Raw genomic sequence first — 72089 nt, forward strand, 5'->3', positions numbered from 1 at the left:
GGAAATCAGACAAAGTTATTGATATACAATACAATATCATCATTGGAATCAGAATACCGCGATCGTGTTCGATTTTCGAAAATATTATAATTACGAATAAAATCTCAAAATGTGGGAAGTGAAACTTCATGAGCATTGATTTCAGTCCTTGGAATAGCTTGGTAAAGATACATTTTTTAAATACAGCAAAATCTCGATAATAACAACTACAAATTATAGAAGTAATTTTTTTATGAATTATATAAATGTTGCCATACATATCCCGAAGGAACATACATTTCGCTGAGGGGTATTTTACCACTATTGCATATAGAGCGCGAAGAAAAAAGCGTTACGTTCGATCGGCCTAAATGAGGTTAAATCCACCAAAAATAGCGAAAATCAGGCGCCACCGTTCTATGGGAGCTATATCAAAACGAGGACGTATACTGAAAATTCTCTCTGAACTATCGAAAATCGGGAGGTACTGTTTTATGGGAGCTATAAAAGGCGAGTCTTTCGGTCGATGCGAATATTTATGCTCTCCTCTTTAAAATAAACCAGATTTCAGCCATTTCGGTGTGATAATACCGTACCGTTCTATGGGAGCTATATCAAAACGTGGACCTATACTAACAATTCTCTGCAGTAATTATTACGACCCCAACCGAGACCAACAATCCAATATACATATAGCAATGTTAATTGACGTGCACCGACCATTATATGTGGGTAACAAAGTGCTTTAAACTGTCGATTTATGGTGAAGGGTATAATAAAAGCGATTTTATATCTTAAATTTGGGGGATATCATTATATGGAATTTATGTCAAAACATTGATTTATATGATGAAGTTTCTAGAGGAATGTCTAATTATGGGTGTATCAATACTGGATAGATAACTAAAGTTTACACGGAGAACCCAAACAACGGGCCAGCAACGCGGACCGGGTCAGCTAGTTTGGTATAAAAGCCAAATAGGTGAAAACTTTCGTATCTCCATAAAAAAAAAGTTTTCGAGTGAAAAGATTATTCACAGAGTTAGTGGTGTAGGGTATCACATAGTCGGCCCCGTACCGACTATAGCCTTTTCTCACTTGTTTTTTTTTTGTTTTTTTTTTTCTCATCTATGAACATTGCAGTTTCAGAATCTCCAAAATCGTAAAATCTAAAAAAAAAAACCTAAAAATGTGAGCTTTGATTGCGATTAATTTAAAAAGCGCTCCGGCGATTTTTTTATACCCTACACCACTATGCGGGAGTGTAGTATAAGTTGGTTTTGGCCAAAAATTTGTAACGCATCGAAATAATGGTCGTAGACCCAACTTATATATACCAAAATGAATGTCTCGACGAACTGAGTCGATCCGTTTGTCCATCTAAACCTTGGAATCACGATACAGGTCGCAATTTGATCGGATCGTCACCGATGTTGATGGGGGTTTCCGAGGGAAAGAAGCCTATTGGTGAGGGTCGGATAATATTTAGTCGGAAAGGGCAAAAAACTTACTTGGAGAAAAATACAATGTTTTTTTTCCAAACCGAATACCTCAGCTTCTATAAGGGGTATACCAAAAGCAAAACCTGAAAATGAAAGTAGAATATATCACCTTTTTAACGATGTAAAGTAGGTTGTCGTAGGTTGTCAAACAACGAAGACATCGGAATAGTCGCAAATAAACCACAACTTTTAATTTTTTTCGATTTTAATTATAATGACGAATAACACAGCTTTTGTTGGGGAATTTAAAAGAACAAAGCCTGGCTATGAAAATAGAAAATCCCGTCTTTACAATGATGCAAAGTAGGTTAGCGTAGGTGGCCAAATAACGGAGATATCGCAGTAGTCGGTAATACATCCTATTTTTCCACTTTTTAGCAAATCACGCTACGAGTCGTAATTTTGATAGGATCGTCTCGAAATTTTGGTGGTTAATGTGGATCCGGGAGAAGAGACTACTGATTTTGGTGATGGCCAGATAATATTCAGGAGTCGGAATGGGCAAAAAACTTATTTGGAGAAAAAGTCAATTTTTTTCCAAACCGAATATCTCATCTCCATAAAGGGTATGCCAAAAGCAAAACCTGACAATGAAAGAAGAAAATATCACATTTATCGTTGTAAATAAAGTAGGTTTTCGTAGTAGATCAAACAATGGAGATATCGCAATAGCCGCTAATCCAACAGAAGTTTTCGTTTTTGCGATTACGAATATCTCAGCTTTGTTTGGGAACCTGCAAAGTCTGGTTATGAAAGTATAAAAGCATACCTTTACAACGATGCAAGATAGGCACGAGTATGGGTCAAACAATGGAGATATAACAATAGTCTCATTTTTCCATTTTTTATAATCACGCTACAGGTCGCAATTTTGATCGGATCGTCACGAAATTTTGAGATAACAAGGGAGATATCACAATAGTCGGTAATGTATCCAGTTTTTCCATTTCTTGTAATGTGTAGCGTGATTAGAAAAATATGAAAAAATTGGTCGCAATTTTGGGTAATGGGTAATGGGGCTCCCAGAGAGGAATGAACATATTGAGTTTGGTGGTAGTCAGGTAATATTCCCCTAAAAGAAATGTTTAACAGTGAAAATTTTAGGCACATTGGTAGTGGTGTAGGGTATCACATTGTCGATCCTTAACCGACTATAGCCTTTGCTCACTTGTTTCTTTTTTTTTCATCTATGAACATTGTAGATTCAGAATCTTCAGAAACTTCCCAGGTGTAAGCTCCTTCCATTTAAAGTTGGTTCAGGCCACCGTAATGTTAGACAGTAGTTCTTTTATCTAACTGCTACATTGTTATAATTTGCATTAAGTGAGAGGTCAACAGTTGGTTTTCAAGTTTAATTTTCGTAATTTGTCCGAATATGCCCCTAGAATTTAAATTATTGATTAAAATCAAATTTGGATATTTTTCCCTCAAAGGCAGTTGTCAATTTTACAAGCTAACAACAATCCGATCATTATCAACAATTATTGGCACTATCCTAGAACAAAACTATTACCACGTGCAAGCACTTGTTAGCATTGAACTATAACTGCGACCTCTAGCGTGATTAAGGTTACATTACCCACGATTAAAACTGAGGGCTCCCTGTATATACTAGGCTGTAACTCAGTTATCTGACCACGTACATCAACATAATTAGCATCAATGGAAAGGTCAAGCGTTCCCTTTTCTAAATAAAAATTACATGGGCTTAACATAGTTTCCAGGAATAAGCTTACACTCATTATACTCCCAGCATTTATGGTTATGTGCTTCATCGAAATAATGGTTTTAGGCCCCAAGTATGTTTGGACGAAATCCGTTTCAGACAATTTGGAGTTGATTTAACCATGTCCGTCCGTCTGCCTGGCTGGCTGGAGAGCCCGATAATCCTCGAACGGATCTGCCGACTCTTTCCAAAAGTCGGCTTTCGTAATATTTTGTCCAAACTTAGTTTAAGTTCGAAGATGGGTTATATCGGTCCACCCTTTCCGGTACCTCCCCCACAAAAGTTCGAACATGTTCGGACAATTTGTACACACTATAACTCTTGAAGGGAGTAACCGAAATGAGTAACCGATACTTTCTACATCGTAAGATTTCTACCAGACTTAGATAAGGTTCCAATATGGACTCAATCGGTGCACTCCTTTCGGTATAGTTCATGGTTTTAAACCTGCTCTCGATTCGCTTTGATTTTATTGTAACAACTTGTATTCACTGCCCTCTGTACGACGGTATAATTTGCATCAGGGGCATGTTCATACTTCCTAAGAAAATTAGACTGAAAGGTGCAAAAAAAACCCTATGACACCGTGTGTAGTGGTCGGAGCGCAAGATAACTCTCGATCGGATTTGCCGATTTGGTCCAAATTTTGGCCTTCGTAATATTTTTTTAAGTTTCAAGATAAGCTATATCAGTCAACTCCTTCAGATACCTCCCCCTTAAAAGTTCAAAAATGTTCGAATAATTGTGCGCACGATAACTCTTTAAGGGAGTGACCGATTTGGCCCATATTTTACACATCCTAATATATCTACCAGATATAGATCAGGTTCGAATATTGACTATATTTGTCCACTCCTTCGGATAAGTCCACACAAAGTTTCGGATAAGTTAACTGTAAGACCTGCTCTAGAATCGTTGATTTTTGTTGAAGCAACTTGTATTCGCTTCGTCAATTACGACGGTAAAAGTTTTGTCAGGGGCATGTCCATACTTCTTGAGAAAACAGCCCGAAAGGTGTAAAAACCCTTATGGCACCATATGTAGTGGCTGGAAAGCACGATAAAATGGTCCATATCGGTCCCCTGTTCGTAGTGTTCCTCTTTACAGCGATTTTATTTTATCCGTGGACAAGTTCTGGCATACTGGTCCAAAAGTTATACGATGACCCATTCGTCACCCTTAAATCACTATAACTTAGCCATTTGTTAACCGATTTTGAGAATCTATGGCTTGTTCGAAAGACAATATTCTGCCTTTTCAAGGAAAAAAACGGCTGTAGAAATCCATTGTGGAAAAAATAAGATATGCCTGTTTAAAATATTCCGTTATAAAATCTAAAAACGAAATGACCCAAAGAAACCAAAGGTATTTTCGTCTTCCATGGACTCCCACAAAACCGAATTTATGCATCAGAACCCCTGCAAAGTCAACTTTGTCAACTTTTGTATCACAGTGTAATCGGTGACGACAAAAAATTGAGGTTTTGGCCAGGAAAATCGATTCCTGAACAACTGTGCGCCGTATGCGTGAATTTAACAATCATTACCCGACCTCTTTCAAAACGATTTTTGGGGACGTCTTCCTTTCGGTATTCGAAATTTCCATCGTTGGCTTAATATTTGATTTTAATTCTTAAAGGTCATTTAGGCTTCATGACCATTGGTGTTTATGGCATATCCCCATGGATACCAATCGAAAGTATTTCCTATACAATCAAACCAAAATCAATTCCCCTTTTTATAGATCACTTGTGTTGAGTTGTTGTTATTTTCATGTTGTTTGTTTTTTCTTCTTCTTCCTTTCCAACTGACTAATGAGACACTCGAGTAGAGGAACTTTGTATGCCTCAACAATGAATTGTTGCACAACCGTACAACCAACAGGCTGCGTTAGTTTTTGTGCCATTCGAAGAACAAAAAACTGTTACGCTTTTGTTACTGCTACGGCAGTTTCAGTTGTTGTTACTGTTTTTTCTTATACTCGTACACAGTTGTTGTTTTCATTTCTTGTTCGCATTTGAGTCGACAAATGCAACGAAACACAGACAAGGCATATCGAAGAGATAACGATGATGAAATATGTGATAATCCTACTGCTATGCTATGGTCTGTGTGTGTGTACTGTGCCTTTAGAGATTCTTCCTAGCAATTGAAATTAGAAAAGGAAGGAAGGAGGGAGACTGTTGTTGCGGCATTCAAATGCAATGCCTTTGTAATTTGCCATGGAAATATGTTCGTTCATTCTAAAGACGACAGATTTCACATAAAATCTGTCTGTTACCATTTTTGCGTTGAAGTTTTCAGTTTTAAGTTCTAAATTTTAAGTTTTATGGTGATCTTGGTAACAGAAATGAGGAAGGAGAAGGTATTTTGGGTTAAGAACAAATTTTAAAACTATCCTTTAATAGAGGATTAAATGGTGCTAGTGCAGTACGAAGTTTAAAAGATTTTTCGCGGAATTTGGGTAGAGAGTAGAGAGGTAGTGACATATTTCAGTTTGCCACAACATACAAAATCATGCATCTTGATTTCTCTAAAAATGACAGAAAAATGTGTCGAAATACAGAGACCATTGGATCAACTCTTTCTAACAAATTTCCATGTAAATGCCACTGTTTTAGATGGCACCAGTTTTTGTTACTGTCGTTTCACCTTCCTGCTTTCTACCATGTTATGGTTTAGTGTATCATGCCACAATTTTTGTTTCCTTGATTGGTATTTCAATTTTCAGTGTTTAACTATAACGAAGCTCTTTGCATTCTCAGTTTTGATTTTTCGTCTTCCGTTGCATTACAATTTGTTTGCAAATAACGAACATGCTGAAGGAGACTTGATTGATTCCTGCATAAATACATATGTAGGTATGTATGTGTGTATGTACGATTGTTCGCCAAGGAAAGCAACAACAACCATAGACTTGACAATTAGGCAACATGTATGGAATTTGCAATTTGTTGGCATTTTTAAAATCATTTTTTAGGACATGTGTATGTGCGTATATGCTTAGATATGGTAGTGGTGTAGGAAATCAGATGGTCGGCCCCTTCCGACTATAGCCCCCTATTACTTCTTTTTATTTGCTTTATAATTTTCTTTTACACAAATAATTATAACCTACACCACAATGTGGAAAGGGTATTATAAGTTTGCTTTTTGGAAAAATTGATGTAACACCGCGAAATATTCGTCGTAGACCCCCCATGTGGTATACCAAAATTTATATCTCGACGAGATAAAGCGATTTTGAGATATCTGTCCGCCCGTCCGTCCTCCATTAAAAATTGTAATCACGCTACAGGCCGTAATTATGAATCAATCTTCACGACATTTTTTATGGAGGTCGGGTTCCGACAAGAACAGACCCCTAAAGTTTTTGACGACGATCGTGAAATATTTAGGAGGTGAAATGGACCAAAACAAAATTGTTATCCATTTTTGTAGCGACTCTGTAGGTCACAATGGTTGTCTGATCAGCGCGAAATTTTATGTAATGTTTGGGTTTACGACAGATAAGTAGCTTGCAATTTAACGTTATGATCAGATAATATATATAGCGGGTTAAATGGATCAGAGCTTTTGTGTAAAAATTGGTAAAGTTTTTAGAGAAATGACTATATCTTTATTCCTGGTCAAGAATAGTGCCAATAATTGTATATAACGATCGGATAGTGTTTAGCGTGCACAATTGAACATAACTTTTGTGGGAAAAATACCCAAATTTAATTTTTAATCAGTAATTTAAATTCTGGGGTCATTTTCGGACAACTTACGAAAACTAAACTTGAAAACCAACTCTTGACTTCTCACATGATGTAATTTATATCAATGTAGCAGTTAGATAAAGGAAATGCTGTCCAACATCACGGTGCACCTGAACCAACTTTAAATGGAAGGTGCTTTCACATTCCATTTAAAATTGGTTCAGGCTCACCGTGACATAGAAGAGTGTTTTCCTTCATCCTCGAAGGTCCTTCTGCCTACATAAGACATTAAGAGCTATTCTGTTCATAGAAGACGCAAGATCATTTTTTCCTATAAAACATCTATAGAAGCCATCACAAGGTCCTCTGACGTTAGAAGACCTCAAGAGGTCTCTTGACAATAGAAGGCTAAAGAGGTCGTATGTCTATGGCAGACCTGATGGTGTCTTCTTTCTATAGAAGACTTCAAATGTTCTGAAATCTGTAGAAGACTTCATGTGGCATCAAGGGCTCTTCTGTTGCTACTGGAACTAAAGAGGTTCTTCTGTATATAGAAATAAATACAGAAATAAAAGATTTTATTCCATTTCAATAAGAAATAATATTTATTTAATAACGATTTGCTATTATAATGGAAACCCCAAAATAAATAATTGCAATGTAAAACTTGTATGCAAACAGTGCGGCAAAATTTTAACTGTAGTGCTCTACACTGCTGTACGGTATTTTTGATATTTGCAAAATATGCAAAAAAGTTATAACCCTAATGTATACCCTTTTTAGCCTGAAGGCTGAGGGTATAAATACTGTCGATGCCAGTATTCTTCAAAAATATAACTTTATGATATATTAGCTTAGACCTTATAATAAAGCTCTTATACATCTGTGTGTTCGTATGTTGAGCATTAATAACCCTCGAATTACTATTAAACTCGATAGTATTGTAGAATTTTTTATTTGATAAAAAATAAAAAAAATCCATGAAATATATTTGAAAACACAGAAGGTTGGTATTAGTTTGAATAAGTTTAAATTCTAATCGCCTTAGTAAACAAGCCATTAATATTTAATTTTTTAAGAATAAAATAAAAGATTTTATATATAAACGTAGTACTGTTTTAAAATATATTTTGAAAGAACTAGCACAACTGTCAACATGGTTCCCACCACACAAAAAGGCAGGTTAACATACTTCTAATTTAATACAATTGCCAAGTCTTTTGCATCGATTTTTACTTCAGTAATAAGATATTCATATCATCCCTTCTTTACTAACATAAATACACATTTGTGCATACAATAATACGAATATGTTCCAAAATATTACCTTAAATTCTCACAAAACAGCAAATTAGGTCAACAAAATTATTTCATATATTTTATTGATACTCCATATTCTGTTAGACACAATGAGATTGCAAAATTTTAAATGTTGCACATGGCATGAATATTTTAAATCCATGGAGCAAATTTAAAGTTTTTTTCCTTTCTCTGGGTTTTTATTCTTACTTTCATTGCAGTATACAACTGAGAGCCATAAATTTCCAAACCAAATTTCGAACGCAAAAATGCTCAATTTCCTGCAAGTGTTTGAAATTCGATTGGTGTGTGGTTTTGGAGATTTTTCAAATGGCGGCACTACGATATGTAGTTAAGTTGTTGTTGTTGTTTCTTTACTCAGACTCCCATAGTCACTAAAGCTCGTACAAAGTCGCACACACACTGTGGCACACAAATAGGTCCACTCATGTGAATATCCGCTGACACACGTACTGACGTTTGCATTTATGTATGTGTGTGTCTGTTTGTGTTTACCCAAGGAAGCCCAAACAACATGATAATCCTTACATCTTACTAAACTGACTGGAAAACCAAAACCATCGTGGCCCTGGCTAAAAATCTTCGACTTGTTAGTGTGTTTTTTCCTTTCATTCATCTGCAATTTTTTGGCTAGTTTAATGTTTGATATTTATTTGAAAAAGTTTGGTAAACAAAAAGGAAATTGTGGGTTTTTCTCACCAATATTTTAAAGAGAATTTATTGTAGGAACATTTGTTGTCGCTTTGAAGTTGAATGTACAGAAAAAAAGATACTTTGCAGTGAGATTGGAAGTTGATTGGAGATATGTACTTAGAAATGGATGTATTTAAAACATATAAACCTGTGGCGGAATGTGTATGCAATATATTTTTAAGTTTACAAACAAATATTCTTAAAAATGCATTATAGTAAACATTCTAAAGCAAACAAGTAAGAACAGGGTTAAATTAAGTTAAGTTAAATTAGTGGATAAATTTCTTGACCACTAGAAACTTGAAAATACCTGAAATCAAGCAGTGCCGTTATATTGGTGCTATGCCACAACATCGGTCTATTTCCACAATTGGTTATGGAGAAGTTTTTTGGCCACTAGGAACCCCAAATGTGAAATTACAGGTTCTTAAGTAAACAAATTTAGTTAATGTCTTCAAAATACCTACATTTGGGAGGTAACGGAATGTGGAGGCTTCACTAAAACATTAACCAATGTTGACAGTTTTTGGTGGTGAAAGTTTGTAACAGTTGGGAACCTCAAATGTCAACTAACTAGTATTTCTGTCAAATATGTAGCTTAAATCATTATATATGTGGGGATTTCTGAGTGAAATCGGACACATTTTCAAAATAAGGTTTTTGATTTCCTTTATTTTTTGCAGTGATGATACTGCTCATCAGCAAAATATTTCATTATATTTTCAGTTTTTTATACCCTACACCACTATGTGGTAAGGGGTATTATGTGTTAGTGCATTTGTATGTAACATACAAAAGGAAGCGAGATAGACCCATAGTTCCTTCTAGGGATATACATAGAATCACTTTCTGAGTCGATTTATGCATGTCCGTCCGTCCGTCCGTTCGCAACATACAGGTCGCATTTGTTGACCGATTTCGCTGAAAATTGGGAAATACAATTTTTTTAGCCGTCGGAAGATCAAGTTCGAAGATGGGATATATCGGTCCACGTTTTGGTATAGCCCCCATATAACGGTACCCCCGATTTACGGTATTTTGACGTTTTCAGCTACATTTTCAGACCGATTTGGCTATAATTTGACATTTAGGGTTCCTAAGTATCAATAAACTTATATAACAAAAGTTGTGGACATATGTCCACGTTTTGGTATAGCCCCCATATAACGGTACCCCACAATTTACGGTATTTTGACGTTTTTAGCTACATTTTCAGACCGATGTAGCTATAATTTAACATGTAGGGTTCTTAAGTGTCAATAAACTTATATAACAAAACTTGTGGACATAGGTCCACGTTTTGGTATAGCCCCCATATAACGGTTCATTTAAGTTCATATTTTCGTATAGCCCAGATACCTCCGAACTAGCTGTTAATGACATTTGAAGTTCCCACGTTATGTACCGATTTTCGATATTTTGAAGATTCTAGCTAAATTTTTTTACCGAATTAGGAGTTATTTGACATTAAAGGCTCCCATCAAAAACTGTCAACATAGGCCCATGTTTTATTATAACCCCTATATAACAGTACCTCCCAATTTCTAGCCCACCAAAAATTGTCAACATACATAGTTACCCAGCAAAATAAATTGGAAGTAGTGCAATGTAGACTAGTTCTTTCACGGCATGTTTTTATGCAGTTCAAACGGAGTCGTGAAAAAGGCACTCCATTCCCCACATTTTAACCGCATTTGGAAGCAATCCAAAGAATCACATCCATTTGTCACATTTTAACAACATCCGGAGGCAGTTCAACGGAGTCGTGAAAAAGGCACTCCAATTCCTCACAATTTAACAGCATCCGGATGCAGTGCAAACGGAGTCGTGAAAAAGGCACTCCGTTCACTACATTTTATTAGCAGTTGTTAGAGATCCCTACATGTACATAAATCAGTTTGTACATCTCTACAGGCACCGGAATACATTTCCAAAAGGAGATAATCGTGTTAACATTTCCAAACATTTGTTAATACAAACTAAATAATATTTAATTTGTGAACATTTTTCCGGTAACTCACGAGAAGAAACTTTCCCAATGGAGTGCTGTTGGAGTACATGTCGAAATCTTAACTGGTGATGGGAAGACAATATCAAACCCATTTAGCAGATGAAGCAAAAGCACTTAAGCTTGGGTTAAATGAAGAGCACACACATGTTTGCGATTGAATTCAATAGAGAATTTTCATAATTTGTGTTAATTTAATAAAGTTATTAATATATTTGTTTTACACAATTAATAAATGCATTTTATTTTGTTATTCAAAACACGTGCTCTGGACTGCCTCATATTCTACCCCAAAGGGCCAGTTAAAATGCAATGCCAAAGGGTCAGTTAAAATGCAGTGCCAAAGGTTCAGTTAAAATGCAATGCCAAAGGGTCAGTTAAAATGCAGTGCCAAAGGTTCAGTTAAAATGCAATGCCAAAGGGTCAGTTAAAATGCGGTGCAATGGAGTGCCTCTTTCAGTAGTCACTCCCTTGTAAAAATCATGAGTGAAAATGCATAATTTGATGCACTTCCAAATCACTTGTACATATCATTTAACTGCCTCTTTGGAGGCAAACTTTTCGCTGGGTAGATATAGGCACCATAAAAAAGGGCCTCCCGCATGAAGCATAAATGTACATAAACATTATCTGACATTTTAACGTATCCACTTAAAGTTGGGGATAGGAATGAAAAGTAATTATTCCATTTTAGTTCAGAATATTTTATGGTGGAGGGTATGAAAAGTTCGGCCCGGCCGAACTTAATGCTTTTTTACTTGTTTGAACAACGCACAGTGCGAAATATTGGAACTTTAGTGGAACTTTACTCAAAAATTAAAGTATATAGAACTAATGAGATTCTTGTTGAATTCTATTGCTAAGTATCCCATGACTAATGCCTCATATTCAGTTTTGCGATTTACCCCACGAAACAACTAGAAATGCACTTGAAAGTTGCCCTTTTGTTTTACAATATTTATTTTCTTAAAAATTGCTTCTAGCTTTGCTTAAGTAATATAGTGATACAAACAAATTGTACGTTAGTTGACTATAGCTTTTGTTGCTGTTATAATTCTCGAAAATTTTTTGATTATTTGGCGTTTATAGATTTGTAATATCTAATTTAGTTTGGTTGCTATTCGTTCCTAGAGATGGTATTTACCGGGTATTTACCCGATTGTTAAAAAATCGCGAAAATTGCATTGAAACCCACTGTGCAAAATTTTTTTCTATTTTTTTATTAGATAGCTGATAAAACAACAAAACATACACAAAACGATTTTTTTCAAACTGGACCAATATTAAAGAAGTTATGAATATTTCTTTGCATATAGTTTTTATAGAATTCGACTTTTTCAAGGCGCGATATCTCTGGAGCGGTTGGTCAAAAAAAAACTGAAAAAATACTGAAATGATTTGCTGATGAGCAGCATCACCACAGCAACCAGTAAGGAAAGGATCATAGTCGGGCGAGGCCAACTATATGATACCCTACTGTAAATATGTAAAACAACTTGAACTGATTTCTATATAATAAGGGTATACTAGACAAAATTTCGTCACACATTAAAATATTTCATAAAAATTAAACAGATATAGGATGTTTGGTGCAGCAAATACATCAAATCGGGCCGAATTCAGTCACACATTCCAAGTTTCATCCAAATCGGACGTATATAGCGTGTTTGGTGCAGCAAATACTTCAAATCGGCCGAAAATATATATGGACAGACGGACGGACGGACATGCATAAATCGACTCAGAAAGTGATTATATGTATATCCCCAAAAGGACCTTTGGGTCTATTTCGTTTCCTTTTTGTATGTTACATACAAATGCACAAAGACATAATACCCCTTACCACAGTGTGGTGTAGGGTATAATAAAGGAAATCAAAAACCTCATTTTACAAAAGTGTCCGTTTTCACTCAGAAATCCCCATATATAATTGTTCCACAAACAATCTAGGTGGGACTTGGGAGACTTCTTTCATATCAATGAGTGCACCCCGATTCATATTAGCTCATTAGAAAAATGTTAAATGGCTGAAATACTCAGGAAATGTCGCCTACATTAATGAGGGGTATTTTGTAAACCGTTGAAAATTTGATGTTGCCTGGCTGGGGAATCGAACCCACGATGTTCAGCGTGCAAGGCGGATGTGCATACCATTGTACCACGGTGGCACCCAGCTCCAATTATTAAATTATACCAAATCATGGACCTATGTTAACAATATTTGGTGGAGAAGATGTGTGACTGCGGGAGCTACTCTTAAATGGGGGTCATAACAAAAGTAACCCTATGTTTTGGTGCAGATATTTTGTGACTGCAGGGAACCTCAAATGTCAAATTACGGGGTAGATCAGTAAATATCCAAAATCAGGAGGTACCATTGTATGGGGTTCCACTTCCAAAATGGAAAATGCGGTCTATTCTTTAAGGTACCTCCTCCGCAACACTTTTGACCTTTAATCCAAATCCATATATTTGTCGGGAAATTCATACGTCCTAGGCCCCTAAATTCTGAAAACCCAAAAAATATAAAAAAGGAATAGGACATTGGTTGTTTATCCGGTATTCGAGCTGCTCATAGATGAAAGTCTCTGTTTCCACAGGCTGCGGGTATATCTCTGCAGGCAAACTCCTCTGATACTTTTTATACTCTATACCACAATGTGGAAAGAGTATTATAAGTTTGTTTTTCGAAAAATTCATGTAACACCGCGAAATATTCGTCATAGACCCCCATGCAGTATAACAAAATTCATATCTCGACGAGATAAAGCGATTTTGAGATGTGTGTCTCTCCGTCCCGCCATTAAAAATTGTAATCACGCTACAGACCGCAATTATGGACCAATCTTCACGAAATTGTATGGAGGTCGAGTTCAGACCACAATAGACCCCTATAGTTTATGGTGATGATAGCCAAATACTAAGAGGATGAAATGGACCAAAAACAAAATTTTTATCCAATTTTGCAACGGCTCTGTAAGTCGAAATTTATTTAAGGTTTGGAGTTACGACAGAGAAGAAGCTTGCAATTTAACGTGATGGTCAGATAATATTTAGCGGGTTAAATGGACCAGAACTTTTGTGTAAAAATTGGTAAAGTTTTTAGTGAAACGAATATATCTTTATTCTTGGAAGATTTGTTCCAACCCCGTAAGTTATATTTAGAAGCGGAACTCTTGACCTTTCCATTTGTACCAATTATGTTGATGTACATGGTCAGATAAGAGAGTTACAGCTCAGTGTGTACAGGGATCCCTCAGTTTTATTCGTGGTTAGTGTAACCATAATCACGCTAGGGGTCGCAGTTATAGTGCACGAGGTAATAGTGAAAATTTTTGATAATGATCGGATAGTATTTAGCGTGTACAATTGATTATAACTTTTGTGGGAATAATAACCAAAATTAATTTTTAATCAGTAAATAAAATTCTGGGGGCATATTCGGACAACTTACGAAAACTAAACTTGAAAATCAACTCTTGACCCCTCACTTGATGCAAATTATATCAATGTAGCAGTTAGATAAAGGAACTACTTTCTAACATTACGGTGCGCCTGAACCAACTTTAAATGGAAGGTGCTTACTCCTAGAAAGTGTTTGCAGATTCTAAAACAGCAATGATCACAGATGAGAAAAATCCACAAAAAAAAGAAAAAATCGCTGGAGGGTTTCTTAAATAAATCGCGGTCAAACTTCACATTTTTAGGGTTTTTTTTAGGTTTTTTCATTATTTTGCATGGAAACCACAAGCTCTGTCTAAATGCGACTAATACCCTAGTCAGACGGCAGAGTTTATTTGCATTAAATATTTCTTAATTTTAATTAATTTTTCACCCTGACAGACAATAGTTTCTGCATTTATGAAACAGCTGTTTGTGTTGTTTGTTTGTTCCCAGCACACCATTTAATAAAATTTTACAAGAGTTCGCCAAAATATGCGAAACACATATATTCTACCACTGACTTTTTCAACACTATAAAGCAAAAATAAATTTAATTTATTCGCGATATTTTTGAGCCTTATTAATATTATAAAAATGCCGTAAAACTGTAACGAAACATTTGAAGAAGATATTATTTTCGATAGAATTGGTATGGTGGGTAATGAAATGTTTATGAAAATAACAATTTTAAAAACAGATTTGATAGAAGGCGCGAAAAACGCTTAGCTGCTATGCTATTCACGAACGACCACTACTTTTTTGAAGGAAACGCGAAAATTGCTGATTTGTTTTCCTTTTTTATTTTCATATACATGGAAATTTGAAAATAGCAGCATTGCCATATTGAAATTGCTAAATTCAATATAAATTCCGTTTGATTTTGTCCATTAAAATTGGGGATAATGTTTAAATTAATTTGAATTAAGGCGGTTAATGCAAATTTAGACAGCAGTCTGTCTAGGCTATAAGAAAATGTTGTAGAAAATGTTCACTGCTACAACATTTTCCTTAGTCCCATTTCGATAGGACTTGCGGTTTCCAAGCAAAATTCTGAAAACCCTAAAAATGTGATCTTTGACCGCAATTTATTTAAAAATCCCTTCGTCGTTTTTTTTTTTTTTTGGTTTTTATTTTATTTTTCTCATCTGTGAACATTGTAGATTCATAATCTGCAAAAACTTCTCAGGTGTAAGCACCTTCCATTTAAAGTTAGTTAAGGCGCACCGCTCATGACATTGTTTTGTAAAAAAGCGATGCAGTCAGTTCATTGTCCCAATTTCAACTTCTATATCTCAAAAATGATAAAAATGGAAAATGTCATGAAGGTCAATCTTGTAGAGAATTTTAACAGCTATCACATTTGCTATAATCCCGTGTCAATAGGACTTGCGATTTCCAAGCATAATCGTGAAAACCTAAAAAAATCCTAAAAATGTGAACTTTAATCTCATCTATGAGAATTGTAGTTTCAGAACCGCAAAAACTTCTTAGATGTAAGCACCTTCCATTTACAGTAGGTTCAGGAGCACCGCGACATAAAAGTCGCGGTTTGGTTTGTTTATAAAGAACTACGTTTAACTTTCATGCTGCAAAATTTCGAAACCATGATAGAAAATTATTAGGATCATGATAGAAGAATTCCCATTTTTTTAATTGATGCAAATTACGATGACGTACGTGGTTTTGGAGTTTTTATGTAACTTTGAATAAAACTAATGTAACACCTCGAAATATTGATCGAATCGGATAATGTCACCAAAATCTATTTCTAAATGCGTTTGGTATTTTTTCTTTCTTAATACAATTTTTTAATTTTTTGAAGAAAGATGTATGTATATTTAGTCAAAATGGTCCATCTGTCCATGCTGCAAAATTTCGAAACCATGATAGAAAATTATTAGAATCATGAAAGAAGAATTCCCATTTTTTTAATTGATGGAGTTTTTATGTAACTTTGATTAAAACTAATGTAATACCTCGAAATATTGATCGAATCGGATAATGTCACCAAAATCTATTTCTAAATGCGTTTGGTATTTTTTCTTTCTTAATACAATTTTTTAATTTTTTGAACAAAGATGTATGTATATTTAGTCAAAATGGTCCATCTGTCCATTACGAAATAATAAAAATAATATATAACGTGTCGCAATCAGTCGCAATCATACATACATACATACATATATATATATACATATATATATATATATATATATATATATATATATATATATATATATATATATATATATGCCCCAACGTCCCCGAGGGATGTGGTGTATGGTATTACATAGTCCGACTATAGCCATCTTTTACTTGTTGATTTCTCAAATGAGGTTTTAAGCCTTTAGTGTTAATGGTTTCTAAGCCGAAGCCATCATATACCTAAAATGCTGTACGGGAAATCGTACGAAAATTACCTCCCAACGCACAGTGGTGGCACTTACAAGGGAAGGTGTGACAAAAATACTTCTAGATGATATATCGAACTGAAATTGTTATCAATTGGTCCTCGGGGGCTAAAAACATTCTAACAAAAATATTGGAGTCCTAGGTGCAAAATTTCGAATCATTCTGAATTGAAGTATTTTACTGTTGACAACATATTGTTTAACCGAATTCGCTGTAATCCGTTACTAGGACTTGTTATTGCATAGTAAACCTCCCCGCGAGAAACTGTCAATATTGGTCAATGATTTGCTGTGCCCCCATATATGATTTCAATCTCGATTTAATGTATTTTACATATATTTAACAAATTCTAAACGTATTAGGCTTTAATAGTGAACTCAGAGTTTACTGGTCCACTTTTGGCCACAGCCTCTATATATGTATAGGGTTACAATCTACTTTCTGCACTTTATAGGATTTAACCAACTTTTTCAACAGAATTGTCGGTAATAATGTATTTCTGGTTCTCAGTGTAGGAAATCCCTGTTTAAATTGTTCAATATTGGTGGGGTCTAATATTAGGGTGTCCCGAAAAAAATTATTTTTTAAAGTGAAAACCCCCCAAGTGTTCTCAAAAAACGCCTTCAGCAGAAAACTACTCTACGACAATGCTATAAAATTGTAAAGCATGTTTTAATATAGGCCCACTAAATAGTAATTGTTATTGTCAATACTACTTTGTACAGTAGTGTTATTTTTTACTTGGTAACATGATTTATTCATTATATTTAATCATATCATACATACATCTTTAATAGTTTTTTATACCCTCCACCATAGTATGGAGGGTATATTAAGTTTGTTTTTCCGTTTGTAACGCATTGAAATACTCATTTGCGACCCTATAAAGTATATATATTCTTGATCAGGGTAAAATTCTAAGTCGATCTGAGCACGTCCGTCCGTACGTCCGTCCGTCTGTGGTAATCACTCTAGCATCCACAAAAAAAGAGATATGACGCTGAAATTTTGGGAAAATGCGTCTTTTGTTTGCAGGCAGGTCAAGTTCGATGATGGACTATATCGGTCCACGTTTTGGTATAGCCCCCATATAACGGTACCCCCCGATTTACGGTATTTTGACGTTTTTAGCTACATTTTCAGACCGATTTGGCTATAATTTGACATTTAGGGTTCTTAAGTATCAATAAACATATATAACAAAACTTGTGGACATAGGTCCACGTTTTGGTATAGCCCCCATATAAAGGTACCCCCCGATTTGCGGTATTTTGACGTTTTTAGCTACATTTTTAGACCGATTTGGCTATAATCTGACATTTAGGGTTCTTAAGTATCAATAAACTTATATAACAAAAGTTGTGGACATAGGTCTACGTTTTGGTATAGCCCCCATATAACGCTACCCCCCGATTTACGGTATTTTGACGTTTTTAGCTACATTATCAGACCGATGTAGCTATAATTTGACATTTAGGGTTCTTAAGTGTTAATAAACTTATATATTAGAAGTTGTGGACATAGGTCCACGTTTTGGTATAGCCCCCATATAACGGTACCCCCCGATTTGCGGTATTTTGACGTTTTTAGCTACATTTTCAGACCGATGTAGCTATAATTTGACGTTTAGGGTTCTTAAGTGTCAATAAACTTATACAACAAAAGTTGTGGACATAGGTCCACGTTTTGGTATAGCCCCCATATAACGGTACCCCCCGATTTACGGTATTTTGACGCTTTTAGCTACATTTTCAGACCGATTTGGCTATAATTTGACATTTAGGGCTTTTAAGGTTCAATAAACATATATAACAAAAGTTGTGGACATAGGTCCACGTTTTGGTATAGCCCCCATATAACGGTACCCCCCGATTTACGGTATTTTGACGGTTTTAGCTACATTTGCAGACTGATTTGCCTATAAAGTGTCATTTAGGGTTCTTAAGTGTCAATAAATATATATAACAAAACTTGTGCACATACGTCCACGTTTTGGTATAGCCCCCATATAACGGTACCCTCCGATTTGCGGTATTTTGACGTTTTTAGCAACATTTTTCGACCGATTTAGCTATAATTTGATATTTATGGTTCTTAAGTATCAATAAATATATATATATAACAAAAGTTGTGGACTTAGGTCCACGTTTTGATATAGCCCCCATATAACGGTACACCCCGATTTACGGTATTTTGACGGTTTTAGCTACATTTTCAGACCGATTTAGCTATAATTTGACATTTAGGGTTCTTAGGTATCAATAAACTTATATAACAAAAGTTGTGGACATAGGTCCACGTTTTGGTATAGCCCCCATATAACGGTACCCCTCGATTTACGGTATTTTGACGTTTTTAGCTACATTTTCAGACCGATTTATCTATAATGTGACATTTAGGGCTCTTAAGTGTCAATAAACTTATATAACAAAAGTTGTGGACATAGGTCCACGTTTTGGTATAGCCCCAATATAACGGTACCCCCCGATTTACGGTATTTTGACGTTTTTAGCTACATTTTTAGACCGATTTAGCTATAAATTGAGTTACAAGTTTTAACCGAGTTATCTGTAATTTGAACATTTGACATTTGAAATTCTTAGTGGTCACCACACCACTCCACCAAAAATTTTCAAGAAAGGTCGATGTATTGATAAAGCTCCCATATAAAAGTACCTCCCGATTTTCAGTAATTTGATGATTTTAGCTACAAAATTAAACCGAACTAGCAGTAATTTGACATTTGAAGTTCTTAGTGGTCACAACACCTCTCCATAAAAAATTGTCAACATAGGTCCATGTTTTTAGTAATTGGCAATTTTAGCTACAATTTTTAACCGAGCTATCTGTAATTTGACATTTGAAAGTTGTAGTGGTCACCACACATCTGCATCAATAATTTTCAACATAGTCCCAATATAACGATACTTCCCGATTTTCGGTACTTTGATGATTTTACTTAAAATGTTTAACCGAACGTAGGTCCATGTTTTGGTATAGCCCCAAAACAAACCTCCCGAATTTCCGTACCATAGCTTCATTTTGGACGAACTCCGTAATTTGAAATTTAAAAGCCAACATATTTTCGTATAGCCCACATACCTCCGAACTAGTTGTTAATGACATTTGAAGTTCCCACGTTATGTACGGATTTTCGGTATTTTGAGGATTCTAGCTACAATTTTTATCCGAATTAGGAGTTATTTGACATTAAAGGCTCCCATCAAAAACTGTCAAAATAGGTCCATGTTTTATTATAACCCCTATATAACGGTACCTCCCAATTTCTAGCCCACCAAAAATTGTCAACATACGAGGGCGGCTCGGAAACTTCTTAGCCTATCAATGAAAGAGAATAGTTAGTTTTTTAAAAATATTTTTATTTTTTAATATAATCTCCTGAAACTTCAATACACTTAGTCCAACGCTTTTCTAGCAATTCTATCCCTTGATTAAAATAGTTTTCCTCAAGGTCTTCAAAATAGTGGTTTACAACTGTAATTGCATCTTCATTTGAGGTAAAACGCTTGCCAGCAAGGATTTTTTTTAGATTTGGGAACAAGTAAAAGTCACTGGGAGCTAAATCAGGAGATTTTAGCCATTGTTAAAACACTCTTGTGCGCTGGTGCGTTGTCTTGATGAAAAATTATTTTTTTGTTTTGTAACCCAGGACGTTTTTCTCGAATTTGTACATTTAATTGATCCAAAAGGTTGCAACAATACTCTGAATTTATTGTTTTACCCTTTTGCAGATAGTCAATCAATAAAATACCTTTGAAGTCCCAAAAAACCGTTGCCATAACCTTACCAGCCGATTGAATTGTTTTTGCCTTCTTTGGGGCACTTCCTCCAGCTTCAGTCCATTGCTTGGATTGTTCATTTGTCACGGAGTATAGTGGTGGATCGATGTCTCATCAACAGTTATGAAACGACGTTTAAAATCCATTTTATTTCGCTTAAAACGATCCAAACAAGCTTGAGAAATGTTCATTCTTATGCGTTTTTGATCGACTGTTAACAAATGCGGCACCCATCTTGCAGAAAGCTTTTTCATCTGTAGTTCTTCATGCAAAATTAATTGGACTCGATCATTTGAGATGCCCATGATATTAGCAATTTCACGCACTTTTATTCGTCGATCATTTAATACCATATCATGCACTTTGGTTACAATTTCTGTTGTTGTTGATGTTGTTGGACGTCCACTACGTGCTTCATCTTCAATGCTTGTACGACCACGTTTAAATTCAGCAACCCAATTTTTTACTGTTGCATATGAAGGAGCACTTTCACCTAACACATTCACCATATCATTATGAATTTCTTGTCCCGATAAACCTTTTTTATGTAAATATTTAATGACAGCACCCATTTCTAATTTTTCCATTGTAAAAAAATTTCTGATGCGTCTTTTTTGGACACCTGTTTCTATATGAAGGAGTTTCCAGATCGAAACAAAATTTAACATGTGTTCATAAAGGGGATGGAAGTTTCCAAAACATTTAACTTTTTTCTGTTTATACCGCGCTTTTTGTGCTAGGCTAAGAAGTTTCCGAACTGCCCTCGTATGTACATAGCTAGATATAGGCACTACAAAAAGGGCCTCCCGAATGAAGCATTTTATGTACATTATCTGACATTTTAACGTACCCACTTAAAGTTGGGGACAAGAAGGAAAACTAATTATTCCATTTTAGTTCAGAATATTTTATGGTGGAGGGTATGAAAAGTTCGGCCCGGCCGAACTTAACGCTTTTTTACTTGTTATATTTAATATTTTTACATGTCATCTAATAGATCACGTATATCTTTTGACAGAGATGTTGTGTTTTTATGTGGTAGTTTTTTTGTTCAGTCACGAAGGGACCTGAACTTAGCAACAATCTATTTAGTAAATCTACATTCGTTGTTGTATGGGAACATGTTCGTCCATGACGGTATCTATACATCTTTATAGCATTGTTACTTAATTAATTACACGAATTTCAATGAATATCGGATGAACAAATATTCTTTGACAAGTAAAATTTATTTTTCGTGGGATCTTCATATGATAAAGGATAAAAAAAAAAATAAATAATTTTAAATACTCCAAAAATATAAATTCTTCAACTAAACAAGTAAAAAAGTGTCAGTCGGCTTTGCCGACAGATATATACCCTCAGCCAATGTGAAGCGAAACTTTTACCTCCGGACAGATCGAATGTATTTAAGGTCTCTTCAAAATTTTGTGTCCTTTTTGGACATTTGAACTTGCCGACAAGAATGTGGATTAGGAATTAACTGCATTAAAACACAAATGTTGAACTTTTGTAGGGCAGGAACCCAAGAGAGGACCGATATGGGCCATTTTAGAAGTTAAACTAAATTTTAATAAAATATTAGGAGATCCAAAGTTTGGACCAAATTGGTTGCCCCATTCAAGTGATATCGTCCTACCATTTTAGTGATATTTTTTAAATATTGGGGAGAAGTGCCGATAGTTGTGGACCGACCTAAGTTTGGATATAATATGACGAAGACTAAATGTTGGACCAAATCGGTTGAACAGTTCGAGAGTTATTTTTACACCTTTCGGGATGTTCTCCCAAGAAATATGGACTTGCCCCTGAAAAAACTTTACCGTCGTAAAGGAGGTAGCGACTGCAAATCGCTTCAACAAAAATCAGAGTGACTCGAGAGCAGGGACTGGATTCTAGTTCTATGAAAAATTGAAATGAAAAATATTTTTTATAATATTTTTCATTTGACATTTATTTCCTTTATACAATTTTTAATTTCACATTTTCATAGAAACATAATTGAACCCCAGGTCTTAAAGTGAACTTATCCGAAATTTTGTGTAAGAGGTACCAGAAGGAGTAGACAAATATAGTTCATATTGGAACCTGATCTATATCTGGTAGATATATAAGGATGTGCCAAGTATGGATTGCATTGTCACTCCCTTCAAGAGTTATCGTGCGCAAAATTTTGCCGAACATATTTGAAGTTTTGTGGGCGAGGTACTTGAAGGAGAGTTATCTTGCGCTCCAACCACTACACAAGGTGTATAGTGGCTTTATGCACCTTTCCGGCCTTTTTCTCAGGAAGTATGGACTTGCCCCTGATGAAACTTGTACCGTCGTATGGGGGCAAGTGAATACAAGTTGTTGCACCAAAAATCAAAGCGATTTGAGTGCAGGTCCTAAACTGAACTTATCCGAAATTTTGTGTGGGAGGTACCCGAGTCCATATTGGAACCTCATCTAAGTGTGGTAGAAATTTCACGATGTGCAAAGTATGAACCAAATCGGTTACTCCCTTCAAGAGTTATCGTGCCCACAAATTTTCTGAACATTTTGGAACTTTTGTGGGGTAGGTACCGGAAGGAGTGGACCGATATAGCTCATCTTCGAACTTAAACTAAATTTGGACAAAATATTACGAAAGCCAAAATTTGAATCGGTTTATCCGTTCGAGAGTTATCGTGCGCACCAACCAGACAGACGGACGGACATTGCTAAATTGCCAAATTGTCTGAAACACATTTCGTCTAAACACACTTGGGGTCTAAAACCATTATTTCGATGAGGCACATTTTGCCCGTATGAAAGTGTATATACCCTTTCTAGCCTAAGGGCTGAGGGTATTAAAAGAGAGTTAAACTTTTGGTCATAACTGCCAAAACCACAAATTTCCGCAAAAAGTCTACACAGTTTTGAAATCTACAGGTGCTATGCTACAATTTGGTACTAGTTGCCATTCTTATGTATTTTTGGAAAGTGACTAAAGTTTTAAGGAAATCCATACATCTATATTAAATAATTTCATTTCTACCAATATTATAACCAACAATTTGGCAACACTTGCAATTTAGAGGAATTTTTATAACCAGAAAAATGAAGCTTAGGCAATTTACTAAATGATTCAACTTAATTTAATTTAAGGCGTTAAAAATAGTCCTTTGTTTCATTAATTCGCTTATAATATAACCATTTTTTTCAATTTTAAATACATTTTTTTCTTTAAAATTAGTCATGTTTGTGAGGCTTTTTCTCCTTAAGAACCGCGAAAAATGGAAAAAATAAGTTGAGTTTGAAAGGGTTTGAAAAATTTGGAAAGTTTTGAAATGATTTGCATCTTTAATTTTTTAAATGAGGACATGCATTTTTTGATTTTTGTCGTTGGGCGCATCCACTGTGCAACGTTAGCTTTAAAAACACCGATACATGGGTTTTCGATTTTTCTACCAACTTTCAAAATCTATCGGATATTTTTTGATAGTTTGATAGTTATCATCCGTGGAAATTACAACGTTGTGGACTTATTTGCTTTTTTTTCTTAAAGAGTCTCAACGTTGGTATTACACGATGCTATAGTTTCGAATTAAATTAAAAATAATAAACTTCATTCATCTGTGCTAGACTTTCGCCTTAAATACATGTGACACCGCAAAAATTCCATTACGAATACAAATGTAACTACTTACTCGATCTCTTAATGCAACTTATGCCCTCCCTATACATGCCAACATACATACAAACTTATATGTAAATTGAAATACTCAATGTTACCATGGAATAGAATAAAAAATAACTAAAGTGTCATGCAGTTATGCATGAATGCAATTCTATTTGCAAAATTTATTCCATTTGCTTTCTGCAGGAGAAAGGAGAAAAAATCTTTGTCGTCGTTGGAAAACAATCTAAAGAACTTGAAATTCCCTTCCATACACATAAGTATGGATGTGTGTTTGTGTACGTGTGTTTATTTCTTACACCGGATTACGATGTAATTCTTTTTTAGAGCAGAAATGAAGGCAATACAACGGAAATGTAACGGAGTTTAGACTGTGTGCTTCCACAGATACACAAACACACACTATTACACCCACAAAAGATTGGCGATATCATCGCAAATGCAAATACAAGCCAAGATGAGAACATACACAAAACAAAAAACCCTCGAGAAAGAAAATTTCGCAATGTACGAAACAAAACTCTAAATAAGACAGAAAATAAACGAAAGAAAAACAAAATTGTTAGTAGGAAAAACACTGTAAAAACATTGAAAATTGTAAGCTGTAGACAAATATAATGCCAACACATACATAGAAGATGTATGAATGTAACAGGATTTCAACCTATGTTGGTTGCCGTGGCAACATTGGATCCTACAATTCCCGCTGTTTCCTTCCTTCCATCACATCTGTCAAGTGAAATGCGAACCATAGTTGGCAATTTTTGTTTTGTTGTTTTCGCTGCAAAATTTAAATACAGTCAAGATATGTCTTACATTTATTTACAAAAAGGATCTTAATAAATTTATTATGGATAACCTAACGGAAGAATGAAAATCAAAGGAGATTGCTGGTTTGTATTTATTTTCACGTGTGTTGAAAATATGTTTCTTCGAAGAAGAAAAGAAAGGAAAAAAACAAAGAAGGATACCACTTAAGTCGTTGGTGAAATATATAGCTTAGTTATGTTTAACTGTATTCCTTAATATGACATTTAACATAAAGCCGATTTATATTTTGTACACATTCATATATACTTACATATGTATGTACATATCTACATATGTATATATTTACGAGAGTAGAATATTATATTTTCAAAGGAAACAAGGAAGTTCTAGAAAAATGGCGGGGGTTAACAACTACTTTAAATTTGTTGTCCATAGAAGGCTTCAAGAGGTATTCTCTCACATATAGCGCAGAAGACCACAAGAATGGTCATCTATGAGGCAGAACGCGACTTCAGTTTCAATGTCCTGTGGAATGTTCATATCAGGGCAAGAAGGTAAATTCATGTCCTTCTATCAAGCAGAAGACCACTTCAATGGCCACATACGGGTCAGGAGACTGTCTGAATGGTCTAATAGGAAGCAGATGTCTAGTTCATTGGCCCTCTATGAGGCAGAATACAACTTCAATATCCTTCTGTGAGACAGAAGAGAAATTCAGTGTTCTTCTATGAGGCAGAAGACCACCTCAGAATTGACCTTCTGTCCTATAGAGGATCACTAAAATTGTACTCTGCCCTCTTCTGTTTCATATAAGGTCAATGCAGTGATCATTCTATGAGACAGAAGAGGACAAAGGACAATTTTAGGTGCCCTCTGTAAAACAGAAGGCCACTTCTGATGGATGTCCGTGAAAAAATTTCATTCTCAGCATCTGTAAATGGGTCCTGTATGAGGCAGTAGATTACCTCAATAACCTGAAGACCACTAAATTTGCCTTCTACGAGACAGAAGACAACTTCCATGTCTTTCTATGTGACAGAAGACCAGCTGAATCGCTTTACACTTACATAAGATAGACGACAATTTCAGTGCATGTCTAGGAGCAGAATACCACTGAATAGAATCTTCATAAATCTTCATGTAAGAAGCAGAAGATCATTTTATTGACCTTCTATGACACAGAGGACAATCTCAATGCTCTTCTGTGAGGCAGAATACCACTTCATTTGCCTCACATGAGACAGAATACAATTTGAGTCCTTGTCTAGAGGTAGACTACCATCTAAATGGTAATATCTGAGACAGAAGACCACTTCCATGGCCATCTACAAAGGAGAAGACTACCAGATTCTTAAAATAAGCGGCAGAAGGTCACTTTATTCGCCTTATGTGAAACAGAAGACAATTTCAATGTCCGTCTTTATAGGAGAGAAGACCGTCTCGATCTTCGTGTCTTAAACAGAACTGATTCTTCGGGGCAGAAGTCCATTTTAAATGTCTTCTTTGATATACTTCAGGGACCATCTATGAGGCAAAAGTCAACTTCAATGTCGGCCCCGTCCGACTATAGTTTTTGCTTACTTGTTTTTGTCTACAGAAAACTTGAAGAGGTCTTCCGATGTATATAAAAGAACTAAATAGGTCTTCTGTCATTTGTAGGAGGCCTCAAGACCTTATGTTGAATATCGATTACCTCAAGGGGTTGTCTAAAAAAACCCCAAGTCAGTCGCCTGAAAATCGGCGGCGCGCCACCACCGCTCTTTTTATAAGTCGAGCTAAGAGGTTTTCTCTTGTCTATGGAAGATCTCAAGAAGTCTTCTGTTGTCTATAGAAGAAGTCAAGAGGTCTTCTGTTGTCTATAAAAATCCTTACAGGGCCTTCTGTTGTCAATATGATATTTCAACAGGTCTTTTGTTGTCTGTGGAAGGCCTCAAGAGTTTTTCTGTTGACTATTACAGACCTCAACAAATCTTCTGTTGTCTAAAAAACACCTCAAGTTGTCTTCTGTTGTCTATTGAACAAACACTACAAACACTTCAAGAGGTCTTCTCTTGTCTATTAAGGAACTCAAGAGGTGTTCTGTTGTATTTGAAGACCTCAAGAGGTTTTTTGTTGTCTACCGAACACCTCATAATGTCTTCTGTTGTCTACTGGAGACGTCAAAAGTCTTCTCTTCACTACTGAACACCTCAATAGGTCTTCCGAATTTCTCAAGGGTCTTCTGTTGTCAATAGGATATTTCAACAGGCATTCTGATGTCTACTGAAGACCCCAAGAAGTCTTCTATTGTCTTTTGAAGATCTCAAGAAGTTCTCTGTTATTTAATGAAGTTTATAGGACCTCTAGAGGTCTTCTGTTGTCTATAAAAAGTCTCAACATATCTTCTTATGTCTAAAGAAGAGCTCAAAAAGTCGTTTATTGTCCGAATAAGTCTTCCCTGTGTCAATAGGACATTTCATCAGGTGAGCTATTATCTATGGAAGTCCTCTAGAGGTTTTATGCTGTATATTGAAGAGCTCAATAAGTCCTTTATTGTCTATTGAAGACCTCATGAGGTTTTCTGTTATTTATAGGTCTTCTGATATCTATAGGTTGTTTAATGTCTATGGAAGCCCTCACGGGGACTTCTGTTTTCAATAGGATAATTCAACAGGTCTTCTGGTGTCTATTGAAGACCCCAAGAAGTCTTCTTTTTGATGTCTACAGAAGAGCTCAAGAAATCTTTTGTTTTCAATAGGATGTGGAAATAGCCTTTTGCTGCTGAGGAAAAGCTCAAATCTCTTCTGTTGTCTACTGAAGACCTCAAGAGGTCTTATGTTGGCCATTGAAGACTTCAAGAGGTCTTCTGTTGTCTATTAAAGACAGCAAGAGGCCTTGGGATGTTTACTAAAGACCTCAGGATGTCTTCGGTTGTTTATCGAATACCTAAGGAGGTCTTCTTTTATATAATGAAGACTTTAAGAGGTCTTATTTTGTATTGAAGACCTCAAGAGCTTTTCTGTTGTATATTAAAAACCTCATGAAGCTTTCTGTTGTCTATTGAAGGCCTCAAGGAGTCCTCGATAGTTCTTCTTATGTCTAAAGAGGAGCACAAAAAGTCGTTTATTGTCCGAATAAGTCTACCCTGTGCCTTCTATTGTCAATAGGACATTTCATCGGGTCAGCTACTCTCTATGGAAGTCCTCAACAGATTTTCTGTTGTATATTGAAGAGCTAAAGAGGTCCTCTATTGTCTATTGAAGACCTCAAGAGGTTTTCTGTTATTTATAGGTCTTCTAATATCTATAGAAGTTCTCAATATGTCTTCTGATGTCTATAGAAGACCTTACGGGGACTTCTGTTTTCAATAGGATAATTAAACAGGTCTTCTGATGTCTATTGAAGACCCCAAGAAGTCTTCTGTTCGATGTCTACAGTAGAGCTCAATAAGTCTTTTGTTTTCAATAGGATGTGGAAATATCATTTTGTTGTCTGAGAAAAATCTCTTCTGTTGTCTACTGAAGAATTCAAGAGGTCTTATGTTGGCTGTTGAAGACCGAAAGAGGTCTTCTGTTGTCTATTAAAGACCTCAATAAGTCTCACATTGAAGACCTCAAAAGGTCTTCTGGTGCTCCCTGAAGACCTCAAGAGGTATTCTTTTGACTACTGAACACCTCAAGAGGTCTTCTGTTGTCTACTGAACACATCAAGATATCTCCTGTTGTCTATTTAATATCTCAAGAAGCTTTCTGTTGCCTATTAAAGACCTCAGGAGGTTTTCCGTTGTCTATGGAAGACCTCAAGAAGTCTTCTGTTGTCTATTAAAGACATTAAGAGGTCTTCTGATGTTTATTAAAGACCTCAGGATGTCTTCTGTTTTTTCATCGAAGGCCTCAGGAGCTTTTCTGTTGTATATTAAAGACCTCATGAAGGTTTCTGTTGCCTATTGAAGGCCTCAAGGAGTCCTCGATTTTCTATTGAACACCTCAAGAGGTCTTATGTTCTTGTCTGCTGAGCAACTTAAGATTATTCTGTTGTCTACAGAAGACTTTGTCTTCTGTGGTCTATAAAAGACCTTAAGAGGTCTTATATTCTTCCGTTTCTATAGAAGACTTCAAGAGGTACTCTGCTCTCTTAAGAAGACCTCCACAGGTTTTCTGTTGTCTAAAGTAGATCTCAGGAAATCGTTTGTTGTCTAAAAAGACCACTTCTGTTGTCCAAGAACGTCTTTTGTTGTCTACAGAGATCTTTGACCTGGTTTTTTGTCTATAGACTTAAATAGACCCAGACTGAAGAGACCTTCTCTTATCTAAATAAATCATCAGTATGTCTTAAGAAGAGCTCAGGGGTACTTCTCTTGCCGTTTCTTGTCGAAAGAAGTCCTCAATAGGACAAAGAACATCTCAAATATTTTTTTTTTTTCTAAAGAAGACCTCAAGTGGTCTTCTCTTACATAAAGAATTCCTCAATAGATCTTCTCGTGTATAAAGCAGACCACATTAGGTATTTTCTTGTATAACGAGAAGCTCAAGAGGTCTTTTGTTACCTAAAGAAGACTTCAAAAGTATTTTATTATCTGCAGAAGTCAACAATTTTCTGACCTCATGATGACCTCAATTGGTCGTTTGTTGTCTAAGAAAGACCTTAGGTCTTTTGTTGACTTAGGGAAATCTCAAAATATTTTCTCTTGTATATAGAACACCTAAAGAGGTCTTCTCATGTCGGTAGAGAAGACCTCAATAGATATTCTCTTGTATAAAGAAGACCTCAATTGGTCAGGAGATGTTTTGTTGTATATAGAAGACCTAAAGAGTTCTTCTGTTCTCAAAATGTCTTTTGTCGTCGAAAAAATCTTCAAGTTTCCTTTTTGTTTTTTGCCTAAAGAAAGTCTCGAGAGGTCTTCTAGGTCCGAATAAAACCTCGGGAAGTCTTCTGTTGTCTAAGGAAATCCTTAAGAGGTATTTTTTAAAGAAGACGTAATGAGGCATTCTTTTGTCTAAACATACCTCATGATGGTTTAATTATCCACATATTTATGGTTTGCAGAGCTTTCTTTTAATTATTAAATGAATTATTACCATGTTGACAACATTTTGTCTTCATTCAAAAGGTTTTTGTTAATCGGATAACATTTTATTTTGTTCTCACTTTAACGGCACAGGTCCATTAGTAGCTCATAACTTTGGGCTTGTTTACAAATGGGCTAATATTGATAAAATACATTATTTTTCCCATGCTAAGCGTGAAACAAACACACTTACACTACCTTTTTTCTTGTGCGGAAATCCATGACCCATGTTGGATGATGATGGTTGGTTGTAGTGAATGTGGTCGACATTGTCGTTGCCTTTGGCTTAAAGAAACAGGCTATACGGCTGAATGCATATTGTTCACTTTCACACAATAAAATTCAACATTTTTTGCTCTTTCGTCGCTTTGCAAAAGGGTATAAGTTTCATGGTAGAGTTTCTAGCGTCGTTATTGGCTAAATGATAAATTGATCTGTTATATGGCGGTTCTAAATAGTTACACTGTGGATAAATTAAAAAGTGATGGAGGAATTTTTGAATAAGGCAAAATAATATTTCAAAGCCAGAGAATTAATTCAATGCTATATTTGAATCTGCAGATTTCAATCATTTTCATTGATTTTAGTTTTTGTAGTAGCTTACACTAAACCTGATTTCTCTACCGGAAGCCCTACCATTAAAAATCATACCTCGCTCTTATTCCATTCTATCCCCAATGTCCCCGAACCTTTTCAAACTGTGAATATGTCCACTCACAATGGTCAAAAACAAACATAAAGTACGTTAAATATGTTCGTTTACCTTTTGAGGACATACAAATTGTTAAGAGTGTGTGTTTGTTTGTTGCCCATGTGTGTACCTAACTATGTATGTCCTCGCATTGTCTTTTATTCGAAGGCATAACTCAGCCGTGCCACCGTTACCACCATTCTTGCATTACATAGCTTATATGCTGCCATATCCCAGCTACCATCGATGTGGTTGACATTACCATTGTTGTTGTTGTTCCTGTTCCTGTTTTTGCTGTTGAAAACCTTTTGTTGGCTATTTATCCATTTTATGGCTAAAGGTTAGGTGTTCATTCTTTACATACGAGTACACATACACACGATCGCACATTCATACATTATACACAAACTAGTTTATAAATTTACGTCTACTAATGGTCCATGTGCGGCAAAGGGCTATCCGTTTGGTCTATCCCGTCTGAGGTTGAGTAAGGTAGGATATAAAGGGTGTATTGGCTTAAACTACAAAAATAAAATTTGCTTCCAGAATAATTTAGAATGCTTAAATCAAATATCTAAACATATTGATTTAGACGAACCCAAACGATCAAGCTACAAATTTGGACCAATTTTTAAGAAGAATATTTAATGGGGAAATTGACCAAAAACGAAATTTGGACCAAAAATGTCGTTACCATACAGATTTCAATTACAATCTAAGCACCACGAAATGTCAACAGATATTAGGGCTTGTGACATAGTGAACGAATATAATTCTGCATGATGATCGGACAATATTTAGCGGCTGAAATTTACCACAAAAATTGTGGTGATATTTAACATGTAGTCAGAAGGGACAAGGGTGTTTTAAGACGTCATTCGAGGAGAAATTTTACATGGCTAAAATACGAAATCTCAAATGTCAATATATTAATATTATGAAATATATAAGGGGTGGGGCGCCTACGCCATAATAGGGTCGTTGTGGGTCAGTGTCAAAAATGAGTCATGTTTAAATTAAATTCTTTATACCATAGATATACCACACTATAATGTGAAGTTAAAATCAAATATTATCCTAAACTAATCTTGTTTTAGTTATATTATGATTTTTGTACCTAAATTCAAGGAACCTACTTCAATTAACCGCTGGAATCGGTTACTTTTTGCGAATTTTAAAATCATTTTTGATTATTCAATATAAAACATGTTCCTTTTTTGCATAATGTTGATATTTATGGAAGAAGTAAGGTAAATTACAATTTTAGAGTCCGTTGGAAAATGTTCAATATCGATGGCGAAGCTGCCCCATGGGTGGGGAGGCTTTGCCACTTTTTAGACATTTTGTAAATTCTCTAAAAAAATATTTTAAAAATAAAAACAAAATTATAACCATTTATATATCAAAACTTATAGTCAACATATGCTAATATCTGTACCAAAAATAATATTTGGAAAAAACTTTAATGGTGTCGGTATGAGAAAATTTTGAACAAAAACGTGGCGAAGGCGCCCCATATTACCATATACACTTTCATACGGGCAAAATGTGCCTCATCGAAATAATGGTTTTCGACCCCAAGTATGTTTAGACGAAGTCCGTTTCAGACAATTTGGAGTTGATTTAGCCATGTAAGTTTCATCAGGGGCAAGTCCATACTTCCTGAGAAAATAGCCTGAAAGTTGCAAAAAAACCCCTATGAGACCGTGTGTAGTGGTTGGGGCGCAAGATAACTCACGAACGAATCTGCCGATTCGGTCCAAAATGTTGCCTTCGAATATTTTGTCCAAACTTAGGAGCGACCGGTTTGGTCCATACTTTACACATTCTAATATATCGACCAGATATAGATCGGGTTCGAATATGGACTATATTTGTCCACTCCTTCGGGTACCTCTCACACAACATTTCGTATAAGTTCACTTTAAGACCTGTTCTCGAATCATTTTGATTTTTGTTAAAGCAACTTGCATTCGCTGCCACAATTATGACGGTAAAAGCTTTTTCAGGGGAAAGTCCATACTTCTTGAGAAAACTGCTGGAGAGCACGATAACTCTCGAACTGATCAAATGATTTGTTCCAAAATTTTGCCTTCGTTATATTTTGTCCAAACTAAGTTTCAGTTCGAAGATGGGCAATACCGATCCACAACTTCCGATACATCCCCAAACATTTAAATAATGTCAGTAAACACTTGAACGGGGCAACCAATTTGGTGCACAATTTGGATCTCCTAATATTTTGTCCAATTTTAGTTTAACTTTTAAAATTGCTCATACCGGTCCTCTCCTTAGGGTACCTCGCCCACAAAAGTTCAACATTTGTGTTTAAGTGAAGTTTAGTGTCTGTTCGAAGATTCTTGAAATGTATACCGATGCTGTTCGTTGTGGTCCGCTTAAAGCCACATTATATTTTCCGTGGACAAATCCATGCTTTCTGGCACACTGGTCCAAAATTTATACGATGACCAACTGAAATAAGTAGTAAACGCGATATCTATCGAAAAGATATGACTTCCAAAATAAGATCTACTTCCATAATGGACCAAGTTGGTCCATTCCTTTAAGTATCTCCTCCGCAACACTTTTGAACTTTAATCCTAATCCACATTTTTGTCGGCTAGCTCAAATATCCAAAAATGGCCACAAAATTCTGAAAATACCCTAAATACATTCGATCTGTCCGTAGATGAAAGTTTCACTTCACATTGGCTGAGGGTATATCTCTGTCGGCAAAGCCGACTGACACTTTTTTACTTGTTAATATTAATTTGTAATTATTCGTTGGAATCGAGCTTATTGACCATTGATGCAATTGAAAAAGGAAAGCCGACGATTCGAACCCACACAACCACCACTGTGTGACATGCATGTTTCGCCTTTGGCAGACGCTCTTCAGACATATCGGCTATAGAGCGGCTTCTCTGTCATGAAACTGTTCTTCTTTCAAATGCATTTTTTGTTTTTTACAACAACCATGAGTATTTGTCCATTTAGTTGTGCTTTCATGACAAACGCTTAGCGCTGCCTTTGAAAGTGAGTTTGGCTCTGAACGCTAACACGCCGTGACAACACCTTTTTTCTTGTGTATTTCAAGCACGTGGTACTTTGATGTTTTAGGTCAATTTGGCATTTAGGGTTCCTAGTGGTCAAAAAATGCTGGACGTTTCGAAATAGTCTCCATATAACGTCTCACAGTGTCACGACCGTGGCCAAAATGGTCAAAATCAAGTACTTCGGAATATAAATTTATTGATGAGAATTAATATTAAACATTTCAAGTTGAAGGAATTTGAATTATAGTATTGATTTGTGAAGTAGTTTGGCCATGTGAACGTTCAAATCCGATAACACTGTGCCACAAATTGGAACTCAAGGTCTGTGCGCGGGAAAATTCCTTTTGGAGATGAAAGCCCTTAGTGAGTATATTAAAAACCCAAATGGAAATTTTCCCCATAGGTCAAGTTTCTGAGATATCGCGCGATGAATTTTTTGAATTTTCGCCTATGATGCTTGAGAAAATAGCTTTATATCTCTGTTTTCCGTTATTGTAGCTTCGTTTTGAGATTACATGTCTTCAGTCAAATCGAATGGCGAATCTTTTTGTAGAACATTTCATTCTTCTAACTCAATTTCTTTCATGTTCTTTTCGTCCTTTCTTTCTTGAACTGTAGTAAAAGTACCACAAGATGATATTTTACAGCATCCTAATAAGGAAAAATCTTACTGCGCGTAAATATGAAGATAAAAGCTTGGTGGGTGAAATATTATTTTTGCCGATGAAAGTCGATGAAGTTAATATTATGAACCCGGAAGGACAGTTATGCCATAGGTCAAACTTCTGAGTTATGGCGTGATGCATACATTCTTGATGAAGTTTAAGAGCACGACAATAAACCCGGAACATAAATTCCATTTCGCTATAACTCAGAAGTTTGACCTATGGCATAACTGTCCTTCCGGGTTCATAATATTAACTTCATCGACTTTCATCGGCAAAAATAATATTTCACCCACCAAGCTTTTATCTTCATATTTACGCGCAGTAAGATTTTTCCTTAAAAACGGTTCAAGAATACGGGTTTTTTGTTTTAGCACCGAACTCAGGTAAGATGCTGTCAAAAAATTTATTTTCCCTGATTGGCAATTTTATTAGCTTTCTAATGGTATACATATAAGCTTAATCGGTTACTTAAAATCGGTACAAAATCCGGGTTTTATATCGCTATATCCGGTTCAAAATATTAGATAACCGGATCTATTTTCCAAGAAAATTTGTCATTAACGTGTTCAGCATATCGGGAGCTATATATGGTAAATATTTCAGATACATCCCAGATGTCAATATAAGCGATAACCAATGGGCATGTCTACCTACCAATACATAACAAATAACGAATATACAGAAAAACAAAACATAGGTTTTTTTCTGAACAAAAACCGGGTAAATGTCAAAAAAGACAATGAAAACGTGACAATATCGATTAGTTGTCAATGAGAACCGTACCTAAAATTCTCTGATCAACATTTTTTGGAATACTTGGATGCTGTAAAATCTCATCTTGTGGTACTTTTACTACAGTTCAAGAAAGAAAGGACGAAAAGGACATGAAAGGAATTGAGTTAGAAGAATGAAATGTTCTACAAAAAGATTCGCCATTCGATTTGACATGTAATCTCAAAACGAAGCTACAATAACGGCAAACAGAGATATAAAGCTATTTTCTCAAGCATCATTGGCGAAAATTCAAAAAATTCATCGCGCGATATCTCAGAAACTTGACCTATGGGGAAAATTTCCTTTTGGGTTCTTAATATACTCACTAAGGGCTTTCATCTCCAAAAGGAATTTTCCACCGCACAGAAACCTTGTTGAACAGTGTAATTGTTTGAAATATGCATTTTTGTCCTAATTTTACTAAAATTAGTAACTTTTATTATGCTCCAATACTTTCATATTTAAAATAATTTATCGTTGTAAAATAATTTTTACAGTTGCTTTGGATGTAATAAACATGGATTTAATTTTGTTTGGAAGTAAATAGTGATCATGTGGTGTTTACAGCTACCCAAGTCTGTGGTACTTGGTACATAGATTTTGTGAACCAAATTTTAAAATTAGTGGAGTCAAATGTATAAAGGTTCCAGCTGCAGAGGTTTGCAGACGAACATGTTATTTCTCTTTTTCAGTGACCACCTCACTCAGGAGTTACCCCCTTTTTAACAAAGCGTTTTGCCGTGTTGGTTATAGTTCGTAAACGAATGGAGCGATTATCATATATATTTTTGTGGGCTTTTTAGTTACGTAATAATCTAGCTTTTGAACGGAGACACATTTAAAAAATATCAATTACAAAAAAAAAAATGGTGAACAGCGAAAATCAAAATTCGATTTTTTAAGAAAAATGGGCCGTTTTGACAAATTATCGGCCAAAAAACGTTTTTAAAGAAAAATGCTCATATCTAAAGACAGTTGGTTGATGTAAGCTCACAAAAAATATGAAGACTGAACACCAAATTTCATTCATTTCGGGTGGATATTGAGCCACAACCTTCAAAATACCGCAAATGGGGAGGTACGGTTTTTCGGGGACTATATGAAGACAAGGACCTATACTGACAGAATTCAGGTGGAAAGTTATAACCGCCCAACGAAGACTAAATACCAATTTTCAGCCATTTCGGTGTGATAATGAGGCTAAAAACTTCAAAATACCGAAAATCGGGAGGTACCGTCCTACGGGGGCTACATGAAGGCGTGGACGTATATCGACAAATTTCTAGGTGAAAATTTTATACCACCAAGGAAGTCTAAATACCAAATTTCAGTAATTTCGGTGTAATAATGAGGCTAAAAGCTTAAAAATACCGAAAATCGGGAGGTGCTGTTCTATGGGAGCTATGTATATCAAAACGTGAACCTACACCCGCACTTCTCTGTTGGAATGTTTCATACCTCTACCAAAGACTAACCACAAAATTTCAGTCATTTAGGTTAGTCATTGTGACTAAAACTTTCAAAATATCTACAGTGTCGGTAAAAATAATAGAATTATTATTAAAATTATTTTATTGATACATCGCACGATGGGGCCAATGACAGGTTTGCGAGGCAAGAAATCACTGGGGCAAGCTAGACCTTCAAAATTTTGTACAGATGTTTATAATAGGCTTAGAAACTAATATGCCAAATTTGGTTCATATCGGTTCATATATACATATAGCTCCCGTATATATGTTCGCCCGATTTCAAGCAATTGATGGACCAAACACGCAAATTCTGCCCAATTTTTATGCGATTTGGAAAATACCACGGAATCAGGGCTACAAATAAGTTTGCCAAGTTATATTGAAATCGGTTCAGATTTTGATTTTGCTCCCATATATATTTTCGCCCGATTTTAGGTATTTGGGCACCAATCCCGCTATGTATGTCCAATCTTGATGAAATTTGAAATGTGTGACGGATTTTGGTCTAGAAACATTTTTGGCAAATGATATTGAAATCGGTTCAGAATTGGATATAGCTCCCATATATATGTTCGCCCGATTTCAAGCAAATGATTGACCATGCATGCAAATTCCATCAAATTACAATAAAATTTGGAAAATGTTACGGAATTCGACTATAAATATATATATATATATATATATATATATATATAATTTCAAAGATATCGCAGACAAACTTGGCTTTTGTGGCGGAATCTTAGCCGATTTTTACTAAATTTGGAACCTTTTTTTATTAATATATATATATATATATATATATATATATATATATATATATATATATATATATATATATATATATATATATATTATTATTATTATTATATACGTCTATTAAATTTTTTCCGAAATCCAATTGATAACATTAATGGGTTTCCGATTATTCTCTAACCAAAACATAAAAATGTCCATATTTTTAAGTATTACGACATCTGAAATCAAATTTTTATGAAAAGGCGCAGCTGGGCGCAGCTAATTTTTTCACAAAATGATAGTACACATTAATACCTTTCACCACATGTACATAATATCCTAGATCTACCTAGATCTCAAAAGTTATACTCCAGAGAACACATGGATAACAAAACAAAATACTCCAAAAAAGACATAACATCTTAACTCAAAAATACATTTACCACACATAACATTTTTATTATTTGTTAAAACTATATTATTTATAATGAATGTCGGAAAATGATGCATAAGAAAATATGTCACCATTACCAGATCAGTATGTCGCAATGTGATGTTACCAGATTGATTTATTTTTTTATTTTTAGTGGTTCAGAGTGTTGGCAATCGAAATCCGTTATTACTTTTTTCAAATTGTTCACTTCAAAAATTGAATTTTTGCCTCGAAAACCTGCTATTGGCCCCATCGTGCATCGTTGAAACTTCATGGTGGGTGTATCTTATTTGAGGAAAATAATATATCCTGTATATTAGCACATAATGTAATTTTATAAGATAAAGTGTACTGGTTACTCAAAAGTTCTGCGGTAAAAATAATAGCACCGATCTTAGTTTCCATTAGTTAATTATCATTTTTGAAGGGTTCACCATTAAAACTTTTTTATTTACAAGCTCATACACGATGCTCTTGAACACCTTTAAATCAAAGGATCTTACACCTGGAAAGTTTTTTCGGATTCTGAAACAGCAATGTTTATAGATGAGAAAAATCAAAAAACAAAAAAAAAAATCGCCGGAGCGCTTTTTAAATAAATCGCGGTCAAAGTTGATATTTTTAGGGGTTTTTAAGTTTTCAGGATTTTGCTTAGAAACCGCAAGTCCTATCGAAATGGGACTAAAGAAATTGTTGTATTCTGAATATAGAAAACCTTAAGAGGCATTTTTCTATAGAACCGGATTTAGGAGAACCTAAGAGGGTCTCCTGTCTATAGAAGATCTTAAGAGGCCTTCAGTCTTCAGAAGAGCTTAACAGGACTTATGTCTAAAGAAGACCTGTAGAGTCATTCTGAATACAGAAAACCTTAAAAGGCATTTTTCTATTGAACCGGATTTAGAAGAACCTAAGGGGTCTTCTTTCTATAGAAGGCCTTAAGATGCCTTTTGTCTTCAGAAGACTTTAAAAGGCCTTCTCTTTTCAGAAGACCTTAACAGGATTTATGTCTATAGAAACGGCTTTTGAAGCCTTATGGGGTTTTCAGTCGACAATGGGAGTTTCGGAAGTTTCCAGCGTAAATTTGTAACCGATATGTTTGGTTTTAGTATCATAAAATGTGTAATTATTTCACTGATAGATCCAATCAACACAATCTAACCAAGGTGGGTTTCTTTTGGAAATTTCCGGCAACTATAATTAACGTATTGAGAATAAAATTAACATGGACTTAACTTCACATCTGTGCTCGAGTGGTACAAACATGTACCCTAAACATTGGGACATCTTGGAGCTAGATCTGGGAAACATTGGCTTCTATTAAAAAAATTATACTGCTTTAGTCGCTGTGACTACTTTTAAAAATTTCAACCCGAACCAAGAAGTGGCCTTGAGCTGGAACTTAATCTGAGCTTGATCGCCCTTTCGATAGTTTGCGTACTCAACAGACATTTTTGTTGGTCTTCCGAAGAATTTCTAAAGCATTCGTAAATATGGTAAATATGCCCATGTCCATAAAAAATATTAAATCTTTTTAAGCAATTTCACAAAGATCCTTGCACTCCTTAACTAAACTTCAACTACAATTTTGAAGTTTTGTAATGGGGATACTCGAAAAACTTGTTCGATTTAGTCAATCTCTGAATTTATTGGGAGAGAAATATAACGGTGTGAAAAAGTTGGAGCTATGTCATTCAATACTTTAGTTAGTTATCATGCCCACTAGTCATATTAGTTGATTACCGAAGGATTTTATTAGAGCTTTCAGACGAATGTGTCAAAAGCCTTGGATTTTTCGACAAAAATGCTGTCGTTGTAACTAGGAACGAACATTTTGACATTTTGTGAGGAATGTGGAACTTCAGGTTCGTTTCGATGAAATATTCTAAAAGTATTGGCCAAATCGAATATACAGCTCTTAAGTTTTAGTAACCATCAGTCATTTTTGCTGATGCCGGCATGATTTTTAATACCGTTTGTAAAAAATATATATCACTGCAATCAGCACCGTTAGGACTAAATTCGCTAAACATGCCATAACGGTTCTGGAACATCCCTTAAATCAAAAACTTTTTCGAATTTGATCTAGGTTTGGAAAAAATATTAACATATACGAATTTTGGACAATATGATTGCAGCCTTCGGGTGTTATCGTGTTAAGGAGCCTGCCAGGCAGATGGACGAACATGGTTGGACCGACAACAAATTGCCTAATTGATTTTGTCTTAACATAATTGAGGGCATAAAAACCGAAGATTAACACGGATTCATAAAAACGCGTTTAAAATGTAACGTCACTTTTTCTCAACCCTGTGCAGTGCGAAACTTTTCACACACAATATTTTCCTTATACGGTCAATATATTTGCTTAAGGATCAAGTTTCACATATTATTTATTTGTATTGTTGGACGGACAAGGAGTCGGTAGGTGGGATGTCGTCGTCGCATGGTTAGTTGATGGCGGCTTGGTTTGTTGATGTTGGTTACTTTTTTGTTTAGCTATGTAATTTGTTCCGTTCATTTCGTGTGGCAGGGGTCATGGTAGATGTGCTATTTATGACCCAACATAAATTGGGGTTGCATGCTGCACGTCTGAAATTATGTGTGTGTTTCTTTAGTATTTAGTTTTTCCTGTTGCGAGTGTATGTGCGTACTTTAGATTGTTTGTTTATCTATCATTTACATTTTTTATATTTAGTATATTACAATGTTTACACGCACACAAACATGCATATGTACCAAATATTATCGTGATAAAATGATATATGTTGCTCCATAACAAATATTTGACATTAGTTGTGTGATAATGTTGTCGCTTTACTGTTCCTTCCTTCCCTGATGTGGTGTCGTCTGTTAAATGTGCTTCGGTGTTTAGTTTCTTTTTTGTCCATTCTTCTATGTAAACAGTTTACCTTGAAAATTGCACGAAAAATGTTATGTTTGGATGTTTTATTAATGAGATTTACTACGACGGTTACCATGGCAAAACGCTTAGACCATCAACTCCAAAAGAAAGATTTATGTACGAATTAACGCCATCCAACAAAGGTGTCCATGGGCTTTACTTTGGTATTATAATTATCTAATGGTCAAAGAGAATATTATGCTAACAAAACATTTGGGACTTGCATAGATATGTGTGTATGTAAGCTCCAATTCATAATGGATCAGATTGTTGTTATGATTTGTGAAATTTAGGTAAACATTTGTGTGTTGCTGACATTTAAGCTTAGAAATAGTTTGGTTTATTTATTTTTGGTAGGTATACAAGGTGTCGTAAGGAATTATAACGGGTCACAAACCATTACACTATGAGCATAACATTTACCATTTTCATTGAAATTTGTAATAAAGAAATTTAAAACATTCTACAATATACAAATTATTTTATTTCAAAATCAATAAAATAATGTTAATGTTTCATATCTTTTATGATTTATAAAAAACAAGTGGTTTTAAATCGTATACCCATTAAAATCAAACAATAAATGTTTATCTATATATATAAAAATGGTGTAAAAATGTATAGTAATTCATAAAATGAGAACGGCTAGGCCGATTTCTGTAAAATTTTTTGTCAGTTATTCGTATTTTCGAGGAGAAGGTCTTTACGGAAGAAAATTTTGGAAAATCTCTCTGGAAAAGTCGGAAAATTGGAAAAATCGAAAATTGAGTTTTTGTATGAAATATTATTCCTTAATAGCGGGACGAAGTTCGCCGGGTCCGCTAGTTACATATATATATGGTGCATGCTTCTTAAAATACTTATTATAAAGCGGATAAACATGGAGCCATATGGTGCTTTGGAACGTATGATTAATAATATATACAAATTTGAGTATCTTCTTGTATTGAGTATACGCTCCCATATCAACAAACCCAAAGAGATTTGTACACTCTCTGAGGGTAAGCCATAACAGAAAAACTCTTACAGAAGTAACAAACTAAATCCGAACAAGAACAAAAACAAAATCAAATATTGATACACCAACAAAGCAATAACCATAAACATTCCCTTAGAAATTAAAATTTTGTTTGTAAACACAAACACATTCATTAATATCCATAAACAATAAGGACAATACAAAATTGAAATGAACACCAAAAATAAAAAAGCAACAAAAAATATCGACAGTTATAGCATAAATAGGCAACAGGGAAGTGTAACGACATATAAACAACTTTGGTATCAGTAAAGAATACATCGATATTTCTTTTTAATGTCTTTAAGGCACAGACGACAAAAATGAAAAGGTTGAAAGGTGAAAAGGTTCGAAAACTTCCAAGGTTCAATGAACAAGATTACCTTGTGAGGTTTTCTATACGAAGAAGATCTCTTAAGGTGTTCTATAGACAGAAGACCTCTTGAGGTGTTCTATAGAAAGAAGACATCTTGAGGTGTTCTATAGACAAAATACCTCTTGAGGTATTCTATAGACAGAAGACTTCTTGAGGTCTTCCCTAGACAGAGACCTCTTGAGGTCTTCTATAGACAGAAGACCTCTTGAGGTCTTCTATAGGTAGAAGACCTAAAGAGGTCTTCTATAGAGAGAAGACCTCTTTAGGTTTTCTATAGGCAGAAAACCTCTTGAGGTCTTCTATAGGCAGAAAACCTCTTGAGGTCTTCTATAGAGAGAAAACCTCTTGATGTCTTCTATAGACAGAAGACCTCTTGAGGTCTTCTATAGACAGAAGATCTCTTGAGGTCTTCTATAGACAGAAGACCTCTTGAGGTCTTCTATAGACAGAAGACCTCTTAAGGTCTTCTATAGACAGAATACCTCTTGAGATCTTCTATAGATAGAAGACCTTTTGAGGTCTCTACAGACAGAGGACCTCTTGAGGTCTTCTATAGACAGAAGACCTCTTGAGGTGTTCTATAGACAGAAGACCTCTATAGGTTTTCTATAGGCAGAAAACCTCTTGAGGTCTTCTATAAACAGAAAACCTCTTGAGGTCTTCTATAGACAGAACACCTCTTGAGTTCTTCTATAGATAGAAGACCTAAAGAGGTCTTCAATAGATAGAAGACCTCTTGAGGTCTTCTATAGAGAGAAGACCTCTTTAGGTTTTCTATAGGCAGAAAACCTCTTGAGGTCTTCTATAGGCAGAAAACCTCTTGAGGTCTTCTATAGAGAGAAAACCTCTTGATGTCTTCTATAGACAGAAGACCTCTTGAGGTCTTCTATAGACAGAAGATCTCTTGAGGTCTTCTATAGACAGAAGACCTCTTGAGGTCTTCTATAGACAGAAGACCTCTTAAGGTCTTCTATAGACAGAATACCTCTTGAGATCTTCTATAGATAGAAGACCTTTTGAGGTCTCTACAGACAGAGGACCTCTTGAGGTCTTCTATAGACAGAAGACCTCTTGAGGTGTTCTATAGACAGAAGACCTCTTGAGGTGTTCTATAGACAGAAGACCTCTATAGGTTTTCTATAGACAGAAGACCTCTTGAGGTGTTCTATAGACAGAAGACCTCTTGAGGTGTTCTATAGACAGAAGACCTCTTGAGGTGTTCTATAGACAGAAGACCTCTTGAGCTGTTCTATAGACAAAAGACCTCTTGAGGTGTTCTATAGACAGCAGACCTCTTGAGGTGTTCTATAGACAGCAGACCTCTTGAGGTCTTCTATAGACAGAAGACTTCTTGAGGTCTTCTCTAGACAGAAGACCTCTTGAGGTCTTCTATAGACGGAAGACCTCTATAGGTTTTCTATAGACAGAAGACCTCTTGAGGTGTTCTATAGACAGAAGACCTCTTGAGGTATTCTATAGACAGCAGACCTTTTGAGGTCTTCTATAGACAGAAGACTTCTTGAGGTCCTCTCTAGACAGAAGACCTCTTGAGGTCTTCTATAGACGGAAGACCTCTATAGGTTTTCTATAGACAGAAGACCTCTTGAGGTGTTCTATAGACAGAAGACCTCTTGAGGTGTTCTATAGACAGCAGACCTCTTGAGGTCTTCTATAGACAGAAGACTTCTTGAGGTCCTCTCTAGACAGAAGACCTCTTGAGGTCTTCTATACACAGAAGACCTCTTGAGGTCTTCTATAGACGGAAGACCTCTTGAGGTCTTCCATAGACAGAAGACCTATTGAGGTCTTCCATAGACAGGAAACATCTTGAGGTGTTCTATAGGTAGAAGACCTCTTGACAGAAGACGTCTTCTATAGACAGAAGAAGACTTCAGGTTTTCTAAGGACAGAGAACCTCTTGAGGTCTTCTATAGACAGAATAACTTTTGAGGTCTTCTATAGACAGAAGACCTCTTGAGGTCTTCTATAGACAGAAGACCTCTTGAGGTCTTCTATAGACAGAAGACCTCTTGAGGTCTTCTATAGACAGAAGACCTCTTGAGGTCTTCTATAGACAGAAGACCTCTTGAGGTCTTCTATAGACAGAAGACCTCTTGAGGTCTTCTATATATAGAAGACCTATTGATGTTTTCCATAGACAGAAGACCTCTTGAGGTCTGCCATAGACAGAAGACCTCTTGAGGTCTTCTATAGACAGAAGACCTCTTGAGGTCTTCTATTGACAGAAGACCTCTTGAGGTCTTCTAAAGACAGAAGATCTCTTGAGGTCTCCTATAGACAGAAGATCTCTTGAGGTCTCCTATAGACAGAATAACTCTTGAGGTCTCCTATAGACAGACGACCTCTTGAGGTCTTCTCTGGACAGAATACCTCTTGAGGTCTGCTATAGACAGAAGACCCTTTGAGGTCTTCTATAGACAGAAGACCTCTTGAGGTCTTCTATAGACAGAAGACCTCGTGCTGTCTTCTATAGACAGAAGATCTCGTGATGTCTTCTATAGACAGGATGTATTCCATAGACAGAAGACCTCTTGAAGCCTCCTATCGACAGAAGACCTCTTGAAGCCTTCTATCGACAGAAGACCTCTTGAGGTCGTCTATAGACAGAAGACCTCTTTAGGTCATCTATAGACAGAAGACCTCTTGAGGTCATCTATAGACAGAAGGCCTCTTGAGGTCTTCTATACACAGAAGGCCTCTTGAGGTCCTCTATACACAGAAGACCTCTTGAGGTCATCTGTAGACAGAAGGCCTCTTGAGGTCTTCTATACACAGAAGGTCTTCTATACACAGAAGACCTCTTGAGGTCTTCTATACACAGAAAACCTCTTAAGGCCTTCTAGAGACAGAAGACCTCTTGAGGTCTTCTATACACAGAAGACCTCTTGAGGTCTTCTATACACAGAAGAACTCTTGAGGTCTTCTATAGACAGAAGATTTCTTGAGGTCTTTTATAGACAGAAGACCTATTCAGGTCTTCTATAGACAGAAGACCTCTTCAGGTCTTCTATAGACAGAATGCCTCTTCAGGTCTTCTATAGACAGAAGACCTCTTGAGGTCCTCTAGTGGCTTCTATTGACAGAAGACCTCTAAAGATCATCAATAAGCAGAAGACTTCTTGAGGTCTTTTGTAGACGGGGGACTTATTGAGGTTTCTATAGACAGTAGACCTATTGATGTTTTCTAAACACAGAAAACCTTTTGGGGTCTTCTGTAGACGAAAAAAGGTCTTCTATAAACAGAAGACCTCTTTATGTCTTCTATAGACAGAGACCTCATGAATTCTACAGATTACTAGCTCTTCAGATTGATAGAAAACATCTTTAGTAATTCTATAGACGATGTTGTTTAAAGGACCTTTTGAAATATTCTATTGACTGAAGACCTTTTGGGGGTTTCTGCAGATAATACAGGCACGTCAGGTCAGATGTAAAGAGATAATATCTTGAGTTGTCTATAGAAAAGCAGAAGTCTTTATGTAGAAGGGCAGGAGGACATCTTATAAGAAGAGTTAAGGATCTTTTTATAGAAGGTCAGGAGTTCTTCTTAAAAAACGGAAGGAGTTCTTCTCATTGAAGAGCAAGAGTACCACCAAATATCAATTTTTGTGTAGTTAGTTAAAAAGTGTAATTAAACCCTTTAAAATACAGAAAATCGGAAGCTATAGCCAAACATGGGCACGGTGCTCCTTAACTAACTTTAAATGAAGGGTGCTTACACCTCGGACGTTTTTGCGGCTTCTGAAACTACAATGTTCATAGTGGAGAAAAATCAAAAACAAAAAAAAATCGCAAGAGGAATTTTTAAATAATTCGCGGTCAAAGTTAACTTTTTTAGGTTTATTTTAAGTTTTCAAGATTTTGCTTGAAAACTTAAGTCCTATCAAAATGGGACTTAGGAAAATGTTGTAGCAGTGAAAATCCTCCACAAAATTTTTAAATTTTGAGTTAAGCGTAGTTTAGTCGAGGAAAATGTGACCATTGGGAAACCCCTTAATATAGCTAAGGTCATCAAAATACATACAATCGGGAAGTACCGTTATATGGGGGATATATCAAAACATGAACATTTTTCGTGGAGAAGTTTCGTGACTGCAGGTAACCATAAATGTCATACGAGGGCTGCACGAAACCTATCTGGCCTAGGCGTGTTGCTAGACGTCATTTGATTTTTTTCTTGTTTTTGGACAGTTACTTACAGTGACTTCGCAAAAAAAAATGTTTGTATGTACATAAAGAGCCATTCTATAGCACCATGGAAAACTGGTTTAATGAATTCAACAGTGGCCGACACTAGGAAAAAAACGAACGTCGTGAGGGACACCCAATTTCGGCAGCTGTGTCAGAAAAAATTTAAGCCGTGTGTGACTGGATAATGCATGATCGTCATGTTATATAACGTGAGATGGAGGCATCCTTGGGCATTTCTTCCACCAACTAACATTTGAAATTGTACACGGTGATCTTGAAGCAACTTTAAATGGAAGTTGCTTACACCTGGGAAGTTTTTGTGGATTCTAAAACTACAATGTTCATAGATGAGAAAAAACAAAAAAAAAATCGCCGGATCGCTTTTTAAATAAATCGCGATTGAAGTCGGCATTTTTAGGGGATTTTTATGTTTTCACGATTTTGCTTGGAAACCGTAAGTCCTACCAAAATGGGATAAAAAAAAATGTTGTAGCTATGAGTTTTTTCTACAAGACTGGCCTTTAAGACAATTTCGTAGGTTTTACGTTATTAAGATATAGAAGTCGAATTGGGACAATGTATCGCCTCCTTACAAAACAATGTCATGACTGCAATTTCACAACTTAAACTAATATATTTCGAAAATGGTACAACCTGGGAAGAAATTACGAAAGCCAATTTTGTACAGAATTTTCACAGCTAAAAGATTCACACTAGTCCCATTTCGATAGGACTTACCGTTTTCAAGCATATCGTGAAAACCTAACAAAAAAGCTAAAAATGTGAACATCTATATGGTAAATTTCAAATTTCTTTTGCAATTCCATTGGAAAAAACGTTAAAAAAATTTTTGCGAGCACATCCGCAATTTTTGGAACATAGATTAAGAAAAAAGTCGTGGTTTCAAATCTGTTCGCGTTCACAAAATTGGATGCTGCGCTCCAAAGTTTTGGGGGGTTTTATTCCCTTATAAAGAACAAATTTTTAAAAATTCCATTTTTGCTGTAATAATAAAATGTATATATAAAGCGTTAACAGCATTTAATATCTATCCGTAGATGCCTAAATATTTACAAAAAGTATTTCTATTTTCGCGGAAAATCAAGAAATACTGAAAAAATCTTGGAGTAAATTTAATTTATTCTAATTTAGAGTCCAAATAAAACTCGAAAAAATAAATTAAAAATACGTACATATTCTAGACAACGCATAGAAAAATATGAGACCAAAATTTTAACGATAGGATTTATAACTGTCATATTACAGCAACAATAAAAGACGAAAACTTATTGTTGGAATATTATTTCAAAAATATATTTTTTTGTTTAATACGAAAAATAGAAAAAACATTTTTGGGAGTTATTCTACTATTTCGCTAAATTTCTATGCAAGGACGGACGGACTTCTTCAAGGAAAACGCGATGACAAACAGGAAAGTGTATTTACTTACTTTGATAAACAATAGGATTATGAAATAGAAAGTAATATTGAAATTACAACCAAAGAAAAAACATAAAAGTTAAAAAACGTATAATTCGCGAATTCGTTAAAATCAGTTAAGGCGCATGCGCTTTTCAGATACAGCGAGTGCATCTCTATCAATATGTAGCGATTTTTCCACTTTTCATTCAGCGGCCAAAGTGTGCCGTCAGCTGCATCTTACTGTTCAAAAAACCTTTATGTGGGTAAAAATAGCGCGATGTACATAAGATTATAAGGCGCATCCGATTTCAGTGACCGCCTATAAAAAATACGTCATTATAACAAATTTTAAACAAATTCGTCAAGAACCGCGGATGTGCTACCAAATTCTATTTTATACGAAATACGAATTTTACTCCAGAATCTCGGTAATTTATGCCACACGGTTTTAGAAAATAATATAATCGCGCATGAAGGATTCCATTTATGTAAAAATAACCAAAGAAAATCGCGGTTCAATGCGCGGAACCATTAAAATATAATTTTGCAGAATTTCCTACTTTCAATGTATCTATAACCGCCGTTTTAGTGGATGGATTTGAACGCGGAAGGGTTCATTAGATCCGCCGAGTAAAAAAACTAAAATCACGCGGGGTTCAAGGGTACCTGAGCCACAGTTTTAAATTTTGAAGCCAAAAAATAGGTTTTTATAGAAAATTTACGCACCAAAATTTCGACTTTGGACTCATATTACTAGGGAGCTGTATGAAGCACACTCATGAGATATACATCAAACGACGTGGAATCACGAGTTCTACAATCCAATAAATAGTTTGGGAAATTATCTGGTTGCGCCCTCCATTTATAGGAAAAATTCAAAAAACCCAGATTTCAAAACTTCAAAATGTCAGCATCGATTTTAGGGGGATGCAGTGTATATATCGAAAAGTCATCCATTAGAACCATGTTGCCCAAGGGGTATTCTACAATTCTTTCTTTGAGCTCAGGTTTGAATTTTCCGTGGTTTGACCATAAATCAAGAAAGAACACAAAAAAACTTGTAAACTTCAACACATTTTTCCCCTTTTTTAATATTACCACCAACACAGCTTCCACATAAATTATTTGTTATGGTTAATTTTATGCGACCCCGGCTAAAACACTTCAATTAATATAAATATATTCATATTATATAAAATATATTCACAGTTCGCGACTTATTAAATGGTGAACCTCAACTTCAACGATTGTAAAACATTTTTGAATATTACCATATATCTAAAAAATTATAAAACCTAGTGTTTATTCCTAAGCACAAATATTTCTCTGTGTAGTTCTAGTTATAATCTTACACTGTAGGTGGCTCTGCCAACGATTCGTTAAATAAGAAAAAACTGTCATATTATTAAAATTCTTATGCTACAAGGCATCTTACAATGAAATAAATAGACACTTGCGATTTAACAACCAATCCTACTGGTAAGCCTTTTCCTCCTAGAGAACTTCACATACTGCAGCAAACTTTCTCCCTTCTTTTCTATGGTATTACGAATCATTTCCTGAGGTGATATTTCTTTCCTACTGCTGACAGTAGATGTTTGCTAATTCATTTCTATTGCGGGGTTCACATCATCATTTTTGGTCACATCGAGCCGGATTCCATGAATACTGATTACCCAAATTCATAAGTCAGTTTGGTTAACATCTACCATCCCTACATACATACTTGGGATCATCTCAGTGTGGTTAACATCTACCATTCCTACATACATATTTTGGATCATCTCATCGTTCCAGTCCAGGTTTGCATTCCATTGCACTTCACGGTATGTACAAGAGAAAAAAGCTAATCAGTTTTGTTGAATTGTCATAGAGAAATAGTACGTAAAGCGACGGGAAAAAGAATCTACAGATTTGAAAACGCGTTATCTCTAGTCCTAAAAACATATTTTTTCTTCAAAGCGGTTCAAAAATAGTTGTTCCGAAATTTTCTACCAAACAAGAATTACGTCCGTTCAAAATAACAAAATAAATTCCTTATTGCGAAAAAGAATAGTAGTGGTTGTGAAAAAGAATCGAATGTGCGTACTTTAAGTTTGCAGAGCATACAGTAAAAAGGCAAGATCAGTTATTTGTGATAAAGAAAAAAATGTAAAATGCAGTTCAAAAATATGTAAATGTGCAAAAAAAATATATATATATCTCGTATTTTACTGGTAAAAAGTAATTATCATAACCTCAAAACCACATAAAAGTGCAATTTGCCAAAGTACATAATCTGAGAGCAAAAACAACAAACGTATTGGATAATCCGCTATTCTGCAACAAAAATTATTTGTTGTACTTGGTATGTACCTTTCTATTTCATCCAATATTTAGTTGTCATTATTTCCATCATTTACTTTCTCTGACTTCTCACGAGAGTCGCATTAAGAGAGAGACAACGATTAGAGAACCTTAAATTTAAATACTTCCAATCATAAAATTCCATTACAGTTTATGTATTAAACTCTTTCCAATCTCTCTTTAGTCAAAAACAAAAACGAGAAGAAGAATATATGCTAAATGACTTTACACACTCTCTGGTAATTAGCAAACAACATAGTGGAATTGAAACAGTAACAAATTGAACCGCTTCCATCAATTCCTCTTTTTCACTTTTTTTATTTTATTTACATATTGTTGCTTTGAATTCGACTTCACATTTAAATCTGTTTCTCGCTTCTCCTTTTGCTTTGCCATAATAATGTATGCTTACATAAAATCTCAGTATTATATCTGAGTAATCTACATATATAATTATTATTAACTATTGGGTTTTGTTGATAAAAAAAAAAAATTATTGTTCTAAAGTGTTAACAAAAGCAATTTGTCCTCAAGAATTTAAATCGTGGGAACCATCAAAACAGATAGTTGTATTTTAAGTAAACTCTTAGTACAAATTTCCATCAAACTTCTTCAATATGTCTTCGCTGGACAAGTTTGTCAGGGCAAATGTGAAATTAGTACAGTTTGGCCAGGAACTCGCTGACTCTATTATAGCGGAGTCCACAGTGTATGCTTTAGAGATTCATAGGGATGAACTAAAATGCATATGGGCGTCAATAAAATCACTTTATGAAAAATGTGTTGATGAACTTAGCAAGGAAACTAGTGATCCCAAAGCAGAGGGAAAAGAGGATGATTCTGAAGAGGGGAATCCAGATATAGATAGTATCAATTCCAGATATCATTCCTCGTACGAAACGTATGTAAAAATTGTATCCAAAATCAGTGCTAGTATCCACGACAGAACTAATACTCCAACAAATACTCAGGTTAAACATACGTCATCAAATTTCCATTTGCCACCGTGTGACACCGAGTCCTTTAAGGGCGACTATCTCTCCTGGCCCTCCTTCAGAGATATGTTCTCTGCGATCTATATTCAAAATTCCGATTTATCCAAAGTACAGAAGTTGTTTCATTTAAGAAAGAAAACAGAAGGAGAGGCCTTTGATATAGTTCAAAAATGCCCTTTAACCAATAGTGGATTCGACGTAGCCTGGAGGAATTTGAAAGAACGTTTTGAAAACAAACGCATGTTGGTACATAGTCAACTACGCATTCTCTTTAATCTTTCTCCAGTAACGTCCGAATCAAGTGAAGAAATCAAACATCTCCAACGTGAGATAAATTCATGTATTTCGTCATTAAAACTATATGATATTGACATCTCAAGCTGGGATGCCATATTTGTTTTTATATGTTCTACCAGGTTACCTCGAACAACGCTTTCATTGTGGGAACAATCCATCCAAGTCAAGAAAGATATTCCAAAATGGTCTGATCTTAACACGTTCCTTTCGGGTAGATTCCAAACCCTGGAAACAGTGAATGAAATTAATAAACCTGGAAATAATTCGAAGAGTTCAGCATCCACTGTCATACCCAAAAATCAACGTACAGATACAAATTATAGAAAAATTAACAGTAACCATGCTCAAGTCAACGATTCAAATCCATTGTGTAACTTATGTAAAAATGAAAATCACACTATACGCAAATGTCCGAAGTTTTTGGCTATGACTGTTGATGAAAGAAGCTCATGCATTCGTAACCTCAATTTATGCTTTAATTGTTTTGCTCGAGCGCATTCCGTAAAGCATTGCAAAAGCTCTCACAATTGCGCTACATGCAATAAGAGACATAATTCTCTCTTACACAAAGGTGATGTTCCACAATTGACAAACCAAACTTCCAATATAATACAGTCCACTGATATACCGTCACAACAGTTACCTTCTGTCTCTGTCATTCCACCTCGACACAATTCTTTCAAAGATAACGTACAGTCTTGTTTTGCAGGCCATTCAAAAAATATTCTGCTTGGAACAGCTGTAGTTCAAATACAATTCCTAGGCCTGACCTACTTCGTCCGGGCTTTAATTGATTCCGGGTCTCAGGGAACTTTTGTCTCTGAAAAGATTTTCCATCGGCTTAAACTTCCCTTCCGACAAATTGAGGCAGAAATATCTGGTTTGAACGGCGTCACCTCCGCAAAGTCTAAAAAACTAGTCTCATTTTCAATATGCTCCCGATTCAACTCCGAATCGAAAGTCAACATAAACGCACTTGTTGTTCCTCAACTATCGGGGAACCTTCCTAGTAAATCCATTACTGAGAACATGTTCAAAGATCTTCCAAAGCTCCAATGGGCAGATCCAAAATTCTACAAGAGTGATCGAATTGACATGTTAATTGGTGCCGACATTTTCAATCAAATCCTATTAGAAAATGTACAGCGTAATATATGTGGTTCGCTCATTGCTCAGGAAACCATCTTCGGGTGGATAATTACCGGGCCTGTTCCAACAATTCCACCGGTGTCATCTTTTTCCACAGCAATCGCCTTTTCCGAAGCAGATAATTTAGAAAAACTGCTAAAGCGTTTTTGGGAGGTAGAAGATATACCTAAAACAACTATTAAGTCCGCTTCAGATGAGTTTTGCGAAAAACTATACTCAAAAACCACCAAAAGGAATGAGGACGGGAGATATGTCGTATCTCTTCCCTTCAAGGAGCCAAGATCCGATCACATATTAGGTCAATCCAGGGCTATTGCATATGGTCAGTTCATAAGAAATGAGTCTCGCCTTATGAAACATTTTGATCAGAAAGCCACATATGATTCTGTATTAAGGGAGTATTTAAAGTTAGGCCATATGGAACGGGTAACAGCTCCAACACAACAAAAACGCCTCACTCACTATTATTTTCCACACCATGCGGTGATAAAGCCGGAGAGCACTACCACTAAGATCAGGGTAGTGTTTAATGCCTCGTGCCCAACTTCCTCAGGGTTGTCTTTGAATGACATCTTACACACGGGTCCGGCTTTACAGAACGATATTATAATCCTTCTATTGAGGTGGCGATTGTTTCGCTATGTATTTAGCGCTGACATCGAAAAGATGTACAGACAAATCGTTGTCAATCCAGCAGATACCTGCTATCAAAGAATCCTCTTTCGTTCCAATCCGTCCGCTGAAGTCGAAGATTTTGAACTGAAGACTGTGACGTTTGGAGTTAATGCGGCTCCATATTTAGCTATACGAACACTTCTTCAACTAGCCGAAGATTGTAGAGATTCATTTCCTATAGCCAGTGAGATAATAAAAACGTCCATGTATGTAGATGATGTTCTTGCTGGGAGTCACGATATTAAATCTGCTATCAAGGCAAGAAACGAGCTGATATCCGCACTAAATGGTGCTTGTTTTCCTCTACGAAAGTGGGCCTCCAACTCTACAGTCCTTCTCCATGATCTTCCGAAAGACCATATTTTGAAAGAAAATTTCCTCTGTTTTGAAGACAGCAGTCAGACTAAAACCCTAGGCGTCCGGTGGAACGCCAAGTCTGATAGTTTTGTCTTCGTTTCAAAAACCCTAACCCACAGTGTAACGCATACCAAAAGAAAAATTCTGTCTGAAATAGCGAAAATATTCGACCCTGCTGGGTGGTTAGCGCCCATTGTCATTCTAGCAAAAATCCTTATGAGACGAATATGGCTATCAAATGTGGGTTGGGATGAATCAATTCCGGATGACTGTTTACAGGATTGGGTTACATTTGTGAATAACTACTCAGTCATAGACTCAATACAAATACCAAGATGGATTTCGTTCTCTCCCACCTGTCGTATACAGGTTCATGCATTTTGTGATGCATCTGAAAATGCCTATGCTACTGCCATCTATATTAGGATACACATGGACAATAACTCCTTTTGTGTTAACCTTTTAGCTTCAAAATCTAGGGTATCTCCAGTGAAGACACTCTCTATTCCTAAACTGGAATTATGCGGAGCCACTCTTATGGCAGAAACTCTCCAAGCTATTCTTCCTGCGTTAAAGTTACCAAGTTTTGAGCTGTTTAAATGGTGTGATTCTACAATAGTTCTTGGTTGGCTTCGTAAACCTCCATGTAATTGGAAAGTGTTCGTTGCTAACAGAGTTTCTATCATCTCAAATAAAGTGGGTGTAAATAACTGGTTTCATGTAGAGTCCAAGTCAAATCCATCAGATTTAGCAACACGAGGTGTTTTACCCCAAGATCTCAAACATTGTTCGCTTTGGTGGCATGGACCCCATTGGCTTCAGCAGTCCTCGGAGTACTGGCCAACTTCTGAAGATCCCACCTATAATACTGACTTAGAAAGTAAAGTTGTAAGCGTAAATATGACAATGCTCGAGGAAAAAGAAGACGTCCTGAAAGATATTTCCTCGTATAGTCGAGCAATCAAGGCATTCTGCTATGTTCTCAGATTCATACATAGGACAGTTCAAAAGTATCGATCTGAGTACAATTACTCCTCTCTCATTATAACTCCCACTGAGGTGTCGGCTGCTAACAACCTTCTCATAACACTAGCTCAGAGAAGAGCTTTCGCGGACGAGTATAAGGTATTAGTGGAGAAGTCGACACTATCCAAATCCTCATCCATCCTTAATCTAAACCCATTCTTAGATCAAGACGGTATAATTCGCTCAGCAGGTCGGCTCACACATTCTCCAATGCTGAGTTATAACGAAAAATGTCCCATAATCCTTCCTTATAACTGCAACTACAGCCAACTTTTAGTAAGATTTACTCATGAGATTTCTTTGCATGGTGGTAACCAGTTGGTGGCTAATCTTGTCCGAACACAATTTTGGATACCCATGTTAAGAAAATTAGTCAAGTCTGTTATAAATAAATGCAAAATATGTGTCTTGCACAAGAAGCGAATCCAAACACAGCTTATGGCAGCACTTCCTCCTGAACGCACGATGTTCCACCGGCCATTCCATACAACAGGCATTGACTTTGCAGGACCGTTTGATCTGCTTAGCTTTGTCGGAAGGGGGAGTAAAGTTACAAAGGGATACGTATGTGTTTTTGTGTGTTTCACAACAAAAGCCATACATTTGGAAGCCACCTCATCCTTGTCCTCCAGCTCCTTTCTGGCTGCCTTCCAAAGATTCGTCTCCAGACGAGGTTGCCCCCTCAGCATTTACTCCGATAACGGCACCAACTTCATCGGTGCTTCGAAAGAATTATCCAAAGATTTCCTTATGGCTTCCAGAGCCAATTTACTCTCTCAATTCTTCCAACAGAAAATATCATGGCACTTTATTCCTCCCGGTGCTCCCCATATGGGCGGGTTATGGGAAGCAGGGGTTAAGAGTTTCAAGGCCCATTTCAAGAAGGTATCCGGAACTTTCAAGTATTCATTTGAGGAATTTAGTACTTTATTGGCGAAAATTGAAGCCTGCCTGAACTCTAGACCAATTTCGTCCATTTCCGAAAACCCCTCCGATTTAAATCCGCTTACTCCAGGACACTTTCTAACGGGTGGACCCATCTTGGCTCCTCCAGAACCGTCTTACGAAGACCACCCTGCATCTGTTTTAAACCGATGGCAACGCGTAAAGGTCTTACAACATCACTTTTGTCAAAGATGGAAAAACGAATATTTGAAAGAGTTGCATAAGCGCAACAAATGGAAATATCCTCAAAAGAACATAGAAATAGATTCCATTGTAATAATCCGTGAAGAAAATCTACCTCCAAATGAATGGAGACTCGGCCGAGTTGTTAAACTCTGTCCAGGAAAAGATAACCGAGTTCGCGTCGCTGAAGTTTTAACTCAAAAGGGCGTAATTATTCGTCCGATTGTAAAATTGGTTCTTCTTCCCAGCGCTTAGCTATTTCCACATCCATATATTCTTTCATTTCAGATATATAAACATGCCTCGCATAGTTAAAAATAGGAGCAAAGATGAATCATCCATCAATGGTCAAAAACCTCGACTTTACAAATGTCGCTTATGTTCCAAAATCCATCCACTTCGCAGATGCAGAGTATTTTTATCCATGGACACAAAAGGACGACAGAAAATTGTCAAGAAGTTAAAATACTGCCGAAACTGTCTAGCTCACGATCATTCTCAGAAGCTTTGTTTTTCTACCGGGGGATGCCATATCTGTCATCTTCAGCACCATACGTTACTTCACGATCTTGTGAAAGACTCCAACGTTTCTACATCGACTGCTTCATTATCCATAGCCGGCATTACCCTTCCGCAACAAACCGTGACCATATTACCAACTGCTTCTGCCAAAATAGCCTACAAAGGACGTTCTCATCCTATAAGAATCCTAGTCGACACCGGTGCTACAGTCAGCAGAGTTTCTCAAAAAACGATCGACGAACTTTCTATTCCAACCAACCATGTTGGAGACTCCGTAATGTGCCTTTTGGATATTCGCTCACACTCCGACAATCACATCAGCATCAAAGCAGTGGTCCGCGTGGATAAACGTATATCTATGAAGACCCCTATACGATCGATTACGAGATCTTTCAAAGACAAATTCACCAATCTTGTCCTAGCGGATCCTACGTTCCATGAGAGTGGTCCCATATCCATGATCTTAGGGTCTGACCTTTACTCTAAGATAATCTTGACCGGAATCATACATAATGTTGATGGAATCTTGATGGCGCAAAACTCTACATTGGGATGGTTAATCTCCGGAAATTGTCCAACCTAAAACATATTGCATTCATAAAACTATCTGAGATTAAAACATATTTAACAGTGAATTTATAAACTAATTAAGATCTATAAATTTTTTTACAATGAATTATTGTTTACTCTAAGTTGATGGTGCCCATCAAGGGGGCCGAAATGTTTATTCCTAAGCACAAATATTTCTCTGTGTAGTTCTAGTTATAATCTTACACTGTAGGTGGCTCTGCCAACGATTCGTTAAATAAGAAAAAACTGTCATATTATTAAAATTCTTATGCTACAAGGCATCTTACAATGAAATAAATAGACACTTGCGATTTAACAACCAATCCTACTGGTAAGCCTTTTCCTCCTAGAGAACTTCACATACTGCAGCAAACTTTCTCCCTTCTTTTCTATGGTATTACGAATCATTTCCTGAGGTGATATTTCTTTCCTACTGCTGACAGTAGATGTTTGCTAATTCATTTCTATTGCGGGGTTCACATCATCACCTAGGAACAAATCGTAACGGTCAATCCTCTAGAGAATTCACAGCTACAATATTTCCTTTAGCCCCATTTCGATAGGACTTGTGGTTTCCAAGCTAAAACACGAAAACTTGAAATAAACATAAAATTGTGAATTTTGACCGCGATTATTTTAAAGTCCCTCCAGCGATTTTACTTGTTTTTTAATTTTTCTAACCTATGAACATTGCTGTTTCAAAATCCTCAAAAACTTCCCAGGTGTAAACGGTTTTCACTTAAAGTTAGTTAAGGCGCACCGTGTATGACATTGTTTTTTAAGGTAGCGATACAGTCAATGCTTTGTCTCAATTTGAACTTCTATATCTCAATAACGGTAAAGCTTACGAAATTATCATAAAGGTCAATTATGTAAAGAATTTTCACAGCTACAACATTTTCTTAGTCACATTTCGGTAGGATTTGCGGTTTTCAAGCAAAATTGTGAAAATCTAAAAAACCCCTAAAAATGTCAACTTGATTCGCGATTTATTTAAAAATCGCTTCGGCGTTTTTTTTTTGTTTTTTTGTTTTTTGATATTTCTTATCTAGGAACATTGTAGTTTCGGAAACCGCAAAAACTTCCATGGTGTAAGCACCTTCCATTTAAAGTTGTTTCAAGAGCACCGTGTGTATGAACAACTGGCCCCAAAAATGGATTTTTCTCGTTAGACCCAGCAAAATTGGACAATTGCTCAAAGAGAGGCTCTTGTGGATTGGTGCAAAACTGACCGTGTGGCGACTATACGGCTTCAGAAATGCAGGACTGTTAGTTCTGAGTGGTACATTATAATTTGTTTGCCAGAAGTCTTCTGAGAAATTCAAAAACGAACAAGATAAGGTGAATCATTCTGCATTATGACAATGCGAACTCTCACTCATCGATTCAAACTAGCGCCTGTTTGACCGGAAAAAACGTGGAATTGATTCAATTGGTTCATCTGCCATACAGCCCTGACTTTATTTGATTCAAACATATCAAGAAAAAAGTGAACCAAGGCTACAGTCGGGTCGGGGCCGATTATGTGATACCTTACACCACTACCTCTGTGCATAAGCTTTTGACTGGAAAAATTCTAAATATTAAAATTGGGATAGCTTAGCGCCTTTGTTCTGAATGTCTTCATTAATACAGGTCAATTTTGTTGAAAATCATTTAAGTGCATCGTCAGTACAACTCAAATAAAAAAATTCAAAAGTGGGATGTACGCCAACCATCAATAGACCACTTTCTCTGTGAGACCCCCATCAACCCACACAATTTCGTGAGGATCCGATCAAAATTCCGACCAGTAGTGTGATTGCACAAAAAATGAAAAAAGGATGAATTACCGACTATTGCGATATCTCTGTTGTTTGACCACCTATGACAACCTACTTCACATCATTGTAAAGGTGATATTTTCTACTTTCCTTGCCAGGTTTTGCTTTCGATATACCTCTTACAGAAGAGAGATATTCGCTTTGAAATAAAACGTTTGCCTTTTCTCCAAATAAGTTTTTTCACATTCCGACCCCTGAATAATATCCGACCATTACCAAAATCAATAGGTCTTTTCCTCTGTGGGACCCCCATTAACACCCAAAATTTTGTGACAATCCAATCAAAATTGCGACCTGTAGCGTGATTACAAAAAAATGGAAAAATGAGATGTATTACCGACTATTGCAATATCTCTGTTATTTGGACACCTACGCCAACCTACTTTGCACCATTGTATAAATGGGATTTTTTACTTTCATAGTCAGACTTTGCTTTTGGAAGGTCCCCAACCAAAGCTGTGGTATTCGTCATTATTATTATAATCGCAAAAATGAAAAGTTGGGTTCTTTTAGCGGCAATTGCGATACCTTCGTTGTTTGACCACATACGACAACCTACATCGTTGCAAAGGTTATATTTTCTACTTTCATTAGCACGTTTTGCTTTTGGTATACCCCTTACAGAAGAAGAGATATTCGCTTTAAAATAAAATGTTGACTTTTTCCCCAAATAAATTCTTTGCCCATTCCGAACCATGAATATTATCCGGGCATGGCCGAAATAACTTCTTCTCTAAAATTTATAACTGTACATTGATCAATAGAAAATAATGGAAAATTTCGTCAAAAAAATAACTTTGACACTAAGAACAAAATCGTTGGGAGTTATGTCTGCGTTTTTTTTTTTGTAGTTATTTCCGCTTTACATCACGGACATTTCCACCAACAACTTTGGGAGTTATCTCCAGGCACCGTTTTTTTGTTCTTAATAAAATTATTTAATTGCACCATAATTTTTGTTCGTTTTCTTCATAATAACATTCGAAAATTCACCCCAATTTATTTTTCTGTTAAACACTGGATTGCATTTGGGCCCTAAACATGTGCAAAAAGGCCTCAATGAAAATTGAAATTAATTAGACCCCAATATTATTTAGACTCCAATTTGATTTTCAAATTTTCGATTTACTTGGCCCCAACAGCTGAATGAAAAAAGACATAAATAGGCCCAAAGGCTTTGTTGTTGTTTTCCCATATACCTGTTTGGGGCCTATTCTCATTTTTAATTTGGGGTGTTATTTCAGACGTCGCATTACACAATTATTGTGCACGCTAGATTGACTACAACAGATGGAGAGGGGTACATGCCTAGATCATATCAGAATTTTATCCTGATCACGAATATATATACTTTATAGGGTCGCAAGTGATAATTTCAATGCGTTACAAATGGAAAAACCAAACTTAATATATACCTTTTATTCTATGGTGTAGGGTATAAAAAGTGAACACTATGTCCACAGCTTCTAATATTTTGCCCTATTTTGAAGTTTCCGAATATCTTAACTGACAGTTTCCTTAATAGCCATTTCCTATCGAATTCCATATACAAATTTTAATTCCATAATTTCGGTATTCATAAATTGTAAACACGCTCCAGGCCGCAATTATGGACCAATCGTCACGAAATTTTGTATGGAGGTCGGGTTCAGATCAGAATAGATCCCTATTCTTATTTGTGATGATCGTGAAATATTTAGCGGGTGAAATAGACCAAAAACATAATATTTATCCAATTCTCTAGCGGCTCTGTAGGTCTCAATAATAGTCCGATCAACGCGTAATTTTAAATAAGGTAAGAATATATTACAAAGGAGAAGCTTGCAATTTGAGATGGCGATCGGATAATATTTAGAGGATTAAATGGACCAAAACTTTTGTGTGAAAAATGTGAAAATTTTTAATATACAGCTTAAATCTTAATTCCTGGAAGTGACATTCCGGACAAGTGAGATATACTTGAAAGTGGAACGCTTGACCTTTCAATTGATGGCAATTATTTTTATTTGAAAATTTTGCCTATTAGGCGAAGGTCATTTTTTATTATTTTTTATTAATTTCTCGTTAGAGACAAGCTTACTGACCAAAATGCTATTTGAAAAAGGAAAGCCGACGATACGAACCCACACAATCACCACTGTGTGACATGCATGTTTCGCCTTTGGTTTAGGAAGGCTCCTCAGACACATCGACTGTGGGGCGGCTTCGCTATCCTCTACACCTTTTTCAAATGTAATTCGAATCATTTTAGTTGTAATTCGTAACATTTCATTTGTAATTCGATTATTCTATTTGTAATTCGTAACATTTTATTTGTAATTCGAGAATTCGAGTTGTAATTCGAATTATTCCATTTGTAATTCGTATTATTATATTTGTAATTCGAATTATTCCATTTGAAATTCGAATTATTCCATTTGTAATTCGAATTATTATATTTGTAATTCGAACTTATTTATTTGTAATTCGAATTGTTTTATTTGTAATTCGAATTATTCCATTTTTAATTCGAATTATTCCATTTGAAATTCGAATTATTCTATTTGTAATTCGAATTATTCCATTTGTAATTCGAATTATTCCAGTTGAAATTACAACTAGAATAATTCGAATTACAAATGGAATAATTCGAATTACAAATAAAACAATTCGAATTACAAATAAAATAATTCGAATTACAAATAGAATAATTCGAATTACAAATAGAATAATTCGAATTTCAAATGGAATAATTCGAATTACAAATGGAATTATTCGAATTTCAAATGGAATAATTCGAATTACAAATGGAATAATTCGAATTACAAATAGAATAATTCAAATTACAAATGGAATAATTCGAATTACAATTGAAATGTTTCGAATTACAACTGGAATTCTCGAATTACAAATAAAATGTTACGAATTACAAATGGAATTCTCGAATTACAAGTAAAATGATTCGAATTACATCTGTAAAAGGTGTAGCTTATTTCCTCTTTCAAATGCAAGTTGTTTTTTTACAAAGTTGAATTTTTTGTTCAAATCTTTGTATGGCTTTCATGACAAACGCTTAGCGTAGCCTTTGAAAGTTATGAGTTTGGTTCTGAACACTAACACGCCGTGACAACACTTTTTTCCATGTGTTTTTCAAGGACGTGGGTTCGAACCCCAGCCTGGCTCAAGCTGATTTTTATTTTTATTTGAAAATTTTGCCTATTAGGCGAAGGTCATTTTTTATTATTTTTTTATTAATTTCTCGTTAGAGACGAGCTTACTGACCAAGATGCTATTTGAAAAAGGAAAGCCGACGATACGAACCCACACAATCACCACTGGGTGACATGCATGTTTCGCCTTTGGCGCAATTATGTTGGCGTGCATGATCAGATAACAGAGTTACAGCCTAATATATTCCGTTATTTGTTTGTAGTGTAATAATAAACTCTCTAGAAGTCGCAATTATACATCAATAGTCACGAAATTTTGCACCGGGTAAGAGTATAGGTCGAAAAAGATGCCTACAATTTTGAATCTGATATTCTTTTGCGGGTGAAATGGACCATTACTTTTGTATAAAAAATATAAAAATTTTATTTTTGGTCGATATTTTAAAGTAGCCTACATATGAAAAAAAAAATTACTGACCTTTCCTCTGATGTAAATTGCAATAAAGTGTTTGCTAGATAACGGGCCTACTGCTAATGTATAATGGGTTCTGTGTAGAGAACCACATTTTCATCCCATGCTACATATTGTCTCTCCAAAATTCATATCTCGACGAGATAAAGCGATTTAGCGATGTGTGTCCGTTAGGCCGGGGCGATTTGTATAGAAGGAAAAAAGTGTTATCGGGCGCCTGGAGATTTTGACTTTTGGGATTGTACTGAGGGAAAAAGTCACCTAGACCATATGTCTACGGTAAAAATCGAGCCCCCGGATTTTGACTTGAAGTTTTTTTCAATGATTTTTGGATATTTTGGCATATAACAACCAAACCACTGAAATGTTCGATCCAACACAAAGACAACAATTGTAGCCAAGACAATAATAAAGAACTCTCTAGTACATCGCAAAAGCCTTGGAATGCTCCTTCAGGTAGTTATGGCCTCGAGAAGGTGCACATTTTTCGGAAAATATCGATAAACGACACTGTGCTACAAAATGGAACTCAAAGTCAGTTGGTGGAAAATTTCTTTTGGAGATGAAAGCCCTTGGTGAGTGTACTGAGAACCCAAAAGGAAATTTTCACCATAGGTCAAGTTTCCGAGATATTGCGTGATTAATGGTTTAATTTTGGCCCCTTAATTTGTGATCAAATAGCTTTATATCTCTCCAAAGCGTTATTGTAGCTTCATCTTGACATTACATGTCTTCAGTCAAATCGAATGGTGAATCTTTTTGTAGAATATTTTATCCCTCTAACTCAATTCGTTTCATGTCCTTTTCGTCCTTTATTTTTTGAACCGCAGTAAAAGTACCACAAGGCGAGATTTTACAGCATCCAAATATTCTACAAAAATGTTGTTCAGAAGATTTTAGGTACGGTTCTCATTGATGACCAATCGATATTTCCCCGTTATCATGGTCCTTTGTGACATTTTACCGGTTTTTGTTCGGAAAACTATGTTTTGTTTTTATGTATATTCGTTATTGGTCTGTGGTGCTTCTGAAATACTTACCATAAATAGCTCTTGTAATGACGAACACGTTAATAACAAATTTTATTGGAGGAAAGATCCGGTTATCTAAATTTATGAACCGGATATTTTGATATTCAACCCGATTTTGGAACCGGTTTTAAGTAACCGATTAACCGAATATGTATATCATTAGAAAGCTAATAAAATGGTCAATCAAATGACAGTAATTAGCTGATTACAACTTTTTTGGTTACGAAGCTAGAACAAAAAACCGCGTTCTTAAACCGATTTTGATGTAAAATACCACTGGGTTCTTTTTGGCGATGAAAGTCGATTAAGATAATATTATAAATCTGGAAAGGCAGTTATGTCATAGGTCAAACTTCTGAGTTATGGCGAGATGAATTTGTGTTATATTGTTTTTTTTATCATGCACTTAAAGTTCGTCAAGAATGAATTAATTTCGCCATAACTCAGAAGTTTGAACCACGTCAATAACTGTCCTTATCATTTTCATTTTTCCATAGCGCAAAATTATAAAATTTTCTATTTCTTATTTTTCCTACATTTTATCCAAAACTATAATGTTTTTTGTTTTGTTCAATATTTAGTTTGAAAAGCTTCGTAACCAACAAAGTTGTAATCAGCTACTTGCTGTCATTTGATTGACCATTTTATTAGCTTTCTAATGATATACATATTCGGTTAATCGGTTACTTAAAACCGGTTCCAAAATCGGGTTGAATATCAGAATATCCGGCTCAAAAATTTAGATAACCGGATCTTTCCTCCAATAAAATTTGTTATTAACGTGTTCGTCATTACAAGAGCTATTTATGGTAAGTATTTCAGAAGCACCACAGACCAATAACGAATATACATAAAAACAAAACATAGTTTTCCGAACAAAAACCGGTAAAATGTCACAAAGGACCATGATAACGGGGAAATATCGATTGGTCATCAATGAGAACCGTACCTAAAATCTTCTGAACAACATTTTTGTAGAATATTTGGATGCTGTAAAATCTCGCCTTGTGGTACTTTTACTGCGGTTCAAAAAATAAAGGACGAAAAGGACATGAAACGAATTGAGTTAGAGGGATAAAATATTCTACAAAAAGATTCACCATTCGATTTGACTGAAGACATGTAATGTCAAGATGAAGCTACAATAACGCTTTGGAGAGATATAAAGCTATTTGATCACAAATTAAGGGGCCAAATTAAACCATTAATCACGCAATATCTCGGAAACTTGACCTATGGTGAAAATTTCCTTTTGGGTTCTCAGTACACTCACCAAGGGCTTTCATCTCCAAAAGAAATTTTCTACCCACTGACTTTGAGTTCCATTTTGTAGCACAGTGTCGTTTATCGATATTTTCCGAAAAATGTGCACCTTCTCGAGGCCATAACTACCTGAAGGAGCATTCCAAGGCTTTTTCGATGTACTAGAGAGTTCTTTATTATTGTCTTGGCTACAATTGTTGTCTTTGTGTTCGAACATTTCAGTGGTTTGAAAAAAAACTTCAAGTCAAAATCCGGGGGCTCGATTTTCACCGTAGACATATGGTCTAGGTGACTTTTTCGCTCAGTACAATCCCAAAAATAAGAAACTCCAGGCGCTGTTCAAATCGCCCCACTCTAGTGTCCGTCCATTAAAAATCATGAACAAACTTAAGGCCGCAATTATGGACCGATTGTAACGAAGTTTTAAAGGAGGTTGTGTTCGGGCCAGAATAGAAATGATTAGTTTTTGCTGATGATCGTGAAATGTTCAGGGGATGAAATTGACCAAAATCAAAATTTTAACCAATTTTGTAGCGGCTCTGTAGGTCAAAATAATAACCCGCAAAATTTTAAACAAAGTTTGAGTTTATGATGAAGAAGAAGCGTACAAACCAACGTGAAGATCAGATAATACTTAGCGGGTTAAATGGACTGAAACTTTTGTGTGAATTGGTAAAAATTTCAATAACGTAGCGGGTAAACAACGGAAGTAGTAGTACTACATAAGTGGGTTTCATTACATTTTAGTTTGTGTGAACTAAATTTTCCTTTCTTTGTCTTTGTCATGCTAGATAACTTTTTGGTTTTGGTCATAAGTATTATACATTACATCTCTGATATTTGATAATTAAATTTTCACAATCATTGAAAAGAAGTTCCGTGGAGAGCGATTGTCCAAAGATAGTGGTATAGGGTATCCCATGGTCGGCTCCGTCCGACTATAGACTTTTCTTACTTGTTATGATCTAAGTTTATGAGCCAACATAACATAATTATTAACCTAATTCTGACACCGCAGTGTGATAGAACACCAAAAATGAGAAGACACGTGTCCCGCCGTTTTTCCCTATCTCATCAACTTTCGCGGTTATAGGCATCCAAAGGTTTGAGGCTTTGATGTAAAAAGGGTCATTTAGTCAGGACTATATCTTCCAAACTGTTAGGAAATATGAATTTATCTCAGAGGCAAAGTTGTAGCTCTTGTCTTAAAGAACAAAAATTGTGAACACATATAATCCATCAAGCTTCATCTGCAAGGTCAAAATCGCCATGGTCAAGTTTCTTTTTTTTAATTTTTTTCTCAAGTTTTGTTATACAGCTTTCAAACCGATCAAATTTGAAGCAAACAACCAACTACGAAGATGTACCTCAGATCTCAAAATACATCTTTCTAGAATATACGAACTCTGTAGAAACGGATCTTAATGGTCAAAATAGCAAAACAATTGCGATTTTTATCCTCTTTTCTAGGATTCTGCTCCATACATATAAAACCGTTCAAAATTCAAGAAAACAACCAACACAATAGCGTGGCAAAGGCATCAATAAACAACTTTCTGGAATATGCGAAATGTCTATGAACGATTGTTAATGGTAAAAATAATAAAAATCTTTTGAAAATATCCAATTTTTATACTTTTTTCTCCGACTCTGGTCCAAAGATACGCAACCGCCAAAAAATTAAGGATACCGTCAACCACAAAAATGTACCTAAGATTTCAATAAACAACTTTTTAGAACATATTAAAATTCTAGAAATGATTCTTAGGGCTGAAATCCACGAACAATTAAATTTTTTTAACATTCCCCCTGCTCAGGTTTGGAAATAACAAACTGTTAAAAACTCAAGGAAATTTGAATGGTTTGTTACACTGTGCAGCAGCATTTTTGGGGGTGAAAAATTTCTTTTGAATATGAAAGCCCTTGATGAGTATACTAGGAACCCAAAAGGAAATTTTCGCCATAGGTCAAGTTTCTGAGATATCGCGCGATGAAGTTTTTGATTTTTTCCCTATAATACTTGGGAAAATAGCTCCATATCTCGGTTTGGCGTTGTTGTAGCTTCGTTTTGTGGTGACACGTCTTCAGTGAAATCGATTGGCGAATCTTTTTGTAGAACATTACATTCTTCTAACTCAATGCCTTTCACGTCCTTTTCGTCCTTTATTTCTTGAACCGTAGTGAAAGTACCACAAGATGAGATTTTTCAGCATCCAAATATTCTACAAAAATGTTGCTCAGAAGATTTTAGGTACGGTTCCCTTTGACAACTAATCGATTTTGTCCCGTTTTCATTGTCCTTTTTGACATTTAATCGGTTTTGGTTCAGAAATAAACTATGTTTTGTTTTTCTGTATATTCGTCATTGGGTATTTATTGGTATGTACACATAATTATTGGTTATTGCTTATGTAGACATCTAGGGTGCTTCTGAAATATTTACCACAAATAGCTATTGTAATGATGAACACGTTAATAACGGTATACATATAAGTATAATCGGTTACTTAAAACCGGTTCAAAAATCGGTTTTAATGTCGGAATATCCGGTTCCAAAATTGAGATAACCGGATCTATCCTCCAAGAAAATTTGTTATTAACGTGTTCATCATTGCAATAGCTATTTGTGGTAAATATTTCAGAAGCACCCCAGATGTCTACATAAGCAATAACCAATAGTTATGTGTACATACCAATAAATACCCAATGACGAATATACAGAAAAACAAAACATAGTTTATTTCTGAACCAAAACCGATTAAATGTCAAAAAGGACAATGAAAACGGGACAAAATCGATTAGTCGTCAAAGGGAACCGTACCTAAAATCTTCTGAGCAACATTTTTGTAGAATATTTGGATGCTGAAAAATCTCATCTTGTGGTACTTTCACTGCGGTTCAAGAAATAAAGGACGAAAAGGACATGAAAGGCATTGGGTTAGAAGAATGTAATGTTCTACAAAAAGATTCGCCAATCGATTTCACTGAAGACATGTCACCACAAAACGAAGCTACAACAACGCCAAACAGAGATATGGAGCTATTTTCCCAAGTATTATAGGGAAAAAATCAAAAACTTCATCGCGCGATATCTCAGAAACTTGACCTATGGCGAAAATTTCCTTTTGGTTTCCTAGTATACTCATCAAGGGTTTTCATATTCAAAAGAAATTTTCCACCCCCCAGACTTTGAGTTCCATTTTGTGTCACAGTGTTATTTACTGACCTGAACAGGAGATAATGATCTAAAATGATCGAATTTTGAGCTTGAAGGATCGTTCCTAGAATCTTCGTTTGTTCTAGAAACTTGTTTTTTGAAATCAGAGGTACATGTAGTTAACTGTATCCTTAATTTTTGGGCGGTTGCGTATCTTCGGACCAGAGTCGGAGAAAAAAGTACAAAAATTGGATATTTTCAAAAGATTTTTGCTATTTTTACCATTAAGAACCGTTAATAGACATTTCGCATATTCCAGAAAGTTGTTTTTTAAAGCCTTTGCTACACTATTGTGACTAATTGCTTTCTTGAATTTTGAACGGTTTAATATCTATGGAGCAGAAGCCGAGAAAAGAGGATACAAATCGCAATTGTTTTGTTATTTTGACCATTAAGACCTGTTCTTTCAGGGTTCGTATAATCTAGAAAGGTGTTTATTGAGATCTGAGGTACATTTTTTAGTTTGTTGTTTGCTTCAAATTTGATCGGTTTGATAGCTGTATAAAAAAACTTGAGAAAAATTTAAAAAAAATTGACCATGGCGATTTTGACCTTGCAGATGAAGGTTGATGGGTTTTAAGATAAGAGCTACAACTTTGCCTCTGAGATAAATTCAAATTTCCTAACGGTTTAGAAGATATAGTCCTGACTAAATGACCCTTTTTACATCAAAGCCTCAAACCTTTGGAGGCCTATAACCGCGAAAGTTTATGAGATAGGGAAAAACGGCGAGACACGTGTCTTCTCATTTTTGGTGTTCTATCACACTGTGGGGTCAGAATATGGTTAATAAAACATGACTCAAAAAATTACACACAGTGTATTTTGCCCCTTACGAACACCTAAGCTACGATAATGGTGGTGCTTTATGAAAAATTTAAAAATACCTTCTGGCAAATCCTAAATGGCATGCATTCACCTGTTCACAGAAGGTCTCTCACGGTCTACCACAACAACTCATTTCACATATTTTACATACACGAGTATAAACAACTTATTTTTAGCAAAAATGTCCAGTCGTCTACATAACCAAACAGCAAAGGCCATGGCAAAAACAAACATCAGCAACAACACCAACAATATATTAAAAAAGGCAATGGCGATGAAATAGCAGCATGATGCACTTTTAACTATAAATACCAGAGTTCAAATATTGCATATTTTTCATATTGGCATTTAAACCTCGTTGCACTCGACTTAAAGTGAATACATATTAGTGCCATGCAACAGCTCTTGTCCTGTTTCATTTGATGATGATGATGTTGTTGTTATTTTGCTGGTTGTTGTTTTTGTTGCTGTCGACAATACTGCTTGCCCTTGTAATAGCCATAAAGCCTATTAATCATGTACGTTCACAACTCGAGGGCATGCTATATAAATGTAAATTTTATGACTGAAAACATGACAGGTCCTGTAAGCATTTGTATTGAATGCAAAAACAACAAACATAACTGAGTTAAAAACAACAACGTGAATATTAAAATCAGAAAAAAATATCTATATGCAATATATAATTGGTTTTGTTGTTGCTGATGGCATTGAGGAGAATCAATGTAGTACTTGAAATTTATGCAAATGAACACATCCGTCTTTAATGAGGATTTCAGGTATTACTTTAAGTGCAAAGACCAAAAATGTGGGGGAATGTTTACATTCATAACTTTAATGTAAGCAAAAATTAAGCTTACTTACTTCGTTAGTTCCTGTACAAAACATTTTTTATATAAGCCGAACTAAACAAAATTTCCATTTCTCCCTATTTGTTGCTTTACTTTTCCAATACACTGTGTGTAATTTTTTGAGTCATGGTTTATTAACCATATTCTGACACCACAGCGTGATAGAAGACCAACAAAAAAGAAGGCAAGTGTCCCAGCGTTTTTCCCTATCACTTCAACTTTCGCGGTTATGGGCCCTCAAAGACCTGAGGCATTGATGTCAAAAGGGATCATTTTGTCAGGCACATATCTTCTTAATCGATAAGAACTTAGGTTTACTCATAGAAGAAAAGTGGTTGCTCTCATCTTAAAGAATAATAATTGTGAACACATAAAATCCATTCAACCTCACCTTCGAGGTCAAAATCGTCAGGGTCAAATTTCGCTTTTAATTTTTTCTCGGATTTTAGTCTACAGATATCAAACCGATCAAAATTGAAGCAAACAACCAACTAGAAAAATGTACCTTAGATCTTAGTAAACAACTTTCTAGAACATACCAACTCAGTAGAAACGGTCCTAAATGGTCATAATAACAAATCAAATGCGATTTTTATCCTCTTTTCTCGGTTCCTGTTCCATAGATACTAAACTGTTCAAAATTCAAGAAAACAATGGACCACAATAATGTAGCAAAGATATCAGCAAACAACTTTCTGGAACATACGAAATGTCTATGACCGGTTCTTATATGAGAAAATCGCCAACAACTTTTGAAAATATTCGATTTTTATACTTTTTTCTCCGATTCCGGTCCACAGATACCGAACCGCCCAAAAATAAGGGATACAATCAACTACAAAAATTTACCCACGATTTCAATAAACAACTTTCTAGAACATAAAATGATCCTAGAAACGGTTCTTAAAGCACAAAATTCGATTATTTTAGATCATTCTTTCCTGTTCAGGTCCGTAAATTACAAACCTTTCAAACTTCATTGAGTTTTGAACAATATGTTAGGAGAAAAAAATTATAAAACTCGAATATTTTCAAAAGTTTTTGGCGATTTTCTCATTTAAGAACCGGTCATAGACATTTCGTATGTTCCAGAAAGTTGTTTGCTGATATCTTTGCTACATTATTGTGTTCCAATGCTTTCTTGAATTTTGAACGGTTTAGTATAAATGAAGCAGGGACCGAGAAAAGAGGATAAAAATCGCATTTGATTTGTTATTATGACCATTTAGGACCGTTTCTACTGAGTTCGTATGTTCTAGAAAGTTGTTTAGTAAGATCTAAGGTACATTTTTCTAGTTGGTTGTTTGCTTCAATTTTAATCGGTGTGACATCTGTAGACTAAAATCCGAGACAACATTAAAAGGGAAATTTGACCTTGACGATTTTGACCTTGAAGGTGAGGTTCAATGTATTTTATGTGCTCACAATTATATTATTCTTCTTTAAGACGAGAGCTACAACTTTGTTCTACAAGTAAACCCAAATTCTTAGTGGTTTACAAGATATATGCCTGACAAAATGGTCTCTTTTGACATCAAGGCCTCAAGCCTTTGGGGACCCATAACTGCGAAAGTTGAAGAGATAGCGGAAAACGCCGGGACACGTGTCTTTTTATTTTTGGTCCTCTATCCCGCTGCGGTGTCAGAATATGGTTAATAATTTTCGTCTCGCACAGTGATATGGAATATCGTGTTTTTCGATATCGTTTTCCATCGTCTTACTCCATCGAAGCCTTGGCTTTCCAGTTCTGTTTGTACCGCCATACGACACACGAGAATGAATTGAAAACAATTCATTCGTCGCTTAGTTTGTGGCAGGGAAACCTTGGATTTCGAACATCGGTAGGAATATTATTACTGAATGAATTAACGACAGTTTTTACGATATTAGCGAAAATAATTTTTGGTGGAGTTTCTTGATGTTTTGTACCTTCTTCGTTTATATTTCTTTGTTATGTTTGCGATACTGTTGATAAACATTGTTGTTGTCTTGTATTTTGTAACCTACCCACCATAGCAGTTGGTGATATTTTTCGAAACTTCGTCACAAGTTTCCAAAGTGATATCATTTTCGGACATTTGGCAATTTGTTTTTTCTTGTGTTTTTCTTTTGTTCGCCAAAAGTTCGGAAACGATATCATTATCGAACATTTGGCAAATGTTTTATCTTCACAAGAAAAAATGTTTCGAGAAAAATTTTTTACTTTGGATTTTTTTTGTTTTTCAAAAAATAATTTTATTTAGTTTGTATAAAATTCCCATTTGCATTTTTCAAATAGTTCCGATATAAATATGAACAATAAATGTTGACAAAGACATAAATATAACAAGATAGAATATTCTGTATTTAACATAATGTAATTTAATGATATGGTTAAATAACATTATGTTATTTTTATATGTTTTTACGTATTCAACCGATTTTAACGGCCCAATAGGTATGGCATTCTTCTGGAACACCGACGTAGCCAGGGGGGGGGCCCGGGGGCCCGGGCCCCCCCCGAATTGATTTCCGGTCCCATAGGATATTAGCTTATGCTACACATTTTTTTAATTTTTGAATAAAATG

Source organism: Musca autumnalis, unplaced genomic scaffold, assembly GCF_047663935.1.
Source record: "Musca autumnalis isolate F117 unplaced genomic scaffold, ASM4766393v1 scaffold_1, whole genome shotgun sequence".
Taxonomy (NCBI): domain Eukaryota; kingdom Metazoa; phylum Arthropoda; class Insecta; order Diptera; family Muscidae; genus Musca; species Musca autumnalis.